This window comes from Panthera tigris, chromosome E2 (genome assembly GCF_018350195.1).
Source record: "Panthera tigris isolate Pti1 chromosome E2, P.tigris_Pti1_mat1.1, whole genome shotgun sequence".
Classification (NCBI taxonomy): domain Eukaryota; kingdom Metazoa; phylum Chordata; class Mammalia; order Carnivora; family Felidae; genus Panthera; species Panthera tigris.
Window position 1 is genome coordinate 7,042,996 of NC_056674.1, and position 52,997 is coordinate 7,095,992.

General features: G+C 52.0%; 3 protein-coding genes, 1 long non-coding RNA gene and 1 pseudogene across 9 annotated transcripts; 3 read left to right on the plus strand and 2 right to left on the minus strand.

Annotated features, from left to right (window-relative positions):
- The first annotated feature begins 4,407 nt into the window (after positions 1-4,407).
- On the plus strand, positions 4,408-12,629 carry LOC102970182 (sialic acid-binding Ig-like lectin 14). Of its 4 annotated transcripts, XM_007074219.3 has the most exons (7): positions 4,411-4,577; positions 4,657-5,031; positions 5,255-5,533; positions 5,923-5,970; positions 8,368-8,625; positions 8,736-8,871; positions 9,007-10,033. In XM_007074219.3, exons 1-7 carry the CDS (start codon positions 4,541-4,543, stop codon positions 9,074-9,076), a joined length of 1,203 nt encoding a protein of 400 aa, XP_007074281.2. In that variant the 5' UTR covers positions 4,411-4,540; the 3' UTR covers positions 9,077-10,033. The 4 variants fall into 4 exon arrangements, with proteins under 4 accessions (XP_042826296.1, XP_007074281.2, XP_042826297.1 ...); XM_042970363.1 differs by lacking the exon at positions 9,007-10,033 and having other exon boundaries at positions 4,414-4,577; positions 8,736-8,875; XM_042970362.1 differs by lacking the exons at positions 8,736-8,871; positions 9,007-10,033 and having other exon boundaries at positions 4,408-4,577; positions 7,985-8,556.
- A 7,132-nt stretch (positions 12,630-19,761) lies between these two features.
- LOC107180054 lies at positions 19,762-20,841 on the minus strand (annotated as a pseudogene).
- Positions 20,842-21,438: 597 nt separating this feature from the next.
- SIGLEC5 (sialic acid binding Ig like lectin 5) lies at positions 21,439-32,908 on the plus strand. Its single transcript, XM_042970351.1, has 9 exons — positions 21,439-21,571; positions 21,651-22,025; positions 22,249-22,527; positions 23,113-23,157; positions 23,689-23,946; positions 24,033-24,323; positions 24,560-24,659; positions 25,267-25,348; positions 31,632-32,908. Exons 1-9 carry the CDS (start codon positions 21,535-21,537, stop codon positions 31,821-31,823), a joined length of 1,659 nt encoding a protein of 552 aa, XP_042826285.1. The 5' UTR covers positions 21,439-21,534; the 3' UTR covers positions 31,824-32,908.
- A 6,611-nt stretch (positions 32,909-39,519) lies between these two features.
- On the minus strand, positions 39,520-43,720 carry LOC122234351 (cytoplasmic tRNA 2-thiolation protein 1). Of its 2 annotated transcripts, none has more exons than XM_042970375.1 (3): positions 43,682-43,720; positions 41,764-42,308; positions 39,520-40,224 (listed from the first exon to the last, which is right to left on the minus strand). In XM_042970375.1, the coding sequence occupies exons 2-3, from the start codon at positions 42,269-42,271 to the stop codon at positions 39,650-39,652; spliced, it is 1,083 nt and encodes a 360-aa protein (XP_042826309.1). In that variant the 5' UTR covers positions 42,272-42,308; positions 43,682-43,720; the 3' UTR covers positions 39,520-39,649. The 2 variants fall into 2 exon arrangements, with proteins under 2 accessions (XP_042826309.1, XP_042826308.1); XM_042970374.1 differs by lacking the exon at positions 43,682-43,720 and adding an exon at positions 43,588-43,660.
- On the plus strand, positions 40,157-40,785 carry LOC122234358. 2 transcript variants are annotated; one of them, XR_006212133.1, is made up of 2 exons: positions 40,157-40,248; positions 40,576-40,785. It is a non-coding gene; the product is annotated as an uncharacterized LOC122234358 (long non-coding RNA). The 2 variants fall into 2 exon arrangements; XR_006212134.1 differs by having other exon boundaries at positions 40,160-40,248; positions 40,588-40,785.
- Positions 43,721-52,997: the final 9,277 nt, after the last annotated feature.

The window sequence follows — 52,997 nt, forward strand, 5'->3', positions numbered from 1 at the left end:
TTAACTTTTCTCTCTACCTGAACCTTCTGAAATTCAAAAAACTCCCCTTGAGTGTTCTTTCTTTCATGGCCATCATAATTATTCACATAAATTCAGTAAGAATCTGTTCTTCGAAGCGCCTGGGTGGCTCAGTCAGTTAAGCATCTCTTGGTTTCGGCCCAGGTCATGATCTCATGGTTTGTGGGTTTGAGCCTGCTGTCAGTGCAGAGCCTGCTTGGGATTCTCTCTCTCCCTTGCTCTCTGCCCCTCCCCACCTGCTCTCTCTGTCTCTCTCTCAAAATAAATAAACTTAAAAAAAAAAAGGAATCTGTTCTTCATGTAACAGGACACCATTAGAAACGTTGGTTATTTTACCAGGGCTTTGACTGGAATGTCCTATTTGAGAGACATGCATAGACTCAGATATAACCAGACGACTTTAAGGAACTAAGGTTGACTTTATGAAACGTGGAGTCATAAAGTCCATTGGAAATGTTGGCCTGATACCTTGCTTATAGAGTTCCCAGCAGCCTCACCAGGTGAGTAAAGAAGGTCACTTCCTGGCAGGTGCAGGAACCTCAGGATATCTTGGGGACCTCGTAAAGAGGAGTTGGCCCAACTCTACAGGCCTTACACGCCTGTCTGATGGCAAGTATTTGGCTTGGCTTCTGGCCTAGAGAGGCTACTAAAAGTTCAACTTAGATTCCTCATGAAAAGTTCCAACAAAGCAGATTTTAAAAGATCTATATGGCCAATCACTATTCTTGCTGAGCTTATGTAAATAATTATTTACCTAAGCTGCCTAATTATTTACATAAGCTCAGCAAGAATAGTTTGGTGTTTAAAAAAATTTTTTTTTCATGTTCATTTATTTTTGAGACAGAGACAGAGCAAGAACAGGGGAGGGTCAGAGAGAGGGAGACACAGGATCCGAAGCAGGCTCCAAGCTCTGAGCTGTCACCACAGAGCCCAACGTGGGGCCTGGACTCACAGACCATGAGATCATGACCTGAACCGAAGTCGGAGGCTCAACCGACTGAGCCACCCAGGCGCCCCAATGTAAAGTTTGTTAAAACTGGACTTGTTTTACAAAAGAGTTAGCCTTGATTTGGCTATGGCTCTCCAAACTAAGGTTTTCAGTCTGCTTCCAAAAGGCCTTCCTTCACAGTAGACCTATCAATAGGTAAAGACTATAATGCTCTGTTAAATTATTTGCTTGAGGCCGGGTTAATTCATAAATCTCTAAATGAATATGCAAACCATATCCTCCCTAAACCTGATCTGACAGTTACTAGAAACCCATCCCATATAAACTCAGGAGACCTAGTTTATTTAAAGAACTGAAAATCTCGGGGCACCTGGGTGGTTCAGTCACTAAAGCCTCTGACTTCAGCTCAGGTCATGATCTCATGGCTTATGAGTTTGAGCCCCACTTTGGGCTCTGCGCTGACAACTCAGAGCCTGGAGCCTGCCTCGGATTCTGTGTCTCCCTCTCTCTCTGCCCTCTCCCGCTCGCATTCTGTCTCTCTCTCAAAAATAAATAAAAACATTTAAAAAAAAATTTTTAAAGAATCGGTGTAATAGGTCAACTTGTAAGATATCAGAAAGCTTATTGATATAAGTTCGGCTTAAACTCACCTTTCATGAATAATTGAGACAAAAGCTTATGTAGTTCCCTATTAGGGTTATCGGAAATTACTAACTGCCCTATCTCGCTTCTGTGACCTCGCCTGCTTGCTAAATAGATAACTTAGGATGCAAAACGCTCCCCCATAAGATATCAGAAAGCTTATTGATATAAGTTCGGCTTAAACTCACCTTCCATGAATAGTTGAGACAAAAGCTTATGTAGTTCCCTATTAGGGTTATCGGAAATTACTAACTGCCCTATCTCGCTTCTGTGACCTCACCTGCTTGCTAAATAGATAACTTAGGATGCAAACGCTCCCCCACCCCTTCTACCAAGATCTGGCCTAGTCAAGGCCAACATGTAAAAAGTCACGTACTCGCTGCCCCACGGTATCTCAGGTGTCTAGCTATGATTGGTCATTTTAAACCCTCTTAGGACAAAGAACTTTAAATTGATAGGTTCCCGCCAAAACTAACGTCTGTATGTCACAATATAATTGGCTACCATGAAATGCTGTAAATCATAATTGGTTAAGTAAATAATGACGTATTCTGACTTGCTAAAATCCATATAAGCTCACTGCTGCCTTTGTTTGGGGCCATTCTCTGCACTTTTCTCCTTAAGATCAGGAGGTCAGGTTTGGCCCGACCGTGAATAAAATCTTGCCTCGCTTCTATTCGGCGTCTGGGGGTTTTTTCGACAGCACCCTGTTTCAATCAGAAGTCTAATACAACAGGGGATTTAACTCCAAAATGGAAGGACTCCTACCGGGTCATATTATGTACTCCCTTCCACGGCAGTAAAATTAGAAGGACATTCCTCATGGACTCACATATCAGGAATTAAACCTGTACCTTCCTCAAAGGAATCTAGTATGCCAGCTGACGCACCTCCTTATTCCTGTGAACCCGTAGAAAACCTCAAATGTCTCCTCTAATGACAATGAAGGCCTAGAGGAAAGTTCAGATTAACTACCAAAGGCTGTTTTTATCGGGCTTCTTCTTATAATAATATTAACCCTAATTTGTTGTCGTTTCTGGTGCCTCCCTGCCTGGTGCCCAAACTCCTATACTGCTATAACTTGTAGCTGACAGATGATCCTTTCTACTCCAGGAGGTTTATATATGTTGTCCACCTCGGAATGGCTGCCTCTGCCTTTGGTAATTGTATATAAATACCCCACTTGACCAATGTTGACCCTTAGGTGGGGACATCTCTAGCCCCTGTTCAGCTGGAGGAAACTACAGATGAGACCTTCCACCCTCAGCAATCTTAAAGATTTCAGGGTCAAAATGGTTCAGGGGGAATGATGTGGGAAACAAAGACAGAAAGAAATGGTAGGTAAAATTAAGTTTCCTTGTAACCTGCAGCCCATTGACAGATAGATACCTGAGGCAGTGGAGTAAAACATTTCTCCAGAAATCCCCACTGTTTTCATGTTAATGTCTTACTCAGGGAAAATACAACCTTAGCTTGACAATAGCAAGGCCTCTAGTATCTTGTGAGTCTTCTTTTTTTGGTTGTTGTTTTGTTTTGTTTTTGCGTTTTTCAGGTTTATTTGTTTTGAGAGAGAGTGTGAGTGGGGGAGGGGCAGAGAGAGAGAGAGAGAGAGAGAGGAAGAGGGAAAGAGAGAGAATCCTAAGCAGGCTGTGCACAGTGTGGAGCTCAATGATGAGCTCGAACTCACAAACCCTGAGATCATGACCTGAGCTGAGGTCAGACACTCAACCAACTGAGCCACCCCCGAGTGCCCCTCTTGTGAGTCTTCTTTAGCATATGAAAGTCCTTCTGGAAACTTCCCTTTTGCCTTTCCCTCCCCCAAGGCCACAGTATATAACCAGTCACTCCTCACAACCCCAGCACATCTCTTTCTGCCTTTAATAAAAATCCCTGTGCTTTAATAAAATCACTTTTTTGCACCAAAGACATTTCAAGAATTCTTTCTTGACTGTTGGCTCTGGACCCCCACCTCCACTCCCAAACGCAGCATCTCCAGCTGTAAAACAGGGCTTGGCACATGGGAGATGTCCAGGAAACAGAATTTGGATGAACAAATACCCAGTGCCAGCCACTGCCCTAAGCATCTGATACACGTGAACTCATTTAAGGTCACATAGCATGTGCAGTAGTGGCCCCATTTTATGGATGAGCAAACTGAGGCACTGCGAGGCTAACTAATTTTGGCAAAGTTGAGCAGGTGGTAGGAGAAGTGGTAGGTAGATAGCTGTCTGGGTTCCAACCTGGTGACTCCAGCCCTCAACTCACACACTCCAAATGCCCGGCTCTCGGGTCAACTCTGCATCAACACCAGGGCCAGAGTCTGAGGCGGTCTGGGATGAGGACAGTGGTGGGAAGGGGGACCCATATCCAAGGGGTCAGGAGGCCACAGGGTCACTGGTGGCAACCACATCTCTAGGGACTACTGGGGACCGAGTGATGTCCTACCTGATGTATTTGTTCCTGAGAACTTACCTTCCCTGATGCCGCCTGGCTTCTCAGCCTGGGAGCCTCTCCTTAGAGCCCCGTCGTGTGATAATGCATTTGTCTGATCTCTTCCAGCGCCCATGGGCTCCCATCCCAGGGAGCTAGCCAGGTGGTGTTCCCTTCTCTTCCCTGTGCAAACATGGTGCCCGAGGAAAGGGCTACTACCGTTCTGGGGCCTTACCCGTCTAGACAGGCCTCGGTCCATCTCCAGTAACTCCCGGGCTCCACCTGCAACAGGCAGGGAGGCAGGAGGAGATGAGTTCTCAGCCCTGCTCTACTCCCCCCGACCCCACAGCCTGTGCTGCCCAAGTTCCCCTTCCGTGGTGACCACAGCTCTGTCACACGCGGCTTCCTGTTGGGGCTTCCTTGGCCTCACCCCACATTTGGGGCATTTCCCTCCCTGACAGAAGGACCTGGATCCGGGCTCCTGCCCTGGCCGGTGCAGACATGGTGCCCCTGCTCCTGCTGCCCCTGCTGTTCGGGGGTGAGTGGGCCTCGGGAGGAGGGCTGGGCGCAGGTGGGGGGGGGGCTGGAGCCCCGGCTGAGCCTCCGTGTCCCCCCAGGGGAGGATCCAGAGTACCAGCTCCGAGTGCAGGAATCCGTGACCGTGCAGGAGGGTCTGTGTGTCCACGTGCCCTGTTCCTTCTCCTACCCCTGGAAGTGGGGGTATTCCCGGACGATGCTCTACATATACTGGTTCCGGGATAGGGACACCTCAAGCAACCGTTATCCGGTGGCTACAAACAACCCACAGAGAGCAGTGAGGACAGAGGCCCGGGGCCGATTCCGCCTCATCGGGGACCCCTGGGCCTACAACTGCTCCCTGAGAATCAGAGACGCCATGAGGAGTGATGAGGGAGTCTACTTTTTCCGAGTGGAGAGAGGAGAAGACGTGAGATATACTTACACAGATACGACGATGACTCTGCGGGTGGCAGGTACAGCAAGGGCCCCGGGGGAGGGCTCTGGGATGTGGACACCCCCTCTTAGAGCAGGCACAGGACGCCGGAACATTCCCTGCTCTGGGTCTTGGGGCTGGGACGGTTGGAAGAGATAACGGGGCCCGGGGTCAGCTTGGGCCCTGAGGCCCGGACCCTCTCAGGGTCACCCCGTGGGTCCCCACCTCCCTGGGGCCCGGGCACCTCCCTGTCTCTTCCTCAGCCCTGACACAGGAACCCGACATCCACTTCCCGGAGCCCCTCAAGTCTGGCTGGCCCACAGAGCTGGCCTGCAGCCTGCCGGGGTCCTGCGGAGGGGGAAGACCTCTCACATTCTCCTGGGTGGGGGCTGCTCTGGACTCGCTGGACCCCGAGAGCCTGCACTCCTCGGTGCTGGCCTTCACCCCGAGGCCGCAGGACCATGGCACCAACCTCACCTGTCAGGTGAAACTGCCAGAAGTTCAGGCCACCGTGGAAAGAACCATCCGGCTCAATGTCTCCTGTGAGTGCTGGGGGGGAGGGCTGGGTCCCTCAGGGCAGTGGGGTTTGAGCAGTCCTGGGAGTAGAGGGAGGGGAGACGGCAAGGACGGCCATCCCCACCTTCTCGGTGCTCCCTACCCCATTCCAGTGCTCCCTTACCCATTTTCTGTGCTCCCCTACCCCTTCCTAGTGCTCCCCCACCCCTTCCCAATGCTCCCTACCCCTTCTTAGTGCTCCCACCACTTGCAAGTGCTCCCTACCTTCTCAGTGTCTCTACCCCTTCCCAATGCACCCCTACCCCTTCTCAGTGCTCCCCACCCCCTCACAATGCTCCCCACCCCTCTGGGGGTGCTGGGTCAGCTTCCATCCCAATCCTCACCTCTGAAGCAGGACCATATCTTTCTACCCCAGATGCCCCCCACAACCTCACCATCAGCATCTTCTTCAGCAATGTCACAGGTAGGAAAGAACTGTCTTCTTGGGGGCTGGGGCCTGGCCTGGGGTGGGGGTGGGGGGTCAGCTCCCAGCAAGGGACCATCTGGCTTACTGTCTCCCATGAGTGCTGGAGGGAGGGCTGGGTCCCAGAGGGCAATGGGGGAAAGAGGGATCCAGGCCTGGGATCCTTTTCCCGGAGGACATTGGGGGAAGTCTGAACACCCCATCCAAGGTTTTCACTTACGGGGCTTCTGGAACAAAGGGCAAAAGCCCACCCCTCTCAGCCACACCGCAGTTGATGACCACCCACAATCTGCAGGGACACAACACAGGCAGGAAAGATCCTCTCTTCCCTGGGGCTGTGATAGGAACTGGTTCTCTGCGTGCTCAGGGCTCAGGGTTCAGGGCTTGGGGATTGAGACCCCTCGCCCACTCCTCAGCCCTGTGGTCTGGGTCTGCCCCCCCACCCACCTCACCAGCGTCTCTCATCATGGATCCTGTATTGCTTTTGGCTGCTGCCTCTTCTTTTCTCTGGTTTGTGTGTATTATTTATGTTTTACTTTGGCTGAGGACTCATCGACACATAACGTTGTATTGTTGTGTTCGTTTTTAGCTATACAACGTAATGATTTGGTGTTTGCATGTATTGTGACATGATCACCACAGCAAGTCCAGTGAACATCCCTCATCACACTTAGTTACTGTTCTTTTTTCCTGTGGTGAGAACATCTAAGATCTGCGCTCGTAGCAGCTTTTTTTTTTTTTTAATTTTTTTAACGTTTATTTATTTTTGAGACAGAGACAGAGCATGAACGGGGGAGGGGCAGAGAGAGAGGGAGACAGAGAATCAGAAGCAGGCTCCAGGCTCCGAGCCATCAGGCCAGAGCCCGATGCGGGGCTCGAACTCACGGACTTCGAGATCGTGACCTGAGTCGAAGTCGGACGCTTAACCGACTGAGCCACCCAGGCGCCCCAACAGCTTTCAAGTCTGGGGTACCGCTATTACTTACGGTCTCCGTGCCTGCGCGTTACATCCCGTGACTTATTTGTTCTATAACTGGACGTTGGTTCCTTTTGACCTTCTCCATTGTTCCTTAGTTTTAAGGTCTGTGGTTTTTTAACTTCATTTTAAGTTTTATTTTAGCGAGAGAGAGAGAGAGAGAGGGAGGGAGGGGCAGAGGGAGAGAGAGAGAGAATCTCAAGCAGGCTCCGAGCTCAGCCCAGAGCCCTACGCGGGGCTCGATCCCACCACCCTGGGATCAAGATCTGAGCTGAAATCGAGAGTCAGACACTCAACTGACGGAGCCACTCAGGTGCCCCAAAGTCTATGTCACTTGTAGTGAAACAGACATAGGTAACACTTACTACCTTCCCCGTGTTTAAGGGTAGAGCTCAGCAATGTCCAGTCCATTCGTGGTGTTGTGCAACCAGTCTGCAGGGCTCCCTCCAGCTCACAGAACCGAAACTGTGTCCATCGGGCACCAACTCCCCTCCCCTCCCCTCCCCCCCACACCTCCCCTCCCCTCCCCCGCTCCCTGGCAGCCTCCCTTCCACCTTCTGCCTCTCCAGGTTCTGCTCCCTGGGCTGGAGTTGCTGTCTGCTCTCCTGCCTCTCTGATCTGGTGGACCCTTTCATGTTCCCCTTCCCCACAGCTCCGGCCTGGACCCCTGTTTCTTTCTGTCTCCACTCTCGTGGGCTTGCTCATTCTGTCCCTGTCTCCACCTGTGCCCCCATCCCTATCCTGACCCTATCCTGGTGCCTCCCACAACTTTCTAGTCCCCTCCTTGCCAGCATCCCCCCACGAGTCGGGGAGTCTCGAGGACCTCACTTCCCAAATCATTCCCCTCTTCTTGCCCTTGGCCCCAGACCCAGCTCCAGTCTGCTCCTGGACCCTGAACCCTCGCCTCAGCCTCCTCCTCAGCCTCCCTGCCTCCTGGTTAATCTCTCCCCTGCACTCCCCACTTGGCCCCAGCAGGATCTCTCTAGACCCAGTGCTGATTCTGCATTTCCGCTGCTTACAGCCCCTACTGCTTCCCAGTAACCTCAGGGCAAAGCTCAAGGCGCTCAGTCCGGCCCTCAAGGCTCACCCCGCCTTCTCTCCCACTGGGATCCATCGGGACGGTGTCTGTCCTGGTTCTCCCTGCCCAGGCGCAGGTGTTCCTCCCCTCACGTGCCAGGCCCTCAAGTCTTGGCACATCTCCACAGGAGCTGCCCGCCCACGGCTCACCCTCCCCACCTCAGCGCAGCCCCCCTTCTTTCTGGTGGCCTGACTTGACCGCCAGGGTCGTTAATCAGCCACGAGTAGCCCCGCCATCAGCCCTTGTGGCATGGCCCTATCTTTCCACTTCTGGCTCTGCGGGCACAATCCGGAAGGGACTCATGTCACGGCTCCACCCGCCTTGTGGTGAATCTCTTACCCAGTCCCCAAGACGCTGTGCAACGGTATGTCGCTGCCGGTCCTGGAAGGCCAGTTCCTGCGGCTGGTCTGCGTGGCTGACAGCAATCCCCCTGCCGTGCTGAGCTGGTCCCGGGAGGGGAAAGCCCTGAGCCCCTCCCAGCCCTCCGCACCCGGGGTCCTGGAGCTGCCCCACGTAGGGGCTGGAGATGAAGGGGAATTCACCTGCCAGGCTCAGCACCCGCTGGGCTCCCAACACATTTCCTTCAGCCTCTCTGTGCAGAGTGAGTTGCAACACGGGTTGTGGGGGTGGACAGCCTGGCCGGGTGTTTGGGATGTGGAAGGGCCTGGGGCCTGCGGGCAGGACTTCATCCTCTGTCCCCCGCTTCGCCAGGAAGCCCGTCTTCCTGCAACTGTGTGACTGATGAGCAAGAGGGCTCCTGGCCCCTGGTCCTCACCCTGCTCAGAGGGGCCCTCATGGGGGCTGGCTTCCTCCTCACCTATGGCCTCACCTGGATCTACTACACCAGGTGAGCGGGCCCGTCCCTCCCCAGGGCAGTCTCCAGGAAGTCCCTGAGTTCCAGGTGGGACGCAGCTGTCCCACCCGCCTGGAGTTAGAATGAAAGGGACAACTCTCTGATCTGAGACCCATGTTGTCCCTGCAGGTGTGGAGGCCGCCAGGAAGCAGGGCTGAGAGTCCAGACCGAGCCTCCCTCCTTCTGGAGACGGGACTGAGGTGTGGCCCTGGAGCCCAGAGGGACAGATATGGGGCCCTCGTGGTCAGCTTCTTCCTGGAAGCTCTCAACTCAAGCCTGCTCAGTTCCTGGGAGTTTAATTTGGAGAGCGGACTGAGTGACAATGTGGGGAGGCCACGCCATCAGAAGAAGGGACTACTTAGGTTTCAGCAGGGGCTGTGGCACGCCATGCCATTCAGGGCCGCAGGGGCAGAAGCAGGTGCAGGGAGGCCTCGCCAGAGACGACAGAGACCTGTGGGAAAGGCCAGGCCGGGAGGGCAGCTCGGGACCAGCTAGTTTGAGTCATTCTGGGGGGGCCTTGGCCTAGAGGGGTGGCTCTAGGTGTCTGGTTCCTGTCCTGGGTGTCTTAGGGCAGGGGAAATGGCGGCCTGGCGTGGGAGTGAGAGAAAAGGGGTGTTTGGGGGACACGGGCTGGGGATTGGTTGGTTTGCTCTGAAGGGACTGAGCCCTCTGCTACCTTTAAGACCCGGCCCGGCCTGGAGGGGCCGTCTCCCCAGGGATGGCAAGATTTTTAACACGTCAAAAGTCACAAGATACAGGAAACAAACAATCTGACTAGTACACACCCCACGGGCACCCCCTCTCCCCCGTCTGTGCCTGTGGGTGTCTCCTTCTGTTCAGCCTGCTCCTCCTTGCTGGTGTCACCCCTCCCACCCTCCTCCTCTCCATCCCCAGCCCTGCCCCTGCGAAGGGAATGAGCTTCATTCAGGCTTATTTTCATGACCCAGAAGTTACCTGCCTAACCCCCGACTTTCTGGTCTCCCAGATTTCCTGCTCAGTGTAGACGTCAATGCACAGTGGAGTCAGGAACACGTCTTTCCCACTCGAAAGACGCCTACCTCATAATAATTGCAAGAGAATATCACAGGATTTTTTAAGTTTATTTACTTATTTTGAGAAAGAGAGAGGGAGAGAGAGAATCCCAAGCAGCCTCTGCACTGGCAGTGCAGAGCCCGATGTAGGGCTTGAACTCATGAACCTTGAGGTCATTGACCTGAGCCTAAATCAAGAGTTGCACGTTTAACCGACTGAGCCACCCAGGCACCCCCAGAACATCATGTGTACTTATAAATACAAGTCAGTGGCGCCTGGGTGGCCCAGTGCGTTGGGTGTCTGACTTGGCTCAGGTCATAATCTCAGTTTGTGGGTTCGAGTTCCAAGTCAATCTCTGTGCTGACAGCTCAGAGCCTGGAGCCTGCTTCTGACTGTGTGTCTCCCTTGCTCTCTGCCCCTCCCTGCTCACTCTCTCTCTCTCTCTTTCTCTGAAAAATAAATAAACATTAAAAAAAATAAAAAATTGTATATATGAGTTTGATTAAAAGTGAGACATAACAATTGATTTTATCATTTAATGTCTATAGAAATTTCTAGAGCAAAATTATGTTTTAGTCTTCTCTTCTTTTTTGCTGAACAGTTTCTAACCAAGACTTTTCGTTTATTCATTGTGTTTGGGGGCCTAACTTAAATAGAGTAAAATATGCAAATCTAAAGAGTGCAACTCAATCAGTGCTTACCTGTGTCAACACCCTTGCTTCCCCCACCAAGCTCAACCTACAGATTCTTTCCACTTCCTCCTGGAGGTCAGGTTCCACCACTAAGGTGGGGAGGGTGAGCGGTGGGCGGGCAGTCAGGGTGGAGATGTGCCAAGACCTGAGACGGCCCTGGCAGATGAAGGGGAGGGCCCCTTGCCCGCCGCGTGGCAGGAGTTCCAGAAGCACCAGAGACAGGATCACCGTGGGAGAGAAGGCAGGGTGAGAAATGTTGGAGCCTTGAGTGCCCAGCTGAAGGCATTGGGCTTTGTCTTAGGCCCCTTCAAGTCACACATTTACAACTGTATGGCCTCCCTCTCTTCTGTCCCTGCAGATCCGCAGCTCCCGTTTTTTTGTGTGCGCTACGAATGGGGGCTCAGATACTACACAAGCTGTAGGGTCTGACTTCTTTCTCTCAGTTTTAAGTTTTTCAGGTGTATCCATGTTGTTCCATGCATCAGTAACTCATTTTTGGTTTTGGTATTCTTTTTGCTTGTTTTAATGTTTATTTATTTATTTTGAGAGAGCAGGGGAGGGATAGAGAGAGAGAGAGAGGGAGAGAGAGAATCCCAAGAAAGCTCCGCAGTGTCAGCCCAGAACCCAATGCAGGGCTCAAACCCACAAACCATGAGATCATGACCTGAGCCAAAATCGAGAGTCAGACACTTAACCGACGGAGCCACACCGGCACCCCAGTTTTTGCTTTTAATTAGTATCGTAGGTTGGACATCCTGCCATCTGTTTATTCTAAAATACAGTGACTGCAGGGGCGCCTGGGTGGCTCAGCCGGCTGAGCGTCCGGCTTCAGCTCAGGTCATGGTCTCACGGTCCGTGAGTTCGAGCCCCGCGTCGGGCTCTGTGCTGACAGCTCAGAGCCTGGAGCCTGTTTCAGATTCTGTGTCTCCCTCTCTCTGACCCTCCCCCATTCATGCTCTGTCTCTCTCTGTCTCAAGAATAAATAAACATTAAAAAAAAAAATACAGTGACTGCATTTGTTGCCGGGGTTTGGCTTTTATTTGTGATGATTTATTTATATGATTTTTTAAATTTGTTTAAGTAGGGTCCATGCCCAACGTGGGGTGTGAACTCATGACCCTAAGGTTGCAGGCTCCACCGACTGAGCCAGCCAGGTGCCCCCGATAGGAAAGTTTCGCTGAAAAAGAAGGAACGCTAGCACTTTGCTCCGTCACGAGGAAGGCGTGTAATCAGCTGCAGAGAATATCATGAAAGCCTTCTCCCCAATAGTCACGTGAATTCACATCCCCACCACCATGTTCGTGTTTTCTTTTAATATTTTAATTTTTCCAGACTTTATTGAGTTTCTGTATTTGTTTTCAGAGAGAGAGAGGGAACGCTCGGGGGCAGGGGGAGAAGGGGACAGAAGATCCAAAGTTGGCTCTTGCCGACAGCAGAGAACCCGATGTGGGGCTCGAACTCACTAACTGTGAGATCATGACCTCAGCCGAAGTCAGACGCGTAACCACCAGAGCCACCCAGGCGCCCCCCCCCGCCCGTGTGCATGTTTCAAAGTTCTAACCTTGCTCCATCCAGCAATTTCCCTTCTAGGCAGATAGATGCCCAGAGGATGGAAAGCAGGGACTTTGACGGATCTTTGTGCATCGGTGTTCGCAGCTCCTTCTTCCTCAATAGCTGCCAGCCGACCAGTGTCCATCCGTGGCTCCATGGATAAACCACATGAGGCGTATACACACAATGGGACCTTATTCAGTCGTGAAACGGAGGAACTTTTGAACGCGTGCCACGGCGTGGGTGAATTTGAGGACGTTATGCTAAGGGAGAGAAGTCAGACAGAAAATGTCAGGTACATGGACCGTGGTCAAAGTCACAGAAACAGGAAGTAGAATGGCGGCTGTCAGGGGCTGGGAGAGGGGGAAATGGGGAGTTGGTGTTTATTGGGTACAGAGTTTCAGTTTGGGAACTTGAGGAAGTGCTCGAAATGCGTGATGGTGATGGTTACACAACAGGCTGAGTGTACTGAATACTGTTGAAGTGTATACTTCATGTATTATTATGTTTTTAAACATTTGCTTATTTTTGAGAAAGTACGAGCAGGGGAGGTGCAGAGAGAGAGGGAGACGCAGAATCCGAAGCAGGCTCCAGGCTCCGAGCTGTCGGCACAGAGCCTGATGCGGGGCTCTAACCCACGAGCCGTGAGATCATGACCTGAGCCGAAGTGGGACCCTTAACCCGCTGGACCACCCTGGTGCCACTTGAAGTGTATACTTTAAAATGGTCCATGGGGCGCCTGGGTGGCTCAGTCGGTTAAGCGTCCGACTTCGGCTCAGGTCACGATCTCACGGTCTGTGAGTTCGATCCCGCGTCGGGCTCTGTGCTGACAGCTCAGAGCCTGGAGCCTGTTTCAGATTCTGTGTCTCCCTCTCTCTCTGCCCCTCCCCTGTTCATGCTCTGTCTCTCTCTGTCTCAAAAATAAATAAACGTTAAAAAAAAATTAAAAAAAAAAAATGGTCCAGGGGTAGGGGTGGCTGGGTGGCTCAGTCGGTTGAGCGGCCGACTTCGGCTCAGGTCATGATCTCGCGGTCCGTGAGTTCGAGCCCCGCGTCGGGCTCTGTGCTGACAGCTCAGAGCCTGGAGCCTGTTTCAGACTCTGTGTCTCCCTCTCTCTGACCCTCCCCCATTCATGCTCTGTCTCTCTCTGTCTCAAAAATAAATAAATGTTAAAAATTTAAAAAATAAAATAAAATGGTCCAGGGGCACCTGGGTGGTTCCGTCGGTTAAGCGTCTCTTGATTTCGCTTCAGGTCATGATCTGGAGGCTGTGGGACTGAGTCCCGTGTTGGGCTGTGCATGGACTGGGGACCCTGCTTGGGGTTCTCTCTCTCCCTCTCTGTCTCTGCCCCTCCCCCACCTCAAAAATAAATAACTTTACAAAAGGGTCAAGATGGCCAAAATGCTCGTTTTTGTGTTCTGTCTTCCGTACCCAAACGAAACCGTTCTATAAACCAGACAGAATGGGAACAGGAGACGGATAATGCCGCCCAGTGGAAGCCAGACGAGAAAGCAGGCACAGCCCCCTGGGTTTTCTCTCTTCTTGCCCGTGGTGCACAGCTGTGGTGGTTGCAGCCCTTGAGAATCGCTTCCCCCTACCTCGGCCCGGCCCGCACGCACCATACGCTCAGGCACGGGGGTTACCACTCCGTTCCCAGGGCCTGTGTCTCACTGAAACGTTGGCAAGTTGTGCTGCACCTGACTGTCTTATCTCAGTTTTATGCTACAGCGGCAGATTTCAGTTTTATGGTACAAACCAGCACAGCAAATCCCGCACCCTGCTCAGACTTTTTTATTAAAAAAAATTTTTTTTTCTAATTTTAGAGAGAGAGTGGGAGAGGGCAGGAGAGAGAGACAGAGACTCTTTTTCTTTTTTAATGTTTATTTTTGAGAGAGAGAGAGAGCACAGGGAAGGGGCAGAGAGACGGAGATAGAGCACACGAAGGAGGCTCTGCACTGAGAACAGAGAGCCCGACGTGGGGCTCGAACTTACAAACCGTGAGACCGTGACCTGAGCCAGAGTCGGACACTTACGTGCCCAAGCCACCCAGGCGCCCAGAGAGAATCTTAGGCAGGCTCCACGGTCGGCGCGGAGCCCAATGCGGGGCTCAATCCGGAGACACTGGGATCGCGACTTGAGCCAAAATCAGGAGTTGGATGCTCAACTGACTGAGCCACCCAGGCGCCCCTCATCCTTCTCAGATTTAACATCCACAGAAGGTGACCGGATCTCTCACACTTACTCACTGCAGAGAACCCAAAGCTGCCAACCCAGCATGATACGTGGGAGGCTTCCTGAGGGTGAGGCGTGATTGTCACAGGTAAGCTGATGTCCTTTCCCGCAGCGTGAGAACAAAAGCTTCTTCCCCGCATCCCCAGCACTCAACCCAAGGGTGTTTTGTGTCAAGCGTATGTTCCAAGACCCCCAGGGGATGCCTGAACCAACAATCCTATATATATTATGTTTCTTCTCTCTCTACAAACCTATCATAAAGTTACATACGAAGCACAGTGAGATATGAACCGGCTAAAGTAATAACAAAGCATAACCGTGGTAACAATATACTGTCCTATAACGTATGTGAATGTGATCTCTCAGTCTCTCTCTCAGGATTTCCACTTGTGCTGTCCTCACCCTTCTTCTGAATGCGACGATGCAGATGATCAAGCGCTACTTTCTGAGACGAAGGGAGGGGAATGAGGTAGGCTTGTGATGTAGCGCTAGGCTGCCATTGATCTTCTGGTTGTCCTAAGGAAAAAGCATCCAGACCGCAGCTGACCTCAGGGGAACTGAAACCGCACAAAGTGAAACTGTGGACTAAGGGGACCCGCCGTCCTGTCAGGCAGTCTTGCAAAGTGACCGTGCTCATTGACATTCTCAGCAGCAGGGTCTGAAGAGGTCTGGGTCCCTGCATTCTGTCCAACACTGGATGAAACCAGGCTTTTCAACTTTAGCCCCCCCCGGTGTGTGCAGATGCATGTTTTTTCATGAGTCTTAGTAAGAACTGTGACTTAGGTCTCAGGACTTGACTTTATTTTTTCAAATGTTTATTTATTTTGAGAGAAAGAGAGCGAGTGCACCCAGGGGAGGGGCAGAGAGAGAGAGAGAGAGGATCCCAGGCAGTCTCCACACTGTCAACTCAGAGCCCGATGTGGGGTTTGAAGCCAGGAACTGCGAGATCATGAATGAGCCAAATCATGAGTCAACGCTTAAGTGACTCAGCCACCCAGTGCCCCTAAAGATATTTTCATTTTTAAGTATTCTCTGCACTCAATGTGGGGCTCAGACTCACAACCCCGACATCAAGAGTCCCATGCTCTACTGATTCAGTCAGCCACGGATCCCTACTCCAATATAAATTTTATAATGAAAATATCAAGTTCTTCAAAAATCACCCCGGGGGATTGGTTGATATATGGCTCTGATTCTGCATATGAATTTAGGTGGACTTGACTTTTATACAGTATTATTTTAAACCCATTAACATGACATATTTTTCAATTTACTTACACATTTAAAAATATTTTTTAAAGATATTATTTTTATTTTATTTTATTTTTTTGAGAGAGACAGGGCACAAAAGCAAGGGGAAGAGACAGAGGAGAGGAGAAGACAGAGAGAATCCCACCAGGGACAGAGAGAGAGTGGGTGGAGGGAGAGAGAGAGAGAAAGAAGCGGGGCTCATGCTCACCTGATGTGGGACTTGAACTCACAAACCGTGAGATCATGACCTGAGCCGAAATCAGATGCTTAATGACTAAGCCACCAAGGCACCCTTAAAAAAAATTTTTTTAACGTTTATTTCTTTCTGAGAGACAGAGCATGAGCAGGGGAGGAGCAGAGAGAGAGAGGCAGACACAGAATCCAAAGCAGGCTCCAGGCTCTGGGCTGTCAGCTCAGAGCCCAACGAAGGGGTCCGAACTCCCAAACCGGGAGATCACGACCTGAGCCGAAGTCAGACGCTGAACCGACAGAGCCACCCAGGAGTCCCCGGATCTTTGCTATTGTAAATGCTGCTGCAGTGAACACACAGGTGCACATATGTTTCTGAGTGAGTGCTTTCATTTCCTTCAGATATGGACCAGAAGTCCATTGCCGGATCATGTGGTATTTCTGGTTTTAATTTCTTGAGGAACCTCTGGACTGTGTTTCAGAGTGGCTGCGCCGATTCACATTCCTTCCCACCAACAGTGCACAACAGTTCTCTCTTTTCCACATCCTTGTCAACACTTGTCGTTTCTTGTCTTTTTGGTCATCGCAGCTTGAGATTGGTCAGACCGACAGCTGTCGGCACAGAGCCTGATGCGGGGCTCGAACTGCTGAACTGTGAGATCGAGACCTGAGCCGAAGTCAGGGGGAGGGGTGCGTTGGGGAGGGGCAGAGAGAGAAGGGGGCAGAGGATCCCAAGTAGGCTCCATGCTGTCAGCAGATTTACCATGCAGGTCTCAAACCCATGAACCATGAGATCATGACCTGAGCCGAAGCCAGAGTCCCAACCCACTGAGCCATCCATGCGCCCCCACATATGATTTTTTTTTTTTTAAAAATGCACCATGTCAAATTGCAAAAGCAAAAATGCTCAAAATCCAAAAATAAGATATCTCACAAGCATTAGAGACTCCTTTCATCAGTCGTTTGCGATACCTCTCTGGTGTATATATGTATCTATATGTGTGTGTGTGTGTGTGTGTGTGTGTGTGTGTGGTATATATATATATATCTATATATGTGTGTGTGTGTGTGTGTGGTGTATATATATATATCTATATATGTGTGTGTGTGTGTGTGTGTATTAGGTTTCTATATATTGATTTTTGTAACCTCTACACCCAACGTGGGGCTCAGAATCATGACCCTGAGATCAAGAGTGGCACACTCTTCCTACTGAGCCAGCCAGGAGCCCCAAGAACTTGACTTTCAATCCTACAGCTTGCTATGGGAATGTCTAAAGTGTTTATGATCATGGTGCAATTTGAGGAACGCTTTATCAAGGTTGAGCCCCTCCCAGTGCTTTCAGAAAGGGTCCCTGAAAGGTAGAGCCTCATGACCTTCATGGCAGCAGGGTAATGCTGCTTCTCTGCTAAAGTCACAGATTTGGGGTGTCCCTGCCCAGTGGGGTCCCGGTCTCCCTTGATCCGTCATTTTGCGTGGCCTGGGCCATCACTGTCCCACAAGACCCTCAGATCCGCAAAGACAATCATTTGAGGATGCCATGTTCCCAAAACCCGTCAGGGCAGAAGGGCTTTGACCCTGAGCCTTCCCCTGCTTCCCCCCCTCCCCTGGATTTGGGTCCGGAAATGCCTTCCTTCCTGGCCTGCACTTGAATGGTTATAAGGAAATGGTAAATGATCCTTTTCCAGAACCAGCAGTGGTTTTCAGCTGGAGGGTGAGTCACACTGAATCTCTAGGACTTTCCCCTTTCTCTCTTTAGAAAGGATTAATTACAAGACAGCAATCTTTTTTTTTTTTTTTTAAGAGACTAAACACGATCAGAGGGGAGAGGCAGAGGGAGAGAGAGAAAATATCAAGCAGGCTCCAGGCTCAGCGTGACGGGACTCCATCCCGCCACCCTGGAATCATAACCTGAGCCAAAATCAAGGGCCGGACATTTAACCGACTGAGCCACCCAGGTGCCCCAAGACAGCAATGTTTTATTGAAACTTCTTCTTTTTTTTTTTTAGTCTAAAACATGGGAGGAGAAACTAATCTCTTCATATGTTCCTAGGAACATAAGTCTAATATCACTATTCCAAACCAGTATTATTTACAAAAATGACTCTTTACTTTCTTGCCAGGTTCACAAGGACTAGTTTTTTTGGGGGGGGAGGGGGGTGGGGAGTAAGCGAGGAATACAGAGAGAGAGAGAGAGATTGGGAATTGGAGCTTATACTCACGAACCATGAGATCATGACCTCAGCCAAAGTTGGACGCTTAATCGACTAAGCCACCCAGGTGCCCCACAAGGACAAAATTTTAAGCCCACCTCAGCATAGCTTTGCCAGTCTCCCTGCCATCAAATGCCCAACAATCCTTACGGTGGAAAGGCCGGCCTTTTCATGGCCATGGCAATATTCACCATGCACCGGGACCACAGAACCCCAGGCAGCAGCAACAAGATGAAACCCCTCCACACCATTCCTGTTTGCCTTCCAAAAGCATGCTGTGTCTAAATCTCCCTTGTCTATCCAGACTGAGGCAGATGAACCCCGGAGGGTTTTTCTGTTTCCTTTTTTTTTTTGAGGTCTGTGCTCAAATGTCGCCTTATCGCCATGGGTTCCTGGGAAGGATCTCTCTCAGAAGATGCCCTCCCCTCTCCCCCGGGGCTCACCACTTCCTCCTCTGATTTTCTATCAGAGTTTAGCAAAATTTTCCTTAAAGGGACAGGGCCAGTATTTGCAGCCATAGTGTTTCCGCATACGGTTTTTCAACTCTTACTGTAGCACAGAAGCAGCCATAGGCCACGACCGGATGGGTAAGTCAGACTCGTACACAAAGTGGTTGGCCGGATTTGGCCACATGCCCGCATTCCGGACCCCTGTTCTAGATGAAGGCGACTACGGATCATCTCGGGTCCTGTCCTTTCCCGTTACGGAATTGCAAGCTTCTTGAGAGAAGCCACACGCTTTTGTTCACTGGATCTTCAACGCCAAGAGCGACTGGCGTCGACTCCAATGTTCACGGGATAACAGAAATCCATCCTTGCGATACCTTCTGGTCCTACTGCGTCTATTTCCCTCCTCCAGTGGAGGAGGTGCTCCTTCTGCTCCGTCTGTCCCCTCAGGATGCTTCCCTTGTATTTACTTCAACTAGACTCCACCCTCCTCTAGAGCAGAGGTGGGTCTCTTCCATTCTGGAAGCCCCGGGCGCATCAGAATACCTAACCGAACACACTCCATAGATCTGCACGGAAAGAAGAAATCGGTCACCACAAGAAGATCGAGGTAAGAATCGAGAAGGCTAAGCGGTGATGGGAGACGAGCTTCTAGGGAAAAAGAGGATCGTGGGAGTGAGTGCTGGCCATTTTCTCTGATTATGGAAGACGGGGACGGTGTTCTGCGGTACGATTTTTCAGCCAAACGCTACCCGCAGGGCTTTGTTCTACGGCTGGTGCCCATACTTTAAGATGGAACATTGTGTGGTCCCCCAAGGGACATTTACTGCTAACTAAATTCACCACTTCAGAAAGTGAAGTGTGCATATGGGTGAGCTGCTATGGACACCAGCAGATAATATAGAAAACTTCAGGGGCGCCTGGGTGGCTCAGTCGGTTGAGCGTCCGACTTTGGCTCAGGTCATGATCTTGTGGTCCGTGAGTTCGAGCCCCACATCGGGCTCTGTGCTGACAGCTCGGAGCCTGGAGGCTGCTTCTGCTTCTGTGTCTCCCTCTCTCTCTGCCCTTCCCCTGTTCACGCTCTGTCTCTGTCTCAAGAATAAATGAACATTAAAAACAAAAATTAAAAAAAAAGAAAACTTCAGGGGTGCCTGAGCTACTCAGTTGGTTAAGCGACCAACTCTTGATCTCGGCTCAGCCCATGACCTCAAGGTTCATGAGATCAAGCCCCGGGTCCAGCTCTCAGCTCAGGGAAGCCTGCTTGGGATTCTCTCTCTCTCTGCCCCTCCCCTGCTCGTGTGCCCACTCGTGCTCTCTCAAAATAAAGAAATAAACGTTTCTTAAAACACATTGCTAAAAATCTTTCAAAGCAGATAAAGAAATTCAAATGAAAAGGTTCCATAATGAAAAGTGCTGGCTTATTATATAGTTTCTGCCAGACTCCGAGATCCTGGGTGCCAGAGAGTAATTCTATCCCAGTTGCTGGTAAAAAGATGAATCTCGTTTACACTAAAAGGGCGGTATTACAAGACCCTAGTGTCACCTGTCAAAACAAGAATATCTAGAACGGAAATTCCAGTAAGCCCTTGGGATGAAGGGCACTCAGAATACGAGAGCAAGCAAAATGCACGTAAATTAACTCCTAATTTGAGAAATCAATAGAGTGTGTGTGTAAATTGATACACACTGTCTAGCGGGTAGCTAGTTTCTAACTCAATTATGACGATCCGGCCTCTGCTCTCTTCCCCGGATCAGTCTGTTCCAGAAGGACCCCCTACAGCTAAGCAGAGGGTAGCTCCGAGGCAATCGCTTCATTTATAAATCTGTCAGATACTAAGTACCAAGGGAACAGTGATAACCAACAGGACAAGCACCAGAATACAGACGTTCTTGCGAGATTTTCTTTTCTGATCGTAAGCAGCTTGCGGAAACTGACCGGCGTGGCTCTGTCTGCACGCACCTCTGGGCCTTCTCCGTCGGCTTCCGTGCTATGAGTGGGTCTCCTTGGTCACGGATCATCACGGGCAAATCTTTAAACCTCTGACGGACGTCCAGAGTGTGAGCCTGCAGCTGCCGAACTGCCCTTTCCCTCCCTTTAATCAGTTCCAGATCCTGCTCCGAGGTGGCCACGTCATCCCCCTGGTTCTGCATCTGGACCCACTCGTCGTGGCCATCAAAGGACAGGCGCTGCTCTTTCGTGGCCTCCCCTCTGCAGGGAGACATGCGGCTCTCGCTCTGGCAATCTTCTCCTTTTCCTTTGCAGACCCTCCTCTCCACCCAGCCTGGAAATCCTTTAAGGCTGCAGAGAAGTCATTCAGTTGGCGTCCTTTGTTCTTTCGGAGCATCCAGTTCCTAACTATTGTATTTCCTGGGCAAGGTGCTTTGTGGCCTATTACAACTGTTGCAAATTTTCCTCCTGTTGCTTGAGTCCTGCTGACTTCCTGGTAGGCTCAGCAAATTCTTTGAGCAGTGGCTGGGCGTCCCCGCCCACCCGTGACTGCTGAAGTCCCGGGGCTGGGGCTCGGAGGGCCCCAGGTTTGGTAAAAGGGACTGTAGGGCATGAGGAGGACCTAAGGCCCACTGGTCTTGCACGAAACTCCTCGAAGCAGCCCCCGCCTGGTTGCACAGGCTGATGGGGAGCTGGGAAGAGAAAGGGCTGGGGGAAGGGGCTGAGGCTGCCCACAGGCTCCCTGTTTCTCTTTCCCAGCTGCTCTCGTCCTTTGCTCACCTCACTCTTGACTTAAATGGCATTGGCCTGGTGACCACCCTCAGATTCACATCTGGATGAGCACCCCAGCCTCCGGGGCCCTCGGTATTTTCACGGGCTGTGTCAGATGCAGAGATGAGACAAAATAATTTCTTAGTTCCCAACTCACCGCACCCCCCTACCCCCCCACGGCCCGTGCTGCCCAAGTTCCCCTTCCGTGGTGACCACAGCTCTGTCACACGCGGCTTCCTGTTGGGGCTTCCTTGGCCTCACCCCACATTTGGGGCATTTCCCTCCCTGACAGAAGGACCTGGATCCGGGCTCCTGCCCTGGCCGGTGCAGACATGGTGCCCCTGCTCCTGCTGCCCCTGCTGTTCGGGGGTGAGTGGGCCTCGGGAGGAGGGCTGGGCGCAGGTGGGGGGGGGGCTGGAGCCCCGGCTGAGCCTCCGTGTCCCCCCAGGGGAGGATCCAGAGTACCAGCTCCGAGTGCAGGAATCCGTGACCGTGCAGGAGGGTCTGTGTGTCCACGTGCCCTGTTCCTTCTCCTACCCCTGGAAGCCGTGGTATTCCCGGATGATGCTCTACATATACTGGTTCCGGGATAGGGACACCTCAAGCAACCGTTATCCGGTGGCTACAAACAACCCACAGAGAGCAGTGAGGACAGAGGCCTGGGGCCGATTCCGCCTCGTCGGGGACCCCCGGACCAACAACTGCTCCCTGAGAATCAGAGACGCCGTGAGGAGTGACGAGGGAGTCTACTTTTTCCGAGTGGAGAGAGGAGAAGACGTGAGATATACTTACACAGATACGACGATGACTCTGCGGGTGGCAGGTACAGCAAGGGCCCCGGGGGAGGGCTCTGGGATGTGGACACCCCCTCTTAGAGCAGGCACAGGACGCCGGAACATTCCCTGCTCTGGGTCTTGGGGCTGGGACGGTTGGAAGAGATAACGGGGCCCGGGGTCAGCTTGGGCCCTGAGGCCCGGACCCTCTCAGGGTCACCCCGTGGGTCCCCACCTCCCTGGGGCCCGGGCACCTCCCTGTCTCTTCCTCAGCCCTGACACAGGAACCCGACATCCACTTCCCGGAGCCCCTCAAGTCTGGCTGGCCCACAGAGCTGGCCTGCAGCCTGCCGGGGTCCTGCGGAGGGGGAAGACCTCTCACATTCTCCTGGGTGGGGGCTGCTCTGGACTCGCTGGACCCCGAGAGCCTGCACTCCTCGGTGCTGGCCTTCACCCCGAGGCCGCAGGACCATGGCACCAACCTCACCTGTCAGGTGAAACTGCCAGAAGTTCAGGCCACCGTGGAAAGAACCATCCGGCTCAATGTCTCCTGTGAGTGCTGGGGGGGAGGGCTGGGTCCCTCAGGGCAGTGGGGTTTGAGCTGGTGTGGGGCAAGGAGAGAGAGCAAAGACGGCCATCTTCACCTTCTCAGTGTTCCCCTACCCCTTCCCAATGCTCCCCACCCCTTCTCAGTGCTCCCCTATGCCTTTCCAGTGCTCCCTACCCCTTCCTAGTGCTTCCTACCCTTTTTAGTGCTCCCCTACCCCTACTCAGTGCTCCCTACCCCTTCCCAGTCCTCCCTAACCCTTTCCAGTGCTCCCCACCCTTCCCTGATGCTCCCCACCCTTTCCCAATGCTCCCGGCCCTTCCAAGTGCTCCCCTATGCCTTTCCAGTGCTCCCTACCTGTTTCTAGTGCTTCCTACCCCTTCTCAGTGCTCCCCTACCCCTTCTCAGTGCTCCCCCGCCCCTTCCCAGTGCACCCCACCCCTTCCAAGGGCTCCCCACCTTGTCAGTGCTCCCTACCCTTTCCCAGTGCTCCCCACCCCTTCCCAGTGCTCCCCACCCCTCCGTGGGTGCTGGGTCAGCTTCCATCCCAATCCTCACCTCTGAAGCAGAGCCGTATCTTTCTACCCCAGATGCTCCCCACAACCTCACCATCAGCATCTTCAGCAATGTCACAGGTAGGAAAGAACTGTCCTCTTGGGGGCCGGGACCTGGCCTTGGATGGGGGGGGGGGCGGCTTCCACCATGTGGGATGGGGATCGTAGCTGGAATGGGACCAGATAAGGGAAGAGCACGGATAAAGATGACCACCCTCCCTCCTCCACCTTGCCTGGGTGCAAAAGTGGCGTGCTCAGGCACACTCTGTTCACCTCTCCGGGGCGCTGCTGTGGTTTTCCTCCTCCCCTCCCACCCCAGCCTCCTCCATCCTGTTTCCTGCCGAGCTCACCGACTGAGGCCACCAAACAGTCCAGGCGTGTCCCAGTGGGGGCACTGAGCCTTCTCTGAAGATGTGAAGCCCGGACACTTGAGGTCAACCTCTTTTGGGCGTAAAGCCCAGCCTTTGAGCCCTGTTGGACCCAAGTCAGTGGGCCAGGGAAGGCGAGGGAGATGCCAACCAGATCCTGGGACGGAGGGAGACGTGGAGACTGCCGGTCTCCAGCGGCTGTCTCAATGCCTCTCTCTCCTCTCTCTACATCTCTCCCCCAAAGCCCTCAGCATTCTGGAAAACACCTCATCCCTTCTCATCCGGGAGGGCCAGGACCTGCGGCTGCTCTGCGCTGCTGCCGGCAACCCCCCCGCCGAGCTGAGCTGGTTCCGGGGGTCCCCTGCCCTGAATGCCACCCCCATGTACAGGACCCACATCCTGGAGCTGCCTCAAGTCGGGGCTGCGGAGGAAGGAGTCCTCACCTGCCGAGCTCAGAACTCGCTGGGCTCCCAGCACGTCTCCCTGCGTCTCTCTGTGGTCTGTGAGTGTGGGGACCCCCGGGGGGGGGATGCCCGGGGCCTGGGGAGCAGAGGCACCGCTGACCCTGCCCCTCCCACCCCCCTGCAGGCCCCCCGCGGCTGCTCGGCCCCTCCTGCTCCCGGGAGGGCGAGGCGCTGGGCTGCACCTGCTCCGCCCGAGCCCGGCCGGCCCCCACCCTGCGCTGGCGGCTGGGGGAGGGGCTGCTGGAGGGGAACCACAGCGACGCTTCCTCGACCGTCACCTCCAGCTCCGAGGGGCCCTGGGCCAACAGCTCCCTGAGCCTCAGGGGGCCGCTGGGCTCCGACCTCAGACTCGGCTGCGAGGCCCGGAATGAGCACGGGGCCCAGAGCACCGACGCCGTCCTGGTGCTGCTGCCAGGTCTGGGGGCTGTGGGGGAAGGGTGGGCAGAGCCGGGGGTGGGGGGTGGGGGTGGGAGTAGGGGTGGGGAAGGAGTCTGCATCCTAGAGAAGATGGTCTGGGTGGGCGTGGGGCGGAGGGCGATTGGTGGGACAGGGTGGTCCATCTCGGGCCTCAGCAGGCCCTTCAGTGAGTTCTGCAAGGAGCTAGGAAGGCAAGAGACTGAGTCCTGCAATTCGGTCTCCCTCTCTCCGCAGGGAAGTCGCTCTCCCCGGCAGAAACCGCGACTGCAGCTGTGGGTGGCGCCGGAGCCATGGCTCTGCTGTGCCTGTGTCTGTGTCTCCTCGTCTTCTGTGTGTAAGTCTGTTCGGGGAGGCGCAGGGAGTGCGGGGAGGTCCCTCATCCCAGAAGTACAGGGCTGAGTAGGGCAGCTCGAGAGAAGAAATGCACTCCTTCATTTTCATCCTGTCCCCATCCTCCCCAGTCCTAGGGGACCACCAGTCTATTTTCCGTCTCTCTAGATTTGCCTCTTCTGGACTTAAACAAAAATGTTAACGTTTATTTATTATTGAGAAACAGAGAGAGACCGAACATGAGCAGGGGCAGAGCAGAGAGAGGGGGAGACACAGACTCCGAAGCAGGCTCCGGGCTCTGAGCTGTCAGCACAGAGCCCGATGCAGGCTTCGGACTCACGAACCGAACCGCGAGATCACGACCTGAGCTTAACCAACAGAGCCGCCCAGGTGCCCCGGCACGTACAAGTTTTTCTGAGTTAGACGGATCTTTCGTGATGGAAGTTCAGTCTGGCCAAACCTCTGGTCACCCAGGGGGATGGAGTGCTTCCTGGCCTGTCAGGAAGGTCTGAGTCTGGTTCCAGACCCGATACCTCAGCGGATTGGCCGGGGAGCAGGCAGCCTGCCCACGGGAGCCTTCGTGGCTGCAGTGTGCTGCTTTCTCCTTTTAGGGTGAAAGCCCGCAGGAAGCAAGCATCTAGGAGTCGAGAGGGCATGGCTAATGAAGACCCTGTCATGGGTACAGTCGCCTGGGTGAGTGATGCCGGGGTCTTCTCGTGCGGTGGGGGGCTCTGGACCTGTCCATTGGGACTCCAGACGGAGCTCCTCAGCATTTCCCTGCCCCTGCCCCAGCCTGGTCGCCTGAGCAGTCACCTGGGAGGTGACTTCCCTACTCCACTCTTCCCTACTTCCCTTCCAGCCCTTCTGGAGTTTCTTTTTTTTTTTTTTTTAAACGTTTATTTATTTTTGAGACAGAGAGAGACAGAGCATGAACAGGGGAGGGGCAGAGAGAGAGGGAGACACAGAATCTGAAACAGGCTCCAGGCTCTGAGCTGTCAGCACAGAGCCCGACGCGGGGCTTGAACTCACAGACCGTGAGATCATGACCTGAGCCAAAGTCGGACGCTTAACCAACCGAGCCACCCAGGCACCCCCCTTCTGGAGTTTCAATGATGCTTGTTCCCAGTGCTTTGAGAATCAAGTCACATTCCTTGTCCCATGTTTGAAGTCCTTCAGGAGGTGTCCCTTGATGGCCACTCCAGCCCTGGTCCGGCTATGGTGCAGCCACACTGGCCTTCTCGCGGTCTCCCCTACCGCTTGGACCCTTTGCACGTACAGCTCCTCCCACCAGAAATGCCCTTCTGTCCCCATTTCCGTCACCCCACTTCACGTATCAACATCTTCTGCTCTGGGAAAGCTTTGCCATTTCCTTCCCTGCCAACGCCCACGCCTCCCTCCTCTACGTCCCCAGAGCTCCGTGTCCAGCCCCGTCTCGAGGGGCACATCCCACAACACCACTGCATTTCGTCGTGTTTGGGATGTCTTTGCCGGCGGGGGCTGCAGTTGTCTCTCACTCCGCCCCTGTCCACCATGTCCCTTCTGCCCTTTTATGAAACTGGGGCCGTGTTGCCCTACGTGGAGTCATCCAGAATGCGTTGTTCATGGCCAGTCCCTGGAACAGGCATTGTTTGCTTGCACGTACTCGTTTTGTCCATAATACGATGAGCAACGATGAACCTGCCATCCGACCTCAGACCTCAGACACCGACAGTAACTTCCATCTGCTCGTGTGGCTCTGTGACCCCGTCCTCAGGAAGGCTGCTCTGAATCTTTCGTTGCCAGCGTTACCCCATATATGTGTGTATACCTGAGATACGCGCTGTTTCGTGTAACTGTTTCGGAACCTACAAAGGGTGGCACCCTCTGTGCGTGCTTCTCCGGCTCCCTTTGTGGACTCACCAACCCTGCAAATTAGGTCCTGGAGATTCACCCCTGTTGTTAGCTGCAGTTACCTGTTTACGGTGTTTCGTTTTATGATCATGTCTATTGCCTAAGCTCGTCTTGCTGGACATTTGGGTTGCTCCAGATCTCATTGGATTCACATACGAGCGTTCGGTTTTTTGTTTTTTGGCAACATTACGTAAGAATTTAATTACTAGGTCAGAGGGTGTGTGAATGTTCCTATCATGACAAATGGTTTTCCAAAGCAATCGCATCCATGTGTACACCCGTCTGTGCCTCTTGGATCCTGTTGACCTATATAGTCTCTGTGCTTGGTTTTCTCAATTTTTTGGGTCGTCTCACTCTCTCGCTATGGTTTTGATTTGCGTTTCATTAGTTGTCAAGGAGCATGAAAATCTCTGTCTTCAATGGCATATGAACACCTCCTCTCTAAAATGCTTGGTCCCGGGGCGCCCGGGTGGCTCAGTCAGTGAAGCGTCCGGCTTTGGCTCAGGTCATGATTTCACCGTTCAGAGTTTGAGCCCCGCATTGGGCACAGAGCCCACTTTGGATCTTCTCTCAGAGCCCCTCCCCTGCCCTCTCTCTCTCTCTTTGTCTCTCAAAAATAAAATAAATGTTAAAAAAATAAAATTCCTGGTCTCATCTGCAGCCCATTTCCCTGCAGCCCATAGGGTGTTTGACTTTCTTACTGAATTGATTGGAGAGCTTTATACATTTTCATACTGGTTTCTTTTTTTCAGTTATATGCACTGTAAATATCTTCCAGTGAGTAATTTGTCTTCACTTTTTAAAGGTGACCTTTGATGAACATAAGTTCTTAATTGCAATATAACCATATTCACTAATCTTCTCTGTTCTTTTTTTTTTTAAAGATAGATTGACATAGCTTTCTTTTTTTTTAAAGTTTTTATTTGTTTATTTTGAAATAGAGAGAGAGAGAGAGAGAGAGAGCAGGGGAGGGGCAGAGAGAGGGGGAGAGGGAGAATCCCAAGCAGGTTCTTCCCTGTCAGCACAGAGCCCGATGTGGGCCTCGAACTCACAAACCATGAGATCATGACCTGAGCCGAAATCAAGAGTTGGTGGCTTAACCAACTGAGCCACCTGGGTGCCCCTGATCTTCTCTTTTCTGTTGAATGCCTTTTGGGTTTCATTTAAGACAATCTTTCTTTTTTAATTTTAATTTTTTTTAACTATTTGTTAAAGTTTATTTATTTTGAGAGAGCGAGAGAGAGCGAGAGAGCACGCGAGCATGAGCAGGGGAGGGGCCGCACTGTCAGCGCGGAGCTCAACGCGGGGCTCCAACTCAGGAACCTCGAGATCATGACCTGAGCAGAAATCAAGAGTCGGACGTTTAACCGACTGAGCCACCCGAGTGCCCCTAAAAAAAGTCTCTCTTCTCCTAAGATTAGAATGATATTCAAGTATAGTTTCTACTAAAAGTTTTACGTATTCCTTTGGACACGTGAAGCCTTAATCTACCCGGAGTTGATTTGTGTGTGGTGTGCAGTTTTGATCTATGTATGTTCCTCCTCGACGTGTGGAATAATGTCTCTCTCTCGTCTCTGCTGATGTGCCATCTACTCTGTCAGACATCAGAAGTCTATACGTGCGTGGCCTCTGTCTGTGGCCTTCTATTCTGTTCCAGTGGTCGATTTTACTGTCCCCAAGTCAGAACTGTCTATAGAGGCAATAGAATCTACAGACCCAAAACTAAGTCCTACTATCTGATAGAGCAGGATCCTCTCCTTAATCTTCTTTTAAATAGTGTCTTGGCTATACCTGGACTTTTGCTGTTCTATTAAATATTAGAATCGGTTTATCAAGTTCCAAAAAACACTCCTGTTAGTGTTTTGGCTGGAATGACATTGCATCTGTAGATCAACTTGGGAAGAATATACTTATGTATAAACTCAAGTCTCCTTGTCTGCAAAAACAGGTTATCTATTAGTTTAAGTTTTTTTTCCCCAAGAAAGATGTAGAAATCCTTCAACACATCTTGTGAACCTTTTGTCGGTTTTCTTCCTTAATACTAGTTTTGTTACTGTTATAAATGCCATCTTTTTAAAAGTGCATTTTCTGATCACTTATCGCTGATATGCAGAATGAAAACATTTAAAAAAAATTACAGATTGGTCTTAGATGTCATTTAGAGTCTTGCTGGTTTGGTAGCTGGAGCATTCTTAGATATGATTCATAAGCCTGCTGAACCATTCTTTTACAGAGATATGGATACTGTCTGAAAAGTTTGTGATATTCTTGGTCTAAATTGTCATGGCTTTGGGGCGCCTGGTGGCTCGGTCGGTTAAGCGTCCACTTCGGCTCAGGTCATGATCTCGCAGCTCATGAGTTCGAACCCCGCGTCAGGCTCTGTGCTGACAGCTCAGAGCCTGGAACCTGCTTGGGATTCTGTGGCTCCCTCTCTGCCCGTCCCCTGCCCGTAGTCTGTCTTTCTCTCTGTCAAAAATAAGTAAAACATTTAAAAAATTAAAAATTAAAAGCATTGCCATGGCTGCTGAATCAAAGCAGCTGATTTCATGCAAATATAGTGTCATTTCCTTCAAAAATCAACTCATCCTTTTAGACTTTAGATACAGAAGAAGAAACACCTGATCTCATGCATTCTCTGCGGATGTATTTTTCTTCTAAGAGATTTCTTTTTTTTTAACTTGAGAGAGAGAGACAGCGCACACGCACAAGTGAGGCAGAGAGAGAGAGAAGTGAGGGAGAGGGGGAGAGAGAGAGAGAATCTTTCTTTTTTCATGTTTATTTATTTTGAGAGAGAACATGCAACAGCATGAGTGGGGGAAGGTCAGAGAGAGAGAGAGAGAGAGAGAGAGAGAGAGAGAATCCCAAGCAGGCTCCGCATGTCCGTGCAGAACCCGATGTGGGGCTCCATCCCGTGAACCGTGAGATCACGACCTGAGCTGAAATCAAGAGTTGGACGCTTAACCGACTGAGCCACCCCGGCGCCCCAAGATTCCATATTTCAACAAATGACTCACTCCCCTGAATCAGTGATGGGGAAAGTAAGCACACTCAGACTCTGGCCTCTGGTAAACAGAGGTCTGTGGAACACGGATTGTGGGCAGTGACTAAAGACTGAACACCAGCCAGTTCCTTCATTTGTTCAGACAGCTCCTCCTTCTACTTTCCCCCTTATGGGGCCAAACCGCCCCGCAGATTCTTCTGGGGCTTCGCTGTAAATGTTCACGTCTTTTCAGTGACACCCGCCCCTTCAGGGGGTTCGTGGTCTGGATCCTAAGCATTGTCTTCAGTCTCTCATTAGATGCAGCAACGTATGAAACGCAATTATGTGCTTGTCGATCTTATATTCTTGCAGCTTGCTAAGCTCTCTTGTTCGTTCTCATCATTTGTATGTAGACATTGAACTATTTTTAACAGGGTTGTTTTTGTTTTTTTTTTTTTTTTTTGATTTAACAAATATCGCAGGGGTGCCTGGCTGGTTCAGTTGGAAGACCATGTGACTCTTGATCTTGGGGTGGTGAGTTCCAGCCCCCACGTTGGGTGTGGAACCTACTTAAAAAATTAAAAAGGGGGGTTGTGGGAGGGGGGGATGGGCTAAATGGGGAAGGGGCACTAAGGAACCTACTCCTGAAATCATTGTTGCACTATATGCTAACTAATTTGGATGTAAATTTTTATTTTATTTTATTTTTTTATTTAAAAAAAATTTTTTTAACGTTCATTTATTTTTGAGACAGAGAGAGACAGAGCATGAACGGGGGAGGGTCAGAGAGAGGGAGACACAGAATCTGAAACAGGCTCCAGGCTCTGAGCTGTCAGCACAGAGCCCGATGCGGGGCTTGAACTCACGGACCGTGAGATCATGACCTGAGCTGAAGTCGGCCGCTTAACCGACTGAGCCACCCAGGCGCCCCTGGATGTAAATTTTAAAAAATAAAAAATAAAATAAGTTAAAATTTAAAAAATTTGTAAAGGATCCTAGGTTGGGGTGCCTGGCTGGCTCGGTTGGTGGAGCTCGGTTGATCAGAGCATTAAATAAATGTTCTCAAACCCACAAGTCCTCAGAAGTCTTAATACAAGAAAACCCAAACTGAAAACACATTACACTTTCCCTTTGGTTCTGATATTCTTTTTTTTCTTCTTAAAGCTTTTTTTTTTTAAGTTTATTTTTTTTAAGTTTATTTATTTATTTTGAGGGAGAGCAGGAGAGGGGCAGAGAGAGAATCCCAAGCAGGCTCTCCATCCAGCAGCGCTGAGCCTGATGCGGGGATCAAACTCGCGAACTATGAGATCGTGACCTGAGCCAAAACCAAGAGTCGGACACTTAACTGACTGAGTCACCTAGGCGCCCTGGTTTTGATATTCTTAAAATTTACTATACTGTATTGGGGTGTGAGGTTTCCCTGGTCTTTTTTCTTGTGCTTGTGGGCCCTTTCAGCTGGAATGGTTTACCTCTCTTCAATTCAATTTTATCGCCACTATTTTTGTTCACATATTTTCTCCTCTTTTTATTTCCAATAACACAACAGGCCTGAGTTTGGTTCCTGGCTCTGTTACTAGATGAGTAATCTTGGGCCTCCCACCTCAGTCTACCATGTCTGTAAAATGGGAATAATAAGTATCATTCATACTGTGTGTGTGTGTGTGTGTGTGTGTGTGTGAATTAAATGTAATTAGTAAGCCTTCAGTATGGCCTAATCAGTCATAGCGTTACAGAATTTTAAATGGATGAGTGAAGGGCACCTGGGTAGTTCAGTCGGGTAGGTGTCTCTTGACTTCAGGTCAGGTCAGGTCATGATCTCACGGTTCGTGAGTTTGAGCCCAGCATCAGGCTCCACACTATCAGCTTGGGGTTCTCTCTCTCCCTCCCTCTCACTCCCTCTGGCCCTCCCCTGCTCTCTCTCTCTCTCTCTCTCTCTCAAAATAAGTAAACTTAAAAAAATAAATGGATGAGTGAATCATTGGGTTCGTAGGAAATGTGTGTGAACAGGAGGATGAATGAACAAATGTCCCATTAGCCCAACCTCCCTTGAGGGGGACCTCGTCTGCCTCATTCCTTCTCCGACTCTCTCGTTTCTCTTTCACTCAGGGTTCCAGGAAGAAGCCCTGGCCAGACAGCCCCCCAGATCAAACGACCCCTGCCGGGGATGCCCCTCCCTCGGGGGAGCAGCAGGAGCTCCATTACGCCTCGTTCAGCTTTCACGGGATAAAGATGAGGGAACCTCAGGACCAGGAGGCCACCAGCACCAGTGAGTACTCGGAGATCAGGATGAGCAAGTGAGGGCCGCCTGGAGCCAGGAATCCCAGCCCCTGCGGGGAGAGGAGCAGTCAGGCGCCAACTGATGAAGCGCGTGGAGCCCTGTGGCAATATAAAAGAGCGGGACTGTCCGGGTGTCCCCGGGTAGAGCAGATTTGGGCTCAAACGTAGCCTGTCAAGCAAGTCACTTCATCTCTGCGTGCTTCAGTTTCCCGTTCCGTAAATCAGAGATCATGCCTTCTGCCTTAAAGGTGGTTGTGAACAGTAAAGAAATTAACACAGAGAAATCAGCCAACAGAGGTCCTATCGCACCACGGGGCTCAGTGCCTACTGATCTGTCTTCTGTGGACAGAAAGGTCCTGCTGGAAAGTTACCCTGGGGCTGAGGGTGACCGTCCCGGCACACAGTAGAAACCGGCTGGTGTCATTCTCCTTCAAAGCCTCCCCAGGGAAAGACCAGCCCCTCAGCCTGGATTTTGGTTTCACGATACAGCATCTTATCATCTCTGTGGGGTCTTCTCCGCGTCCCACTTGTATCTGTCCATTCTTCCAGCACATTCCATCACCTCCTGACCTCCAGTCCCTTCCCTGTCTCATTTATGGGCCCCACAGGGATCCGTCCAACAGCCAGAGAGCTGACCCTGAGTCTCCTCCACAAACCCATTCAAGGCTCCCTAGGCTTAGACAATACATCACAAACATCTGCCCCCACCCCTGGCATTTGAAGTCCACCAACCCCACCCCCCCAACCCCTGCTATCTACTGTTGGAAAAGAAACAATGGGCTCCGAGTGGAGGCACTTGCCCCCACAACAGCAAACCCAAGACTCACTGTGGTTTCAACCTCTCCCAGAAATGTGACCTTTAAACAGTCGGTCCAAAATTTCCTGATCAGCACTGGTGAGGTCACCTGCAGGGTAAGATCTTCCCCCAAAAAGATGGCCCGATCTGGGGGGAAAAATCCTTCCTTTCTTTTGAGAATACTTCCTCATGTCACCCTCCTGCCTTTAAACACCTTCTGCTACTTACAGCTCCTCAGGGCACCCGTCTCCTTACTGGAAGGGACACTGCCAAACTCATGAGCCTTTGAATAGAGCCAATTACATGCCCAGATTTCCTTGGTTGAGTTTTTATTCTTTTTCAAAAATGTTTATTTATTTTTGAGAGAGTGTGCGAGTGAGGGAGGGGCAGAGGATTCAAAGCGGGCTCTATGCTGAGAGCCAGATGCGGGGCTCGACCTGTGAGATCATGACCTGAGCTGAAGTCAAGAGTTGGATGCTTAACCAACTGAGCCACCCAGGTGCCTTCAACAAGCTTTTCTGATCCCAACTGCCTGACACTATGCTTTTGATTGCCGTACAAAAGAAAAGTTTTTCTAGAAGGAGGGGAGCAAGAAAGTTATCAGCTACAGGAAAGGATTGTTTCAGGCAAGACTGCTCTCCTCCTGTGTGTGGGGTAAAGATAAGGGGTCTTCTTGTGCAGGTGACCTCATCTTCATTTAGGGGATGGAGAGGTCCTGTGGCCAACTCATTGGCACTGATTGTCAATAGCCAAAGTATAGAAAGAGCCCAAATGTCCATTGATGGATAAATGGATAAAGAAGATATATATATATATATATATATATATATATATATATATATATATATCGTGTGTGTGTATACACACACACACACACACACACCGGAGTATTACTTGGCAATCAAAAGGAATGAAATCTTGCCATTTGCAACAATGTGGATGGAACTAGAGGGTATTATGCTAAGTGAAATTAGTCAAAAAAAGACAAATACCATATGACTTCACTCACATAAGGAAAAGATATAAAACAGATGAACATAAGGGAAGGGAAGCAAAAATAATACAAAAATGGGAAGGGCGACAAAACATAAGAGACTCTTAAATACAGAGAACATACTGAGGGTTGCTGGAGGGGTTGTGGGAGGGCGGATGGGCTAAATTGGCAAGGGGCATTAAGGAAGACACTTGTTGGGACGAGCACTGGGTGTTATATGCAGGGGATGAACCACTGCATTCTACTCCTGATATTATTAGTGCGCTATATGCTAACTTGGATGTAAATTAAAAAAAAAATTATTAAAAAAATTCCTGACTATAAAATAGTTCAATGTCTACATACAAATGATGAGAACGAACAAGAGAGCTTAGCAAGCTGCAAGAATATAAGATCGACAAGCACATAATTGCGTTTCATACGTTGCTGCATCTAATGAGAGACTGAAGACAATGCTTAGGATCCAGACCACGAACCCCCTGAAGGGGCGGGTGTCACTGAAAAGACGTGAACATTTACAGCGAAGCCCCAGAAGAATCTGCGGGGCGGTTTGGCCCCATAAGGGAGAAAGTAGAAGGAGGAGCTCTCTGAACAAATGAGGTTAAGACGGTATTTCTGGGAGAGAACAAGGACTTTAATCATCTCCACTTTGACCTTGGTCTGTACTTTCTAATTAAGTTCTTCTTTCCAGCATATTTCTTCACTCAGGCAAAAGACCTTGCAGGCAAAGCATCCCTCGTTGGGAACTGAAACTACTCCCTCAAGCAATAAAAAGACTGCCCTGGGCCAGCAAGACCCAGCATGACTAATCCCAAGACCGTGATCAACCTGATCTTTACTGCCCAGCCACATGTCCCCACTGCCCTTCATCCCACATTTTCCTTATATAAACCTATGAATATTTTCAGCACTCTGGAGACAGAGTGAGATGTTAGTCCTGCGTCTTCCCCGGGGTTGGCCTCACTGGAGTAAGTCCCTTTCTTGTTCCCCCTCCGCTTATGTCTCTGCCTTCGGATTTTGTCAGCAGCAAGTGGCCAACCCAGTCTGTTTGGGATCCTCGGAGCAGGTGCACTTGCGACTCTGTGCCTTGGTTATATGAGATTGAAACTGCAGTTAGGTATGTGTTAACTTAAGTGATGCCATTTTGGGCCTGTGGGTTTTCTTTTCTATTTTGTCTTTTCTTTTCTTTTCCTTTCCTTTCCTTTATATTTTATTTTATTTTACTTTAGTTTTTAGCTTAATTCCAGTATAGTTAACATACAATGTTATATTAATTTCAGCCGGTACAATGTGGTGACTCAACAGTTCTATATCTTACTCAGTGCTCATCATGAGGATGTGTACTCTTAATCCCCATCACCTATTTCCCCCATCTCCCCCACCTCCCCTCTGGTAACCATCTGTTTGTTCTCTAGAGTTAAGAGTCTGTTTTTCAATTTGTCTCTTTTCTTCTTTGTTCATTTGTTTTGTTTCTTCAATTCCACATATGAGTGAAATCATATGGTATTTGTCTTTCTCTGGCTGACTCACTTCGCTTAGCTTTATTCCATCTAGATCCATCCATGTTGTTGTAAATGACAAGATTTCATTCTTGTTTATGGCTGAGCAATATTCCATTGTGCATGTATACCACGTCTTTCTTACCCACGCATCTCTGGATGAACACTTCTCTCTTCCATAATTTGGCTATTGTAAATAATAGTGGTTTTTGTATTCTTTGGGCAAATACTCAGTAGAATTACTGGATCATATGGTAGTTCTATTTTTAATTTTTTTAAGGAACCTACATACTGTCTTCTCACCGTGGCTGTGCCAGTTTGCATTCCCACCAACAGCTCATGAGGGTTCCTTTTTCTCCACAGCCTCACCAACATTTGTTGTTTCGTGTGTTTTTGTTTTTTGGTTTTTTTTTTTTTTTTTTTTGAGAGAGAGAGAATGACAATGCAAGTGGGGGATGGGCAGAGAGAGAGGGAAAGAGAGAATCCCAAGCAGGCTGCATGCCTAGTGTCGAACCCGACATGGGGCTTGATCTCACAAGGGTGAGATCATGACCTGAGCCGAAATCAAGAGTTGGACACTTAAGTAACTGAGCCACCCAGGCACCCCTGTTTTTTTTTTTCTGACGTTTATCTTGTTTTAAATAATCTCTACACCCAACGTGGGGCTCAAATTCAAGACACTGGGATCTAGAGTCACATGCTCTTATGACTGAGCCAACCAGGCACCCCTCTTGCTTTTGATTTTAGCCATTCTGACAGGTGTAAGATGATGTGTGTGGGTTTTTAAAAAAGATTTTAAAGTAATCTCTACACCCAACACGAAGCTTGAACTCACAACCCCAAGATCAAGAACCTCATGCTCCACCAACTGAGCCAGTCAGGTGCCCGGTTTTTGTTTTGTTTTAAATCTCTGCACATTCTTCCCCATTATGCCCGGCTTCTTCCCCAGTTCCCTGCTCCGTCATAGCTGACTTAACATTCTCAAAGACTACCCTCTCTATAGATCACACTGAGATCTTAATTCTTAGTGGAGGCCTGACAAGCTTGGTAGCTTCTCGAAAATATGAAGTTCACAGGAGAACTTCCTCTTCTAGGGACATTCCACTGGCAAATGCTAAGTGAAATCCACTCTGTCACTAATAGCGAGCATGTTGCATGTCCACTAGGGCAGAGTCTCCCAAAATTGTTAGAAGAAGACATGGGGACTGGTCCTTGAAGACACGATCTTGATACCTTTAGATTCCCCCCACCCCATGGTGGTCTCTCCTTCTGCTGTCTGCTGTCACCATCCGTCCCGGACTATTGTCTGATGGTCTCCATCCCTTATAAATAAAACACCTTCCCAGTGTGCATCATCTGCTTTCCTGGGACCAGGGTACAGTGGGTTCAGGAGTCACTATCTATAGTGTCAGATTTGTGTGGATCACAACCCCAGCCCCCAAACGCACATCAGTGATGCGAGACCCTGCAAAGGTTGCTTATCACATCAAGTCTCAGTTTCCCACTGGATGAGGAGAATTGTTAGCCAGTGTTCTCTAGGATTGGTTGTGAGGGTTCAACGGGGCAATATGTAGAAAGGTACAACCCTGAGTCAGCACGTGAGGACCTCCAGTGAATCTCCATCTCTTTCCTAATCCTCTGCTTGGAGGGAGATCCGGGCACAGGGGTGCTTCTTAAAGTGTGGTCCAAGGGCCAGCAGCATGACATAACCTGGAACCTCAGAGAAGACCTTGTCCCTCCCTGTCCCTTCGCCAGGCAGGCACCACAAGGTGAAAAGCATGTTAAGGCAACAAGAGGGTTGAGGGGAAAAGCACAGAGATGAGCCCAGTCCACTCCACCCCTTCTTCTGGCTTCTCCTTCCTAAGAAGGCCCCGGACTTTCAGAAGTTGCTGCGACCTAGGTGCCCTGCTGGCCTAGAGCTCGGAACGTTGCACCTATGGATTGGGGTCCTTGGCAGAGTTGGGGTTTCCTGAACTCACCCAGCTTTGCTCCAGAACCATGGACAGCACCAACCCTTGGGCTGGGAGGTTCCCAGGTCTGGCCGGATGGGCGGAGCGCCCCCTGGAGGTAGTTCCCTGACTTGCCTCAGATGCAAAGATGAGAAGTTGGGGGTATTGGCTGGCGTGATAGTCTGTCGTAGGGGACAGAGGTGCTGGCCAGAGTACGTCCAAGCTTCTCCTTAGTCACCCTCTGAAAATCCACTCATCCTGGGGACTCAGCTTCAGAGACACAATGCATTTCTCACAGAACACTGGATGCCTTGCTCCTCAGGGCTGACTCTGCCCTCACCCTGTCCAGAAAACCCTCCCTCTCCTCACTTTCCAGCGGGTTGATATTTGCTGTTGCACTTTTTTAAGTTTATTTATTTATTTTTGAGAGGGGAGGGAGGGGCAGAGAAAAGGAGGGAGAGAGAGAATCCCAAGCAGGCCCTGAGCTGTCAGCACAGAGCCTGATGTGGGGCTTGAACTCACAGTGAGATCATGACCTGAGTTGAAATCAAGAGTCGGCCGCTTAACCGACTGAGTCACCCAGGCGCTCTCGGAGTCGGGAATCTTCTTAATCCGCTCTGGGATTGAGTGTGTTTGAAGCTGGGTTCTGGTGTTTTTGTGGATGGGCCTACTTCCGGGTGACCCTTCTAATTTGTAACCCTACTTGGGTCCTAACGGGTGCTTACTGGGCCTCTACTTTTTAGGAGACCCTGAACTTCAGACTGTGTTATTCCTGTTTCATGAGGCTGCCCAGGGGACAAGAGCAGGTGTCGGGCTGACTCAACACTGTTCCCTCCCCCCAGATTTTGGCCCTTCCAGTCCCTGCCCACGTAGCTCTGCACTCCAATTCTGTGTCTGGTCCCATGACACCGTTGAAAGTTCTGCTCAGATCCCCAGCCTCTTTACCCTGTTTTCTGCCTGCTTCCGCTTCTGGCCCTTCCAGCAGAATGAGCCTCTTTTCTGTGGGATCCTGGCTGCTTTTCCAGTTGGCCAGTGGAAATGTTCTGGCATGATATACTCTGTCGTGGCTGGAAACCTCCCTTGCTTTATTTTGGTCTTCTCCTGAGTCACTTTCTCAAAAAGGCCCTGACCTCCCAAACTGCAACAGCACCCCCTTCACATTTTGCATTAAGCTCTTTGTTATTCATACACAGCTCACATCATCAGAGGTCAGATTGCATACTGATTTGTCTATGCCTCTCTCCCACAATACTAGAAGTTCCACAGCTGATAGTTGGGTTTTTTGTGTTTATTTGAGAGAGAGAGAGCGTGCATGCACGAAAGCAGAGGAGAAGGGCACAGGGGGAGAGAGAATCCCAAGCGGGCTCCTTGCTCATGGATCATGACCTGAGCCGAAATCAAGAGTCTGTTGCTCAACTGAACCACCCAGGCCCTTGGAGAGTTCTTTTTTGTTTTGTTTTCTTTTTTTTTTTTTTTCTTCCAGTAATCTCTGCACCCAACGTGAGGTCGAACTCACGACCCCGGCCGAGATCAAGAGTCGAATGCTCTTCTGACTGAGCCAACCAGGTGCCGGGAATGAGGGTTTTTTGCCCACCCCCCCCCCCTTTGCTCAAAGGTAAACATCAAGGTTACTGGAAATGAGAGTCCCTCAAGTGAAGCGGTTTTGCTTATATTGCAACAGGCAGACATGACACATAGTAGGTCCTACAGAAGCTTTAGGACTCTCCTGAGCATGCCCAGAACCTGGCAGAGTATGAGGCAAGCAGCCCCCTAATTCCTACCGGCTCTGAGACCCAGGAGTACTGGCCCCTCCAGCCCCTTCTCCAGGCCCCCAGCCCCTCCTCCCTCAGACCCGGAAGTCCCGGCCCCCAGCCGCTCCTCCCTCAGACCCTGGAGTCCTGGCCCTTGTCCTTCCTCCCTCAGACTCAGGAGTCTGACCCCACAGGCCCTCCTCCCTCAGACCCAGGAGTCCTGATCCCCAGCCCCTCCTCCTTCAGACCCAGGGGTCCCGGCCCCCAACCCCTCCTCCCTCAGACCCAGTTCAGGCCCCCAGCCCCTCCTCCCTCAGACCCAGTTCAGGCCCCCAGCCCCTCCTCCCTCAGACCCAGGAGTCCTGCCCCAGCCCCCTCCTCCCTCAGACCCAGGAGTCCAAGCCTCCAGCCCCCTCCTCCCTCAGACCCAGGAGTCCTGGCCCCTGTTCTTCCTCCCTCAGACCCAGGAGTCTGACCCCACAGGCCCTCCTCCCTCAGACCCAGGAGTCCAGGCCTCCAGCCCCCTCCTCCCTCAGACCCAGGAGTCCAAGCCTCCAGCCCCCTCCTCCCTCAGACCCTGGAGTCCTGGCCCCTGTCTTTCCTCTCTCAGACCCAGGAGTCCTGATCCCCAGCCCCTCCTTCTTCAGACCCAGGGGTCCCGGCCCCCAACCCCTCCTCCCTCAGACCCAGTTCAGGCCCCCAGCCCCTCCTCCCTCAGACCCGGAAGTCCCGGCCCCCAGCCCCTCCTCCCTCAGACCCAGGAGTCCCGGCCCCCAGCTTCTGCGGGGTCGGCGGCGATCGGTCCCGTCCGTCCCCCTCCCAGCCTCGCACCGAAGCCCGGGCGGAGGTCCCTTGGGTTTATTCGCAGCGCTCTTTACAGGCAGCCCCGCACCCCCCGGCGGCGGGGCCCGGCGCAGAGCCGGGGTCGCTGGGAGGCGGGGGTGGCGGCCCCGACGACCCCTCCTCGTCGCGCCCCCCGCGGCCCTTGCCGATGGCCAGGCGGGGCCGGCCGCGCTGCAGCCCGTCCAGGAGGGCGCAGGCCTGGCAGAGCGCGCGGCTGGCCAGCGCCCCGCAGCGGGAGCAGGCGCCGGGGGGCGGGGGCCGCGCGGCCGGGGCCAAGGCCAGGCGCTCGGCCGAGTGCACCAGGTCCAGCGCCGCCGACGGCCGCGCCGCCTCCAGGAGCTTGAGCAGGTGGCGCGCGTGGCCGCGGAAGGCCTCGGGCGCGTAGACGCACTCCTCCGAGAAGTAGTCGAGGCGGCGGAAGTGCGCGTACAGCACCACCTCCTTCTGCGAGGCCAGCTGCAGGGGGCGGCAGCGCGGCAGCGCGCCCCCCTCGCCCCGCGAGCCCAGGCCCCCGCCCCGGGCCAGCCGCCCCGCGTCGCCCCGCAGGAAGTTCATGAGCACGGTCTCCGCCATGTCGTCGGCGTTGTGGCCTGGGGGAGAGAGACGGGGAGCCGGTGAGATGGGGGCGCCGCCGTGGGGCAGCAGGGACCCAGACGGACGGGGAGGGGCCCTGGAGAGCGGCCCAGAGTGGGCGAGCCGGGCTGGAGACCCCCACCCCACCCCCAGACACTGCAGGACGCCAGGACCAGGAGAGAGATGGGCGGGGGGGGGGGGGGGGGGGACAGCAGGGAGGGCCGGACAGGGCCGTGGAGACCCCTGGGCACCGCGCGACAGCCCGGTGGAGGTGGGCGGTGGGCACAGTGAGAAACGAGAGGGGACACACAGGCCTCCAGGAGGCAACCCGGGGTGCCCTCATTTGCCACCCACTTATCGCCAACCAGGCCCTGTGCCAGTTGCTTTTTCAGGAGGGTCAGTCTCAGTTGAAGGTGTACGTCACACGGCACCGGCACCGGAGAAGTCAAAGCGGCCTCTAACGGTCAGTGGAGGTGTTGCTGTCCCAGTGCGGGGAATGCGGGTCACCGCGTGCAGGAAGGCCAGCGAGAGCTTCGGTATTTCCTCAACAGTCACCATAAACGTCACCTAAACGTCTACCTATTCTGCATCTTGTCGTCTTATACTTGAGTCTGTCTGGTCCGACAGACACCGGTCCTCTTGGGGCTTCTCCAGTTGGCCACACTTCCCCCTCCTCAGGGCCTTTGCACCAGCCACCTCCTCTGCTCAGACCCCAACAACTGGGTCAGCCCTTCACTGGTTACTCAGGCGGCCTTCAGGTCAGGCTCACTCAGGAACCACTTCCTAACTCCAGGCTTCCCCCTTCACTGGGTCCTCCTGTTATAAACTGGCAAAGTCTGTGTGATTTTTCCTTAGCGGCACTTGCCGGGTTATAATTATGGGCATGTCGGGAGGGCAGGGGCAGAGGCTGCCTTGGGCAGCATCAGGAGGCAAACATCTCTGTAAGGTCTGCTGTTTGCCAATCTCTGGTCCAAGTGCCTCACACAGAACTCACTTTATTCCCAACGACCCTGGGACCTCGATATTATTAATAACCCCGTTTTACAGATGAGGTAACCGAGGTTAGGTATTGCTCGAGGCTACAGAGCGTCTGGTACAGAGGAGATGGTCAACAATCACGTGTTGAAGCAACGGTTGGGAGAGAGTAAGTTCTCAAGTTCTCAGAGAGAAGAGGCCGACAGAGAAGGGGGGTCTAAAGAGTTGCGTTTCAGACTACAGATGGCTTCTGATGGGTGGTGTCACTTCACTCGCCTCCTTTTGTGAAGGGACACAGAGAATGTCATTTTGGAAACTGCAGGGAACACAGCCCCAGCCCCCGGAGAGCACCCCTGCACCCCTCCGTGGCCAAAGCGAAGGCAGTGACTCAAAGCTTGCCGCGCCCAGCCCCGGCGCGCACACACTCTGCCCACGCACCTTCAGCGGGCGTGCGCACCCCCTTCTCGTGGAGATCCCCCACTTCGGGCACCCCCGGCGTCTCCTTCACCCCTTGCTGGGCACGCGCCCAGCCCCCTTGCAGCGCCCGCCCCGCGCCCCTCGGCCGCGGCGCCCGCGCTCACCCGTCACGATGTGCGTGGCTCCCACGAGGCGCGCCCCTTCCTCCAGCGCGCGGCGCCGCAGGACCCCGCAGAAGGTGCAGCAGGCGCGGCTGCGGCCGGAGCCGGCCGTGCTGCGGGCCACGGCGTCCATCGTCCAGCCCCCGAAGAGGTCGGCGTAGGCCACGACGGTGAGCGGGAGGTCCCAGCGCGCCGCCTGGCGCCGCACGGCCGCCAGCGCCGCGTCCCGGTAGCCGCCGATGCCCTCGTCCACGGCCACCAGGCGCAGCGAGACGCCCAGGCGCGGCGCCAGCTCGCGCAGCACGTGCGCCAGCACCGTGGAGTCCTTGCCGCCGGAGGCGCCCACGGCCACCACGGCGCCGGGCGGCAGCAGGCGGCCCGCCAGCACCGTGTGCAGCACCTCGGCCTCGAAGGCGGCGCAGAAGCAGGCGCCGCACAGCGCTTGGCCGGAGCGCGGGCGGCGGAGGGCGGCGCGCGCCGCGTGGCAGGAGGCGCACTGCGGGGCGGGCATCGCGGGTTCCGGGCGGGCGGGGAGGAGTTGGCTGCCCCTGGACAGGGAGAGAGGGGAGGCAGGTTACGTGCGGATTCCGGATTGCGGGGTCGATGCCTCCGGGAAGCCTGCCTGGATAGCGCCCAGAGTGCATATACCCATTGCCTGGAACCCTCTCCCAGCACATGTGCAGGATTGGCACCTTCAAGTCTCAGCGTAAGCTTTTCATCATTCATTCCTTCATTCATTGCCTCCCATCTACCCAAAATGCGTTCGATACTGGAACAGCAGTGAACAAAATAGAAAAGGTTGAAGGCGGGACGTTCGTTCTAGGGGAGGAGCCAACCCATGATAAGTAAATAACCAAGACACTTTACAAATATAAGGAGTAATATGAGGGAATTATCCTCTGAGCTGGGGCCAGAAGGATGAGAAGGAGTCAGGCAATTTGATCAGGGTGGGAAGAATGTTCCAGATAGTTAATAGCAAAGGCAAAGGACCTGAAGGGAAGGGCCTATATTCGGTTGTTTGGAAAGTGAGTTATAGGTGAGGACAAGAGAAGATCGGGGGCTTGGAGGTTGGCAGGGTGAAAAGGTTGGATTTTATTCTGAATGAGCTGAGAACCGTTAGATGGTTGAAAGCTGTGGAGTGATAGGATGTGATTTATATTTTGACAGGATGCCCCAGGCTGCTGCGTGGGAACAGAGAGTGGAGAGTGGCGAGGGCAGACACCGGTAGACCAGGAGGAGGCTCCTAGAATGGTCCACATGAGCCGTAATGTGGCTAAGGGCTGAGTAGAGAAAGTGGAAGTGGAGAGAAGTGGTCAGATTCTGGATCCCTTCTGGAAATAGAGTAGGTTGAACTCACACGAGACTTGGTTGAACGAGGCAATAGATGAGAGAAACAGAGGACTGACGACTTCAAGGTTCTGCCTTCAGCACTTGCAAGGATAGTGGGACCATTTCATGGGGAGGACGTGGGAAAGAGGGAAGAATAGGGAAATATTGCGAGAGGTGTAGGTTTAGTCCAGAGAATCTGTAACTTTGTTTGGGCATGGTAATTTGGAGGTCCTTTGTTTGCTCTGAAGTCTTTCCTGAAACCTGAGCTGGGTCTGGCGCCTCCTCTGGGCTCTCATGGCCGCCTGACACCCCCCAGGCCAGCCCTGATCACTCTAGATTGTAACCAAGGCAGAGGAGGCTGCGTTCGAACCGCCCTCAGGTTGAGGGTGGAAGCTAGGAATCAGAACCTAGACAGGCTCCAAGGCGGGTCAGCAGGGGCACCGGACACAGGCGTTGGAGGATCGCGGAGAGCGGTGCCATCTCTCCAGGGATGCCTACCGGAATGCGTGGGAAGGTAAGATGGAGACCCTCAACTCCTACACGGCAGCACGACAAAGAGCCGAGATCGGCCTGCTGAGGAGGGGAAACTCACGTGAGTAGAACCCGCGCTGGGAAGTCCAGGCTCCGAGAAAACGCGGAAGCCTGTGGAGGGACTACGATTCCCAGAAGGCTTTGGGTTTACCCGCCTACGACTCCCAGGTCCCGGCGCGGCGGCTTGGCCCTCATCGCCTTCAGCTGCGAGACCAGCTGGGCGCACACGCTGCCAACCTCGCCGTGACGTCACGCTCTCCGCCCAAGTCTCCCAGAGTGCTCCCGGCCAGGCCGGCACGTCTCCCGTCTGCGCCTGCGCAAAAACAGGTGGGCCGTCTGATTTCTGTGTGCCGCCGTACACTGTGCACTTTATGCTAGAGAAGGAATGAATGCTTTCCAGATTTTCTGCTCTTGTGGAAGTATGATAGAATTTATGGTGCGACTGGAGAGTTGTCGGGGTGGGGGGAAGAGAGGGATAAGGGCACGCAAGGGAGAGGCCGCGCGTGCAACCGCACATTGCAAGGCTTGGGCTGCAGCGCGCGGCGCACGGTGCACGAAGTGGGCTTTTATGCGCTCCGCCCGCAGGCGTGGGAGTGGGTGCGCGCGGGTTCCCAGAGCCGCGGCGGTGCGGGCTGGGGCGCCTTGCGTCCGCGGGGCCGACAACGGGCGGTTTGCGGTTCCCCACGCGGGTACCGGGCTGGGGGCGGAACCCAGTGGGCGGCTACGCTCAGGTGTAGCGCACGGACGAGTGCGCGCACCTCCAGCCTTGTGGAGTTGAAGGCAGAGCTCGAGATGGAGGACAGGTGAGCCCCAAGACACGGAGGGTTTCCGAGGGCACAAGCCTCCGAAAGCAAAAAACCGAGCACTCTCCCGGGTGCTGGGGCACATTTGAGTATCTGAGGCGGTCGCGAGGGTTGAACCCTGGTTATCGGGCTCCTACGTTAGTGATTTCCTGAGGCTTCCTGTGTGCCGGGTCCTGCCCTCGGGGACACAGGAGTGTCATGCCTGGGTGGGGAGTTGAGGGTGATGCAGCTTGATTTGGAGGGACCAGATGTCAGGGGCTGCGGGAACCCAGAGGTTACAAGTGCCGCTAGCCAGGACATGGGGGAAAGAACTGCGCTCGCTGAGCAATTAGCATGTGCTCGGCACGTACCGTCCCACATTCCTCCTCTGTAAAGTGCGCCTAACAACAGAGGCTGCCCCACAGGCTGTTTGTGAACATAAATGCGTTAATATGGCACGTGTGTATGCGCCAAACAGTAAACTTTCATTATTCTCCTCCCATTTAATTCTCCTAATCAAGGTCGGCTTCTCTTTGGGGACCAAGCCTAATAGTTCTTTTCAAGAAAGGAGATGACGTTTCAAAACTGACAGTTTTTAAGCCAGTCCTCAGTTTGGGGTGGTTTTGTGCCCCAGGGAACATTTGGCACTATCTGGAGACGTGTTTGGTTGTCACAACCACGGACCAGGGCAGGGGTGGGACTGGTGTTTGGTAGGTAGAGGCCAAGGGTGGTGCTGAATGCAGTGTGGACAGGCTGGCCTCTCACTGCAAAGAATTATCCAGTTTGAAACGATAGTGCCAAAGCCGAGGAACGCTGGCCTGAGTGGTGTTCTTCTGTGATGTACATTCATTTTTCTGCCCCAAAACTAGTATACAAATTCAGGTGTTTCTGTGTTGGTTTTAGTCTCCTACTTTGCAAGTTTCTCTAATTAAATGTTTGAGTAGATCTCAACACCACCTGTATACTTTTGAGTGCGAAGTTAATAACAAGGATTACCCTCAAGACTAGACGTCATTGGCAACAAGAGGATGTGAAAGCCAGCCTGCGCCACTTGCTTAGTCATGCGACCTTGAACCTTTCTGTGCCTCAGTGTCCTCTGTGGGGGTGATAAAGCAGTTGTTGGGATAAAGAGGTAAATGAGTTAACATGTAAAGCTTGGGAGTGCCTGGGTGGCTCAGTCGGTTAAGCGACCGATTTCGGCTCAAGTCATGATCTTGCGATTCGTGAGTGCGAGCTCCGCGTCAGGCTCTGTGCTGACAGCTCAGAGCCTGGAGCCTGCTTCAGATTCTGTGTCTCCCTCCCTCTCTCTCTCTGCCCCTGCCCCACTTGTGCTCTGTCTCTCCTTTTCTCTCTCTCAAAAGTAAATAAACATTAAAAAGTATATTTAAAAACATCATATAAAGCATGACGGTCAGTGCTTGGTGCTTAATAAGTGTTTGGGGTGGGGGTGTGCTGGTCCCTTATGTCACTTCCCTGGGGTGGCAGTGGTTGGGAGTGTTGAGAATGGGACCAGTCCCTGTAGTCCTTAGTGGCCACATTCACCAGCAAGCTGGCACAGTTTGGGCAGAGATTCCTCACGGATGTTTTGCAAACATTTTTATGTTTTGTTTGCTGCAACATGTTAATTAATATTCCAGTGGAAAAGACTGTAAGTTGGTGTTGGGGGTTTCTGGAGAGGGCAGATGACTAGCTCTCATCACCTGCAGGGTAAGGTCGAATCCCTCAGCCTGGTGTTTGCAACCATGCCCTTGATGACTTTTTAGCCTCTCCCATCCCTGAGATTCTGGCAGGTCCCCCACAATCGCCAGCGAAGTAACTTTTCTGCCAGGTGTTTGCACGTTTTGTCCTCTCTTCCTGAAGACCCTCCCTCCCTCACCCCTCCTCCCCACCACACTGATTCCTGTTTGTCATCCGAGTAGCCATGTGGATGTACTTTTTCCAGGTAGACTACGGGACCCATCCTACCTTGCACTGCGTTAACAAGCCACCTCTAGGCTCACTTTGTCAGAGGCCCCGTCACCTTGGGCTGTGACTGTGACTGTTTCAGTGTCTCTTTGGGTTGGGAGCTCCTTGAAAGAGGGCTTCGGTTGGATTTGCATCTGGGTCCCAGCGTCTAGGCACAAGGCCTCGTACAGAACAGGCAAGGTACTCAAGGCCCTTGCTGAGCTGTTGCTGGCTTACCTCTCCTTTCTTGTCCCCTACTGTGATCTGTACCCCAGTGAGCATGAAGCCCAGGCAGGAAACTTGCCACGTGGTATTGTGGTTAAAGACAGAACAGCTTGGTTCTGATTGTGGGATTACCAACCTGGTTGTGTAACTGTGGACAGCTTACATATTCTCACCTGTAAGGTAGAAATAATAATGGTACAGCCTTCACATGATGAGAGCAGTGGTTCTCAATCTGAGATGATTTTGGCCCCCAGAGGACATTTGGCAGGGACAGTTTTGGTTGTCACACCTGGGGTTGAGGCATACTGGCATCCAGCAGTGTTATAAATCTCAAACACACAGGACAGCCTCAATAGCAAAGAACTAACATGCCCAAAATGTCAGTAGTCCTGAGGTTGAGAAGAGGGCACACTTAATGAATACTTGTAACAGCTCTTGGGCCACAGTAAGTGCTCCGTAGATCTGGCTGCCATCACCTCCGCTACTTACATGTGCCAAGCTCTCTGGTGACTCCTTCTCCCTCTGCCTAGAGTGCCTTTCCATCACTTGGCATTGGTGTTGAATGCCTACTTACCCTTCTGGAACTGCCCAGAATGCTACCTCTTTGGGGAAGCCTTTCCTGACCTCTGTCACCTTCAGCCCCCAAGACACCCTCAACCAGGCAGTGGAAAGAACTTTGGAATCACACACAGTCCTAGACTCAGATTCATGCTCTTTTCTTACATCTGAGTGACTTTAGACTTCAGTGACCTTATCTGTGAAGTCAAAGGGTGGCTTTGAAGATGAAATGGATCCACACTGGGTTAGTGTTCAGTTAAGGTCAGGACTCCCTTTGTGGATTACATTAGTTTATAAACCCTAAAAGCTTAGTGTTGGTTTAGATTAGGGGAAATTGTTGGGGTGCCTGGGTGGCTCAGGCAGTTGAATGTCCGACTCTTGATTTCGGCTCAAGTCGTGATCCCAGGGTTGTGGGATCGAGCCCCGCATCTGGCTCTGCGCTGACAGCACAGAGCCTGCTTGGAATTCTCTCTGCCCGACCCCTGCACATGCATGCACTCTTTCTCTCTCTCTTTTAAAATAAATGAATAGAGGGGCGCCTGGGTGGCTCAGTCGGTTAAGCGGCCGATTTCAGCTCAGGTCATGATCTCGCGGTCCGTGAGTTTGAGCCCCGCGTCGGGCTCTGTGCTGACAGCTCAGAGCCTGGAGCCTGTTTCAGATTCTGTGTCTCCCTCTCTCTGACCCTTCCCCGTTCATGCTCCATCTCTCTCTGTCTCAAAAATAAATAAATGTATTAAAAAATAGAATAAAATAAATGAATAAACAAATATTTTTAAAAATTTAAATTGACATCTGACATTTTTCAACATTAAATTTTTTTCTTGTCACTCAGAGCCAGAAGTCATTATACATTGTATGAGGTGACAGGAGATGGGGATTGTTTGTTAATAGAATGACTATTTTATGACATGATTCACATAAGCTTTAAGTACCTAAGAGAAAAATGCACACCATGTCTAATGGGGATCATTAGTTTTTTACCTGAATGTTTTATTTGGTGTCACTTGAAAACTTTGTCCCTGAAAACATTCCAGTTAATTTTTTTTTTTTTTAAATTAGCTCCTCTAAGCTGTAACGCTTTGGTTGTTCTGAATACAGGATGTCCCGACATGGACCAGGAGTCACCTTCGAGGAGTAGAGTAGACATACAGTCCTGTGTGGGGAGTTGTGTATACCCCCCACTCTGAAGACCTCTTTTAGACAAAACAGGGTCTGTACATACAGATACGTTTCCCACCTTCTTGGACGTACGTCAGGAAGCTCAGGGGTTGCTTTAGAGCGAACACACAGTCTGGTCTGGGGCATGTATGTCTGAGCCTATCAGATCCAGCCCGAAAGAGAACTTCCCCATGAAGAAGAAAATAGATTTCATTCTTACAGAAGAACCACATTTCTAATGTTAGAGTTTCTTGGGAATGAGGGGCTTCCGGATGGCTTGGTTTCAGCATCCTCCCTCTGGTTGGCCATGTGTTTTCTGGAGAGTGTGGGCCTGGGAGGGTCAGTAGTGTGTGTGACAGGTCAGCCAGAGGCCCTCTCCCTTTTCGTGAAAGAGGGACCTGATGAACGTGGGTTGGGGCAGAGAGAACGCTAGGCATTGTCATCCTCAAACCACAGCCACCCTCAGCCTGACTCCAAAAACAGAGCTGGGGGCGGGGAGTATGTTAGGAACCCTCCAGGAGGAAGGGACTACTTCCTGGGCGGAACCAGAGAGTCCAGACTCCTTGGGGGAGACTCTGGGTCTCCTGGGTCATAATAGGCTCTTAAGGGATGTACAGACACAACATGGCAGCCAGACAGAGCCTGCTTTCTCCAAACGCACATACACTTTATTAAATGAAACTTGGAAACCTGTCACTTGGAAAATGTGGGTGTGCTAATTTGAGTCACATAACATGCGTGAAGGTTGCTGTTTAAGACGTCAGACTTTTTTTCTTGAAATCTTACGTAACTTTGGGAAACCATATGCAATTGATTTTATCCTAGCTGGTTCACCTTTCAACACTAGTGGAATGGATCCTTTTCTGTTTTTTGAAGAAGTAACAGGAACACACTCTTAGGCTTTCATACCTATAGTCACACAATTATGCTGCCAAGTTCTTTTTTTAAAAAAATAATTGTTCAGGGGCACCTAGGTGGCTCACTTGGTTAAGCATCTGACTTCGGCTCAGGTCATGATCTCAACGGTTCCTGAGTTCAAGCCCCGAGTCGTGCTCTGTGCTGACAGCTCAGAGCCTGGAGGCTTCTTTTGGATTCTGTGTCTCCCTGTCTCTCTGCCCTTCCCCAGCTGACACTCTGTCCCTGTCTCTGTCTCTGTCTCTGTCTCTCAAAAATAAACATTAGAAAAATAATTGCTCATAGTTGGGGCGCCTGGGTGGCTCAGTTGTTTACGCGTCCGACTCTTGATTTTTGCTCAGGTCATGATCTCACGGTCGTGAGATCGAGCCCCGAGTCAGACTCTGCTGAGCATGAAGCCTGCTTGGGATTCTCTCTCTTCCTCCCTCTCTGTGTCTCTCTCTTTCTCTCAAAATAAAAATAAAAGAAATCATTGTTCACAATTAAATTTTTGCCACCAAGAGCCCAAATAACAGTAATACCCTGTCCTAAGTCATAACCTCTGTACTTGCAATAGGGATTTGTGATAAAACGAGGAATGAGAAAATGATGGCTCATAGTCTACAAAACTCACAGGCTCTACAGTGCCTGTGGAGAGGGAGGGGTTATGTTTACTGAGCATTCCAGGAGACAAACCACACTTCCGACAGCAGCCTTTCCTGTCCCGCAGGAGGAGGAGGAGGAAGTGTGGAAACGTGGGTCTGGGTGTTCTGACACCAGATGGTACGTATCCACGCTTGCTTAGTTGCGGGCTCCACAGAAACCACCAGATGCAGCCGAATCCTGTGTGAAGAATCACTCCTGGGGCGCCTGGGTGGCTCAGTCGGTTGAGCATCCAGCTTAGGCTCAGGTCGTGATCTCACGGTTGGTGAGTTCAAGCCCTGCATCAAGCTCGCTGTCAGCGCAAAGCCTGCTTCGGATCCTGTGTCCACCCCCGCTCTCTCTCTCTGCTCCTCCCCCACTTGTGCTCTCTCTCTCTCAAAAATAAACAAACATTAAAAAAAATAATAATGGGGTGCCTGGGTGGCTCAGTCGGTTAAGCGTCCGACTTCGGCTCGGGTCATGATCTCACGGTTTGTGAGTTCGAGCCCCGCATCGGGCTCTGTTGCTGACAGCTCAGAGCCTGGAACCTGCTTTGGATTCTGTGTCTCCCTCTCTCTCTGCCCCTCCCCTACTTTTGCTCTTTGTCTCTCTCTCAAAAATAAATAAACATTAAAAATAATAATAATAATAATAATAATAATAATAATCATGCTCCCAAGAGCACATATACCGTGGAAAACTCCTCGTTCCTACAAGTTCGCTGACCCCCTGCCTAGAAAGGGGAAGCAGTCACCTTCAAGTCTCTGTTGGCACCTGCTCGGTTTACATAGCAGCTGGACACCAGCCAGCATGGCTGGACTACGGCACCGTCCACACCCGCAGCATTCCCAGCTGGGAAACAGGCATTAGGTGAGCCCTGCTGTTTTGAGCCCAGCAAATACATTCATAAATGGCTGCTGGGGCAAGTCTACCAGGATGCTTCAGACACTGGTTTTGGTCCCAAAGGGCAGCACCAAATCCAGCTGAGGTTCCCGAGAGGCACTTGACGATCCGTTGTCTTCTATGTGTGAATGGGATGCTTTTCCGCCATGTTTGGGGGTTTTGTTTCTTCTCGCTTTGCTTAAAGGAGGGGTGTCCGAATCCAGCAGTGGTTTTCTATCAACAACGCTCCTTTGTAAGCAGTCTTTCCAGCTGAAAAGCTGAAGAGAAATTCTGCCAGTGGGTAGCTCTTTCTGCCTGTCCCACAACAGAGAGTTTGCAGCTGAAATTGGACTCTCGTTTCAGGGCTCCAAAATTTTAAGGATTTTCTGTCCCTGATGACATTCGTGTCTTGCCCCACATTTGAGATCCAATGAGATAATGTTTTGCTTCATCTAAAAGCGTGCTTGTGGACTGACTGACAAGGACACCAGCCTGTGTGTGACCATTCATTGCCCCTTGACCCTCCCCCTGCCCACCTCTGGACCTTTCCACCTCCTCCTCGTCCTCCAGGGCTCCATTTAAGTGTTACCGCCCAGAGTTAGTCTCTGTTCCTTTACTCTTGATCCGTTTCCTCCTCCACCCCCTTTTTTTTTAAAGTCTATTTTGAAGTGGGGTGCAGAGAGAGAGCAAGCAGGAGAGAGAATCCACAGCCAGATCCCGCCCTGTGGACACCAGTAAGGAGGACCTGCCCAGCTGCCCCCTCATCCCACCCTACATCAGTAAGCTTGTTGGGGCGTCCCACACTCCCCAGCCCTGCCTCTGGCTTGCAGGACTCCCTGGAGAGCAGGGCAGAACCTGGAAGCAGAAGTTACAGGGCTGGTGGCCCCAGAGGTGATGGAGAGTTTTTGCTGATCATGTGTTGCTGCATCAGAACCAACCATCCCAGAACTTAGTGTCTTTGTTTTTCTGCAATTAAAAACAAAATTTATTTTTAAAAAATTGTATTGATTTATTTTTGAGAGAGGGAGAGTGGGGGAGGGGCAGAGAGAGAGGGGGACAGAGGATCCGAAGCAGGCTCTGCGCTGTCAGCGCATAACCCAGCGTGGGGTTCGAACTCGCGAACCATGAGATCATGACCTGAGCCAAAGTTGGATGCACAACTGGCTGAGCCACCCAGGCACCCCAGAACTTAGGGTCTTTAAACAGTCATCAGCTCTCAACTTGTATCTGGGTCGGGAGTTTCGGGAAGGGTCCAGCTGTAAGAAGGGCATTTTGGCTAGGAGATACTGGTGTGGCGTCTTTGGCAAAAATACCGGCTGCTAGGGAGAGGGGGAGGAGCCACAGTGGGGGGCTGGGTGGGTCACCCCTCAAACCCCCTCAGTGAAAGGGAACCGAGGAGGGCAGTCTAAGTGTAGGGAGAGTGGGTGGTCTGAGAACCATCCCAGGGGAGGCATCCTTAAAACAATAGAAAGTTAGGGTGCCTGGGTGACTCAGTCGATTAAGCATCTGACTTCGGCTTGGGTCATGATCTCACAATTCGTGAGTTCAAGCCCCGCATCGAGCTCGCTGCTATCGGTGCAGAGCCCCCTTCAGATCCTCTGTCCCCCTCTCTGTGCCCCTCCCCCATTTGCACTTGCTCTATCATAAATAAACCTTAAAAAAAAAAAAAAAGTTACTCTCCCACAGTTCTGGAGGCCAGAAGTCCAAGGTCAAGATGTCAGCAGGGTGTTCCTTCTGGATGCTCAGAGAGAAACCGTCCTATGTCCCTCCCCTAGCTTCTGATGGCTGTTGGCTTTCCTTGGCTTGTATGCTCATCACTTTAATTTCTGCCTCCATGGCCGTCTTCTCTCCGGGTCTTCACATGGCCTTCTTATGAGGACACTAGTCGTTGCATTTAGGGTCCACCCCAATCCGATACTTCCGCATTTTAATGTCTATATCTGTGTAGACCCGGTTTCCAAATAAGGTCACATTCCGAAGCTCTGGTGGACGTGGTTTTGGGGGGACATGATTGAACCCAGCTAGGTTGTGGGGGGTTGTGGGACAGGGCCCTGACCATCCCTGCCTCTCTCAGATGGCCCCTTGAAGGGGACGATCCCAGAGAACCTGACGGTGGAGGTGACGATGGAGGTGGTGGGAAAGAACCTGCTGGTGGAGCTGGGAGGCCAGTACTGGCCACTTGGTTGCTGGACGTGGCCGCACACAGTTGCGGTGCCCTACTACGGGCAAGTCCGGCACCAGCAGCACCTGCCCTTCCACCCGCACCCCTTCCCACAGAGTGCCATACACATG

Excerpts from the sequence above, each read along its gene's own strand:
- LOC102970182 (XM_042970362.1), top strand. The coding sequence starts at position 4,541 with ATGGTGCCCCTGCTCCTGCTGCCCCTGCTGTTCGGGG. Across the intron at positions 5,032-5,254 it reads GATGACTCTGCGGGTGGCAG|CCCTGACACAGGAACCCGAC; the intron begins GTACAGCAAGGG and ends TCTCTTCCTCAG. Across the intron at positions 5,971-7,984 it reads CTTCTTCAGCAATGTCACAG|TAACCTCAGGGCAAAGCTCA; the intron begins GTAGGAAAGAAC and ends ACTGCTTCCCAG.
- SIGLEC5 (XM_042970351.1), top strand. The coding sequence starts at position 21,535 with ATGGTGCCCCTGCTCCTGCTGCCCCTGCTGTTCGGGG. Across the intron at positions 23,158-23,688 it reads CATCTTCAGCAATGTCACAG|CCCTCAGCATTCTGGAAAAC; the intron begins GTAGGAAAGAAC and ends TCTCCCCCAAAG. Across the intron at positions 24,660-25,266 it reads TGTCTCCTCGTCTTCTGTGT|GGTGAAAGCCCGCAGGAAGC; the intron begins GTAAGTCTGTTC and ends TTCTCCTTTTAG.
- LOC122234351 (XM_042970375.1), bottom strand. The coding sequence starts at position 42,271 with ATGCCCGCCCCGCAGTGCGCCTCCTGCCACGCGGCGCGCGCCGCCCTC. Across the intron at positions 40,225-41,763 it reads AGCCACGCACATCGTGACGG|GCCACAACGCCGACGACATG; the intron begins GTGAGCGCGGGC and ends TCTCTCCCCCAG.